Source organism: Halichoerus grypus, chromosome 6 (assembly GCF_964656455.1).
Source record: "Halichoerus grypus chromosome 6, mHalGry1.hap1.1, whole genome shotgun sequence".
In the NCBI taxonomy this organism is placed as follows: Eukaryota; Metazoa; Chordata; class Mammalia; order Carnivora; family Phocidae; genus Halichoerus; species Halichoerus grypus.
Window position 1 is genome coordinate 130,682,691 of NC_135717.1, and position 72,089 is coordinate 130,754,779.

The 72,089-nt window shown below is 36.9% G+C and overlaps 1 protein-coding gene and 1 pseudogene across 1 annotated transcript; one reads left to right on the forward strand and one right to left on the reverse strand.

The window, feature by feature from the left end:
• Window positions 1–3,209: 3,209 nt before the first annotated feature.
• Window positions 3,210–44,328, forward strand: CAND1 (cullin associated and neddylation dissociated 1). The gene is made up of 15 exons (XM_036121199.2): window positions 3,210–3,660; window positions 14,073–14,216; window positions 24,314–24,468; window positions 26,207–26,330; window positions 27,894–28,150; window positions 28,232–28,337; window positions 29,488–29,633; window positions 34,096–34,388; window positions 35,845–35,986; window positions 36,327–37,820; window positions 38,586–38,681; window positions 41,095–41,264; window positions 41,345–41,509; window positions 42,836–42,943; window positions 43,756–44,328. Exons 1-15 carry the CDS (start codon window positions 3,593–3,595, stop codon window positions 43,978–43,980), a joined length of 3,693 nt encoding a protein of 1,230 aa, XP_035977092.1. The 5' UTR covers window positions 3,210–3,592; the 3' UTR covers window positions 43,981–44,328.
• LOC118553962 (small nucleolar RNA U3) lies at window positions 35,579–35,691 on the reverse strand (annotated as a pseudogene).
• Window positions 44,329–72,089: the final 27,761 nt, after the last annotated feature.

The window sequence follows — 72,089 nt, forward strand, 5'->3', positions numbered from 1 at the left end:
GGCTGAGGGAGAGGGAGAAGCAGACTCCCCTGCTGAGCAGGAAGCCCGATGCGGGGCTCAATCCCAGGACCCTGGGATCATGACCTGAGCCCAAGGCAGACGGCTAACCAACTGAGACACCCAGGCGCCCCTAAAATGTCCTATTTTTAAAGAAACCCACTAAGGGGGGCCAGTCACCCCTTTTAGAGGTGATTTTGTTACCATCATCCTGTCAACACCCTCCAGGCCTATATAAGATGACTGACATGGGAAGAGAGAATTCTAAGAGAAATGTGGGAATTATCAGTTGGCAGAAAATGCTGGGTGCTGGGTCTTTCCTCCCCTTCCCATTCCAACAAACAAACAAACAAAAACCGACACACAAATAAAAAAAATCCCCACCACACAGAAAAAAATGGGAATCCCTGCAGGAAGGGAAAGTTCTGGAGAGAGTTGAGGTCTGCCCAAGATGTTATTAAGGGTGAAGGAAAATATCTGATAGACTGTGTTTGAAAGTGGTGATGAAAAAACAAAACAATAGAAAAAAATTTCACGTTGGTACCCCAAAACTTCAGATTTTTCATCCCTGGGTTGGCCATCTACTGATTTATGCCCTTTTGAGGAGAGAAAAGAACTGGAGAGAAATGGCAGTACAGATGGAGCAATTCCTATATTAGAATAGTGGGAGAAAGGTCAGAAAAAAAGGGCTAGGGACAGATGAAGGGGGCCATTGATTGCCAAAACATTTGGACTTCATTCAGTGGTAGAGAGCCACTGAACTTTTTAAATTGCTGAGTAGCACTATAAAAACAATGTTTTAAAAAACTCTAAACTGGCTATGCAGAGTGGTTTGGGATAGGGACAAATGAAAGACTGAGAGAATATACTACTACTAATAGCTGACTTTTGTTAGATGCTTTCCATGACCTTTGCAACTGCCAGAAATATTATTTATAAAGATTATTACATTTCAGGTAATATGCTGAACACTTTATATGGGGTATTGTTATAGACTGAACTGTGTCTCCCCCAAAATTCACATGTTGAAGCCCTAACCTCCAATATGACAATATTTGAAGATAGGGCATCTAAAGAGATATGCAAGGTGAAATGAGGACACAATTAAGGTTGAATGAGGTTAAAAGGATGGCGCCCTAATCTAATAGGACTGGTATCCTTAGAAGCAAAAGAGATACTAGGAGTGTGGGTGCACACAGGAAAGACTACATGAAGACACAATGAAAAGGCCACCTTGCTGCTATATTGATCTTGGATTTCCAGCCTCCAGGACTATGAGAAATCAAATTCTTGTTGTTTGAGCCACCCAATCAAGGGAATTTAGTTATAGCAACACTAGCAGATTCAGACAATAGCTCATTTGACTCTTAAAACAGCCAGATGGGGTAATACTGTATTCTGATGATCATAGTGTTATCCATAAAGAAACCAAAGCTCAGAGATCTTGAAGTGAATTGCCTAAGACAGCTAATAAGTGCCAGTAACCAGGATTTATATTCAAGCTGCCTGACTACAGATACTATAGTTCAGTTGAAAACTGATAAACGAAAGGATTTAACACAAATGGAAAAAAAACAAAAAACAAAAAAACACGACTTGGCGTCTGACTGGATTCAGGCTCTAAAAAAAAGGGTTATCACCAGATGACTAAGACTTTAAGCCTTGGGGTCCACACAAGATAAGTGACCAGCTTGTTTGTGTGTGACATGCATGTGCATAGTTTATATTAAATATTGTGGAAAGGTTGTTCAGAGCAGAAGGGAGTTAATTATGGATGAAGCTCTCTGGGAACCTAACGATGGCTGACTTGAGTAAAATGAGTGAAGAGGTATGGTATTACTGGGGAGAAACAGTATTAAAGTAAAAGGATACATGGGGGCAAAACAAGGGTAATGAGGGGAAATTTAGGTATGAATCATGAGGCTGGATCACATTTCATCTGTTTTAACTGTTATTAATTATAACAGTGCCTGGCTTTTAGAAGACACTCAGTAACATTTGGGAACTATAGGAACGAACAGTAGAGAAACGTCAGATTTAGTATTTGGAAGAAAGGAGCTCTCTAAGTGTTTTGTTTGTTTAACAGGAGCAGTAACAGATTGGGACAGAATTTTCCTTCTCTCTTGACTGGGCTTTCTCTTTCTTCTTTTAGGAAGGCCTATTAGCTAGCTCCAATTCCAATCAAACAGATAAAAACGTGGGCATTAAAACAAATGATTTGGTATCTGATTTCCCATGGCTGTGTGTGTATGTCTCCGGGAACAATCAAATACAGCTGCAGGATTAACAGATCCACAAGCGCTAACTGCGGAGGGTAGTCCTTTAGCTACTCTGAATAAAACGAGAAGGTCCGAATACAATCAGTAGTCGTGGCCGTCCTTGCTTTAGGGAGCTCTTTAATGCACGGAGGGACTGTGCCCAGCAGAGACTCAGCTGCCTTGAGAATGAGGCTACCATCACTCTCCAAGATTAGCGCTAGAAGTCTCTACTACATCTCTGCCAAAAACACTAACTGATCCGCATTGCGCCTGCCCAAACCGCAGCAGCCTAGCTCTGCAGACATCCCACAACAGCAAAACCGGCTGTAAGAGGAAATCCGAATACGCGGCATAAACCAAATGCGCCGGGAGCTAAAGGTTTTATCCACCACAACTGACTCTCTAGACTACAAATCCCAGCATTCACTCCTCGCACGGGAGCCAATGAAGACGCTACAAGTTCCTTCAGCCAATCACATCCTGACCCCGTGAAACACCCCCGACTGAATTCTGGGATTTGTGGTTTTCACGTGGCAACATTATTTCACCGTGGTGAAGGCAAAGTAGGCCACGCGTCCTATTCGAATGAAAGCTCCTTCTAATAATTCTTATGTTGGTCCCCACGCTACCCCTTAGCTAGCATTACTCCCTGGCCTTCTACTCCTTAAAAATCGTAAACCTTTCCTTTATTGTCATACGGAAAAAAAGCAAGTTATTCTCAGATTACAGCACGCTTGTCCCCCTCACCCCCCCGTCCTTTAACCGTCGCTTTCAAGTCTCGCGAGAACAGCGCCTTTCGGTCGTTGTCATGCCTCCTGAAAGGCGGTTCATGCGAAGACTGACGGAGGCCTCAGCCAACACGATTGCCTTTTACCTAGCGTCTCTATCGCGTGCGTGGGGAGACCTCCGTGAACCCTGACCTCGGCTTTCCGTGGCGTCCCGCGTTTGCCGCCCCCGCCCCCGGAGTGAAGGAGGCGGGTTTTGGCCTCTTGCCCTAGGGAGCGAGTGCGGAGGGAGTGGGAGCGAGACCGATCCGAGTGGAGGTGTCTGGCTCCCCGGAGAGGCCCTGCTGTACTCCTCGCTGCCCATGAGCTCCTTTTCCAGCGAGCAGCGCCGTCGTTAGGCCGACCCCGCAGTCTCTGCTTCCTCCAGGTCAGGCCCACGCCTTTCCGAGGAGGGGGCAGCCCGTCGAGGCACCTCCCTAGTCGGCGTCGGCGTCGCGCTGCGACCCTGGAAGCGGGAGCCGCCGCGAGCGAGAGGAGGAGCCCCAGCAACAGCGGCGGCGGCAGCGGGCAGCAGCGCCAGCAACGCCAGCGGGCGGGATCGAGGCCGTCAACATGGCGAGCGCCTCGTACCACATTTCCAATTTGCTGGAAAAAATGACATCCAGCGACAAGGACTTCAGGTGAGGCCGAAATCCGACCGTAAACCCACCTTGGGGTCCCCCATCCGCGGCCCTGGCCCTCACACAGGCCTTGCCCCACCCCTTTGGTCTTAGCCGGTTTGTGTGCTTTCCCGAGCTCTCCGGCCCACCACTCCGTTCCCTGATCCCGCAGGATCCTTTTTCTCCCACCTTCCAACCCCCTCCCCCCATTCTTTCCTCTAGGCCGTTGCCCGCCGCGGGCCCGAGGCCCCTTCTGCGTCCCCAGACGCCTCCACTGCATTCCCTGCTCCCCACCCCCAATCCCGAGACGTGATTTTCGTGTCCCAGGTAGTGTGAAGGGGCAAAATCACCCACCGTTGTGGGGAAGGGGGTTGCTCTAGGCTTGGAGACCAGGAGGCCCGGGCCTACCGGCCAGCCCGCCTTAAGCGCTAGGCCGCCCCGCTTGCTAGGGCTGAGGCTGCTGCCCACTCCGGGCCCCAGCTGCCGCCTCTTTTCCCGCAGATGGGAGTGGGCCTAGGTGCATTCAGCTTGAATGATTTGCTTTATTTGAGCTTTCCACGGATTGGGTTATAAACTTTTTCTTTGGACAATTCCTTTCGTGAAGGTGGGAAGAAGGGGGTGGGGTGGGGAGGGAGCCAGGATGAGGAAACTTGACTCGCAGGGTTTTCCCGCCAGCATCTCTGTCATTTTTCCTTGTCAGGTGAAAACTAAGCAGAAATTCAGGGTTTCATTCTCATTTCCTTATATTCAAAATTACTGCCAGAAAGGTGAATTCCTGAACCTTAAACTAAAAAGTAAAGGAAGCAAATGGATCTTACTGATGGAAGTTTTCAAAAATGAGGGTGGTGAATATGAGGCTTTATTATAGCAGTTCTGTTCCAGGAGACTTGTACTGTCCGTTCCGAACCTTGGTAACATGCATTTTGAAGAATTGTTATATTTTCACGGATTATCTGCTTCCCCCGCCCCCCCCCTTTTTTTGTACTACAGTGGTGGCTACATTCCTTCCTTCCCACCTCCTATCCCATCACAAATAAATAAGCTCCCAATCTAAAAAAAGCTTTTTTATTTCTTTGATACTTCTTTTGTTCTCTAAGGCTTGGTGGTTGTATTTTGTGAGCATTTTAAAGGAAAGAACAGATATCTTCAATTAAAATTGAGGCTGAAGTCTATTTTGTTTTGTTTTATTTATGTATGTATGAGCAGTACCCTTTAACACCTGAAAACATGTTCAGACCTCGTCTACTAGGAAGAGATTTTCCTATTTGTGAAAGGAGAAGCATGAAAAATGTAATGATTGTGTTCCTCATTAAAATTGATGTGCTGGTGTATTAAAATGGTCCGTGAAATTCAGTTTTGGTTCTGTGACTTCAAAGCCAGAAATGAGTTTTACAAAGTTTTGCTACCTAGGGAGTTGTTGAGTATTGCATTTGAAACTTAAAAATCCAATTTGCTAATACCAAAGATTTTAGTGTTGTGACTTTTTGGAAGAGACGTGTTTGTTTTGGTTATTTTGGTATTTTAGATTTGTGTAGATCAAAATCAAGATTTATTGGAGGAAATAAAAGTTTTACTCTTGTTTTTGTGTGTGTGCGTGTTTTTTAAGGATTAGAATGCTGTTTACTTCCCTTTGGGAACTTTGCTTGCTCTCAATGCAAGACACTGAAATTTAAATACACATTTGAGTGGGATATATACATATATATAAAGGTTATATATGTAACCTTTCAGCTATGTAGAGTGTGTGGTGTGATTGCCCCCCCTTCCCATTTCTGTCAATTTGGTTCATTCTGTAAAAGTACTATCAATTTCATACTAAAGATAGCAGTTTGCTATAATACTATAATAGCATGATTTTGTTCAACTAGGTAGACTTGTGTATGGGTAATATGCTTAGAATAAACAAATCAAGTCGTGTTAATACTGCATATGTGATTTTTGACTCAAGCTATTTAAATTTCTTGTAAAGATAATATATACATGATTTTGTGTTTTCTTTTTTAAATAAACTATATGAAAGATATAATGTTTTGATGTTAAGCTGTAGTCAGTGTTGAACTTGGTAAGAATTATCTACCAGTTTCAGCTAGAGTAAATCAAAACATTGCTTGGAAGATTGTTCTTCCAAAAGTGTAATATTGATATATTTCTAATAGTTGATGAAGAAGACAACTGTAGAAACAGTGACTTTCAGCTATCTGGCATTGTTAAGATATTTTTATTAACTATGTTTTAAAGACTTGTAGTAAGACTTGTAGTATGCTGAAGCCATCCAGTTAACAGACAAGTCTTTGGAACTAAAGTACTGTGTATATTAAATTACAGATATTTAAGACATTAACTAAAATAGTATTTGAAGTCAAGTATTTTGAACATTTTTCTGTATAATTTCAGTGTAGGCATTTATTTGAATATATGTGTTCTATTTTAAAATTATGCCTTCTACTTTCTCATTTGAAATTTGTTTATTTTGGTGTAAATATCACAGTTTGTCGCTACGTGTTTTCAAATACCTACTAACAAAGATCTTGAGGACAGAGTTAATATTATAGAATAGTGCAAACCACTGTACTTGTGCTAAGGGGAGATGAAAACAATAATATATTTAAAAGGAAAAAAAAGTATTCCTCTCATGGTAGAATCCAAAGAGAATATGACCTACTTACTGGTCACAAAATATGGGCTCTAGTCATGTGTTCTAGTCTAGTAGGATTCTTTCTTGTGAACTGTCTGTGAGATCTTGGACAGGCTACTTAATTTGGGATTAAATTTTTACTTTGAGAGACTTGTACATGGGTGATTACAAAAGGTCCGTTATAGGCTGAAATTTTAGGTCTCTGGATAACTGCATAGTCCATTCATATAAAGTAAAGTAAAGAAATGGGTACAGGCTTCAAATTTTTCAGATGTCAGCATTTTTAAAAAATCATTTTGTAGGATTTAAATCATGGGTTCAATTTATTAGTGGGGGGGCATCTAACGTCCTTTTTCTTTCATGTTTTAGTATTCTGTACTCTTTGAAGGTGGTATTTTAAGGTTTACTACTAGTAGATAGGTCATTCTGTAGATACCAGAATGAAAACTTTAATGTGCATGAACCAGGTGAATGCTCTATTTATGAATATTAACATTGAAAATTGAGTGGGTTGAGGTAACGGAAGTTTTCCTTTTATTTTCATATGCTTCACCACCAACTGAATACTTTAGTCTTCCAAGGAATAAAGAGCTGAAGAAAATTTACCACTGTTCTATCTTTATCTACATAGTGGTTAACATTAATGCTTACTGTCAACTTTATATACTTGATCCTGTTTATCTTCATAACTCTAGTATAAAGTGGATACTAACAATCTGTATTCCAGTCCAGGAAACTGAGGTGTGGTGGTGGTAATTAAGTACTTACCCAAGGTAAGTTAGACATTAGATCTGGGATTTCCAGACCACCCCCAACCCCAACCGCAGAGCATGAACTCTTAACTACCATGTTATGTTACTTCTCCAGGGTTTTGACTAGGGGACATTAAGACTAAGAACTTAAATTTCAGTTCCCTCTTAGGCTTATGGAATATTCTGTGCTAGAAGACCCTTGTAATAATTCCCTGAGAAGGGACTACAGAATCCTCACGATCTAGTGCTTGCCCTCAGTAGTATTTACATGCTTGTTGAATAGTGAAGACACTTTTATAAAAAGATGAAGAACCCAGAGCAATATGTAGTTGTTAGCCTTAAGTGGCAGAGAAGATGGAAGCAAGGAGATTCATGTTTGTGGAGTCACCTGAGCTAGGTCTTGAACTTGTAGGTAGAGAAAACCAGTGCAAGCGGGAAAGCTCACTATACAAGTAGATAATCTTGACTGGAGCTGGGGGTATTGTTTAGGGAACTGCTTGAGGGTAGGGACCTTGTTTTACTGAACTGAATCTTCCACTGTTTTGGCTTTGTGGGTTCCCAGGTGCTGCTAGTTTTAGTTGGATTTTAATTACAGAGTTAGAAAAGCGTGTAAGGATTTTGGGAAATTTCTTCCAGAAACCATTGTAAAAATCTACCAGTCTATTTTTTTTAAATACCATTTGATACAATCTTAAAATAATTTACTGCATTGCAGAATTTCCTAGCTTGATAACAGTTTATGTTACCAAATTTATGTATGTATGTATGTGTTTTGGATATTAGCAGTTACTTTTTTCTTGGAAACTTTAAAATGCTACTAAAAATCAGAGTTCTGCACTTTCAGAGCTGGAAGGGACCTTAGAGAGCCTATAACATACCTGAAAGTACTCTATGGGCATTTATAATAATGTAACAGTAAATGCTAGTGAAGTTCTCTGTACTACTTGTGCTTGAAGAAAAGTAAGTTTAATCAGAGGAGATAGATTTGTAGAGCTTAGGAAGGTGATTTCTGGGCACCTTTTAAGTACTTTGCAGGTTGATGGCCGTAAGTTACTGGATTTCACTTACGTGATAAAGGTGTACTGCTAACACTGATGATCAGCAATGATTAAGGCTCACCACTGAAGAAAGACCTCATTGAGGAAACTGGGAAGAAGAAAGAGGGCTAAAAATTAGTTTTATTTACATGAACAATATTAAGACCATCCTAAATTCATACTCCAAGGGAATAAATGAGAAAAAATGAGATGGTGGTGGTGTGTGTATGAGTTTTTTGAAAGATAATTAGCTCGTTAGATGGTACAGTTGGCCCGTATCACTTAGGTGTCTGTTAGTAACAAGGGTAAAATTGTGCTCATGTATGAGAGGAAGGGTTGTGAGACTGCTCATTGTGCAATACAAGGTATCTATTTCTACCACTGTTTCTGCACATCTCTAAATTGGATTTATGATGAATAAGTTCTCCCCTCAAGGAACTTTCAGTCCAGTAGAATAAGCCAGGTGTGTAAGTTCTGTTGTATGACTGTCTTGTTCATAACTGTGTTTGCAGAGCCTGGCACACTCCTAATGATGGTACTCCCAAAATATTTATTGAATACATGAGATGGCACTGGCAGTAGGTTATATCCACCTGGGACTGCCGTAGAAATTTGAAAGTTAACATTTTAACTTTTCTCTCTCCCACCTTAAGCCTTTTTTATTTTGTCCCATTGCATTACCATGTACCAAATGTCCCAGTTGGAAAACCTTGATGTCACCCTTCTACCTTTTTCTCTCTCATTTAATTCCCTGATGGGTATTTCTTAAAGTTTAGTCTTCCTGTCTCTGGCCTCTTTTTAATCCAGTCTTTGGTAACTCTTCCATTAGAATTTTCTTTCTAAATATCACAGCTGATCATTGCCTTCCCCACTAATTCCCATTGACTACAAGATAAACTCTAAACTTAGCTGTTGCCCACGTAAGGATCACTGAAATTACTCTTCCCCAAATTTCTGACAAGCTCTATGTAACTAATTCAGTGGATATTTTGTTTGCTTATCTATTTGATATGCAAGCACTGTTTATTACTTTTTCCTTCTTGAAATTCTCTTACATAGGCATCCTTGATACAAGTTGGATTTATTACCATTATAGTGAGGGAGAGAGAAGACACACTATGGGAAGTCTCAGTTAAAGAGTGGTAGGACCTATTCGGGTAGTTTTGGGAAGGGTCTAAGGAAGTGGAGTTTCACACTGGATTGTTGGAAAGTGGGGCAGTTCCATTGTTTGACATATTAATATGAGGAGGGGAAAGCTAAAGCAGAGGAAAAGCTGTAATTGGTGAAGAAGTAGCAGTCAATGAGTTAGAGTGGAGGGTGTGTTTGGTATTTTGTGTTAAGTGAACTTGTCTGAAATTGATGTTCTGTGAGGTTGTTTATGTCTAGGAAAACAATATGCTTTCATTGTAAGCATCAGATCAGTTTGGAGTAACATTCAGATATAGGTATGAGCCCTAGATCAGTTTCTGGACTGCAGGGCTACTGTTATTTTTTGTTTTTGTTTTTTCCCTTTCTTAGTCCTCCCTTTTGACCAAGGGCAGATGAAATTGGGCTGCAGGGCATCATTGATTTATGGTGTTAGCATCTTGACTATTGCTGAGATTTTGTTGATTAGGATCAGAAGGAATGGCCATTCTGTGTAGTCTGTAGTTGAGCCAGGTTTATTAATCCTTTCTCCTGTTGTAAGGTGAGTGTTTGAACCATCTGATATGACAATGGCTGCTAAATAACAGTAGGACTCTGGAAGGGGTACATACCTGACTGTAACACCCAAGTCCTGTGGTTTTCCTCCTACTGCTTTGTCCATTTGCTAACTCATCCCTTACCATCCCCATGTCTAATCCATTTCAAAGACTTATTTTAACCTTTTAAATCTCAAATAGTTGGTTCTTATTATTCTCAGTAGGTAGTACTATCAAGGTACCATGAACATTGAATTAGTGATACTGAGCCGTTACTAATAGGGGAAATACGGTGCTGGGTTCCTGTGAGCCTCTAGTCATAGCATTTTCATATTTGATCGGTTCATAACCTTGTTTTTATTTCTGTTTAAAGACAACCTTATTTAATATATGTTGTTGATTCGTTCACATTGTGCTCATGGCCAACAGCACTATCACTTCATGCCTGAGAAAAGCTTATCTAATATATGTATTTTTTTCTGGAAGACACAGCTTTCTTGTACGTAGGAATACTAGAAGCACTACACTATGCTTGGTGGTCATTTTAACAGCAACATTACCAACAAAAAACACAAACATGCAAATGATGTGGCACTAGATAGAGAAGAGGATACTTTTTACAGTATGTGAATTGAAACAAGAAGGCATTAACTTTGATAATAATGAGAATTGCTTCTGTGTCCATTTTTCTTCCTCCATAGATGGTCATAACCCTAATTGTAGCTACCGTCATTTCGCACTTAGACTGCAACAGTAACTCTCCTAACTTTCTCCATTCATTTTGGCTAAATGAAGATTGGTTCTTTCTACACTCTGACCATAGTGTAGCTGGAGTAACGTTTCTGAAATGCACATTTGATCATTTTGGTGTACTGCCCATCTCTGACCCAGATGCCTTTCAGTAACTTCCCATTGCTCTTAGAAAAAAGACTAAAATCCCAATAAGACCCCCAAATCTCTTCAATCTCTTGGCCCTTGCTTACTTGCTCTCCCCCCGCCCCCCAAAAATTCCTGCCCGTGCTTCAGAGTTCCATCTTTCCTGATGCTCAAACCCCAGTGCAATCTGCATTGGGTTACTTTATTACACCATTGAGTTTTCTTTGTGCCCTATCCCTTTCCTTCCCTTCCTAGCATTTATCTCTGTTCATAATTACATATACAATTAACCCATATATGTAGTTTTTAAAACTAATATGTCTCTCTTTGATTGTATTGTAAGCTCCAAGACAGCAGGAACTGTTTGCTTTTGCCATCTCTTGTTTGTATAGAGTTGAGCACAGTACCTGATACATACATACTAGGTTCTCACTACAGAGTCAGATCTTTCTTATCTTGACGTCAGCCTACATTTCCATCTTCTTCCTGTTAGGCTTCTTTCTACCTACCTATGTCCCAGCCACACTTAACTGCTTCTTAGCCCTTCACTCAAAAGGGTTATGTCCCTCAGCATTGTTGCTGCTGCCACTGCCCCCACCCCGACATAGACAAAAATAAAAATTTAAAATTCCAAACCAGCTTTCCCCATGCACACCCCTGTTAATCCTTTGAGATTCAAACTGTCAGTTCTTGGTGTGATCAGTGTCAGATGTCCTTGAGTATTTTTAAAAATCTGTAAGATTGAGATTTGTCCATTTACCTGTCTGTCTGCCATATTAGATGAAAAGGTTAGGAGGAAGGGACTGAGTCTGTTTTATCATCTTAGGTCTTAGCACCATGCATAGAACATTACATGCTTAAGAGACATTTTACAAATTGGCTTTTGAATCTGCCATGGACAGCTTTTTAGCTGGTTAAACAACTTTTCTTACAGGATGATTTTATAGTGCAAATTTTTATATCAAATTAACAGAAGAAATTCTTAGAACTTTCTGTTTGGGGGTCACCATTAAAAAGTAACTCTTAGTATAACTTAATACTGTCTCAATCCATTTTTTCTCATTTTTAAAAATAATAACCTATTGCTAATTTTACTGGAGCTCATTTCAGCTTTAAAAAAGTTTAACCATTGGTCATAGATTTTTTAAAATTAAAAACTTTTATTGAAGTATAGTTGACATACAATGTTACATTAGTTTCAAGTGTACAACAAAGTGATTTGACAATTCTAATTCTGTACATTACACAGTGCTCACCACGCTAAATACAGTCACCATACAAAATCCCTGCCATTTATTTTATTACTGGAAGTTTGTGCCTCTTAATCCCCTTTATTACCCTCCAGGTCCATGCATGTTGTTGAGAATGGCAAGATTTCATTCTTTTTTTGTGGCTATTCCATAAAATATCCCATTGTTCTTTAATCCATTTATTTGTCAGAGGACACTTAGGTTGCTTCCATATCTTGGCTATTGTAAATAATGGTGCAGTGAACATAGGGGTGCATATATCTTTTTTAATTAGTGTTTTGTTTTTGTTTTTGGCAGATACCTAGTTGTGGAATTACTGATCATATGGTATTTCTATTTTTAATTTTTTGAGGAATGTCCATACCATTTTCCATAGTGGCTGCACCATTATGCATCCTACCAACAGGGAACGAAGGTTCCCTTTTTTCCACATCCTTGCAAATGCTTGGTATTTCTTGTATTTTTGATACTAGCCTATCTGACTGGTGTGAGGTAATATCTTGTGGTTTTGCATTGATCATAGATTTTTGAAAATCAGTAGACTTCTCTGAGGTCAGGAGCCAAGGTTTATTTACTTTTTATCTATCCTTTGCTCATAGTCCAGCCTTTGTAGCATAATAGGCAATGAATAAATAAGTGGTAAATAAAGGAAAGAATCTGTGTACCAGTAGACTCCCTTCACAACCCTAAAACAACTTTTTGCATTGGGATTATTTGCTTTTTTACCTAAATTAATGGCCATGTTCTCTTCAACCAGGTGATGAGCATTTCAGGGGTCTTTAGAAGTCCTAACTACTATGGTTTTATTTCATGATTTTATGGAAGTAAAATGGTTAAGATATTTTAATGCTTTGTGTGTAGAATTCCTGCATTAGTGCGCTATTATTCAGTTTTTTGTTTTTTATTTTCTAGAATATTGTATGGTTTTAATTTCATTTGTCATATAAAATGGGGAGGGGCTATCAATTACAACTGTGTTCATTTAAAAAAAGTACATGCTTTACCTTGTATAATCCCAATTTGAACACCAACTTTATAAGCTCTTTCACAAAACTTGGTAAGAATTGTGCTTGCATTGTAGTTTAAAACTTTGCCAAATTAGCATTAAATGAACATATCAACTCCTTAGATAACAAATAATGAATTCGTAAATTAGTAAGTTGTTTTGCCAATCCTTACCACATAGTTTATCGCCTGTATTGCCAGACTGTCTGCATAGCTATTTATCATTTCAGCTCCAATAGTTAGTGGTTTTTAATTGATTTAAACACAGATTTTGACATTTCTGTATATATATATATATATATATATATATATATATATATATATATATATATATATATAAATAGTACACTTTTACTCAAACTTGATCTGGTTCAGATACAAGAAGAAAGCATTTAAATAGTTGTTACTGCAGTTAGGTTATTTCAGTAGGTAGAGAAGAGCCAGAATTAGGGGAAGAATTCATTTGGCCTTCAAACAGGGGGCTTTATTTCAGTGTGATTATGTTACTCTTGAGAAAATACTTTTAAAACAATGAATCGTCTGGTGAGGTATATGAGAAAAAAATCTGAGAGTCTGTTTACCTCATTTTTGTCTCCTATTCAACCCTTTCATGTAAAGCTGAGATTAGACGATCACTCTGGGTTTTTTGTTAAGACTATTAAGTATTAAACTTGTCTTTGGCAGTAGTTCTTAAGGGGAGGGGACTGGATGTCAGATGGAAATACCTTCTAGAATAGCCTCTTCACCATTTTGAAAATACATCTGATAACCTTGTGTTGGGAGTTGGGGTAGAGCTGAGAATTTGTATTTTGGAAATTTCCCAGTAATTTTTTAATATGTGACCCCTGCCCCTTGATCCCAACACAGAATATTATATAGGAAGGTATTCTTAATGTTTGTAGTTAAAGGCTTCCTAGATAAAATTCAAATCACATGCAAAGAAAAAGTAAAGAGGAGCTTTTCTCCTCCTAAAAGCAATGATACAGTTAATTAGAATGAAAGAACACTCACAGTAGATCCTATCTGTAACTTAAAACAGGACTGACCTGGGGAAGATAATTTAAAGTGATGGGTTCCTTATTTAAGAGAGTTTGTTAGGACTTAGATAGTTAGATAAGGATGATAGCATTATATTTGAAAGACATGATCTTTGTGCTTAAAAATTGAAATAATCAACAAATTTAATTTTTTGATAGGTTTATGGCTACAAATGATTTGATGACAGAACTGCAGAAAGATTCCATCAAGTTGGATGATGACAGTGAAAGGAAAGTAGTGAAAATGATTTTGAAGTTACTGGAAGATAAAAATGGAGAGGTACAGAATTTAGCTGTCAAATGGTAAGTGTTTTTTACTTGCTTCCCACCCCTATCAGCCCCATTAAAAGACTCAGTGTAATAGTTGGTAAATTATCTTAGTCTTGTACTATGTCTTTCTGGAATTTTCTTTAGAATTTGCAGGTGAGTGGTGAATGTTTAATGTTTGTATGTGGTACATATGATACACTTCTTAAAGTTTCTTTTTCTTCTTTTTTTTCTTTTAAAGATTTTATTTATTTATTTGACAGAGCGAGAGAACACAAGGAGGGGGAACAGTAGAGGGAGAGAGAGAAGCAGGCTCCCTGCCAAGCAGGGGGCCCAATGGGTGCTCAGTCCCAGGACCCTGGGATCATGACCTGAGCTAAAGGCAGATGCTTAACCATATGAGCCATCCAGGCGCTCCATATACTTCTTAAAGCCTTTTATGGTATTTTGATTTGTATGAAATACGTAATGGAAACTCCAGAAAGAGTGATTCTCTCACTTGTTTGACCTGATTTATTTAGCCAGGTTAAAAGGCCTACTTGCCTCTATTCATCTCTATGAAAATCTAAGAACTAATGATCAAGGGAAGTAAAAAATAATAAGACTTTATAAAGAACAGCAGCATTTAAAACCATAGTTAACACAAATTAAGACTGATGGATACAGCAGCTACGAAGAATTTTTCCTAAAAATTGTGGGAATTCCAATTGTCTTTGTGTACAGTGTAGTAGGAGCATCTTATTAGACATGTTATTGACAGTTTAACTATTTTTAGTAATAGGGTGCAGAATTTGAGTTCTCAGTAAATTCTATTAACAAATTGTTTCATTTATATGTATCAAATACTAGAAAACTTAACAATTTACATAGTTAGCGTAACCTTTAGTTTCACGTAAGAAGCTATGGAATTTTATGTCATTTTGTATGTCCTGTAATAATTAGGCATCAATTTAAAAAAGCGTTGTCTCATTATGATTCCTTTATTGCATTAAAAAAATTTTTTTTAAAGATTTTATTTATTTAAGAGAGAGAGTGAGAGCGCACAAGAGGGGGGTGGGGGAGAAGGGCAGAGGGAGAAGGAGAAGCAGACTCCACGCTGATCATGACCTGAACCAAAGGCAGATGCTTAACCGACTGAGCCACCCTGGCGCCCAGTATTGTGTTTTAGGCTTAGCTTTTACATACCTGCTGTAAAAACAGGCAAAAATGTGAGAAATCATTGGTCAGCATAGAGTTTTTAGACAATGCAGTACAATTTCTTTAACTTGGGACATTTGCAAGTTTAAAATAAAATGGGTCTTAAAAAGATAAGTTGCAGAATAATGCAATGAGTATAATTTACTTTATTTTTCATCTTTTATTTATTTTTTTTGGCCTGTGCTTAATAAAATTAAACATTGTTCAAAATATATGATGAACATTTACCAGCTTTTAAAAGTGGTAATAAAAAGTAGTCTTTGTCCGAAATTGAGAGTTGAGAGGAACATAGGTCTTATTCACTTGCATAGGAATCTTTACTCATTAGGGACCTGAGCTTTTGGTCTTTTGAAGACCTTTTATTCTTAAAACTTAACAGGTTGGGGGCAGAAATGGCATATACTCAAGAAAAAAATAAAGGAATTAAGATATAAACAAAAGTAATACAGTAGGAGATAAAACCCAAGAACTGATTCTTGGAGGAGGGAAAATCACAATAGATAAATTACTAACTAGCCTTATCAGGAAATAGGGAAAATTGTCAAAGAACTCATCACCCAAAAGAAACTCAGGCTCAGAAATCTTTCACACACGTCTTTGAAACCTCAAAGAACAGATAACTCCAGTACGGAGAGTTCTAGTACTGTTTCAGAACGTAAAGTATGAAAACTTCCCAGTCTTTTATTTAAACCAATTACTGATAATACATTGTGACTGAAGATAACACTGAAAAAGAAAACTACAGACCATTTAAATGTTCAAAATATAATCCAACAATACAGTAAGTGTAACATACCATGACCAAGTGAGATTGATCCCAAGAACATGAGGGCGGTTCAATATTATGTGCTTTGTTAATATATTTCATTATGTTAGTAGATAAGAGGGAAAAAAAACAGTTGTCTAGGCACTGATAAGATTCAACATTGATGCTTGATTTAAAGAAGATTTTTTTTTTTTAATTTATTTGAGAGAGAGCGAGAGAGAGAATGAGAAGGAAGCAGGCTCCCCGCTGAGGTGAGAGCCTGATGTGGGACTTGATCCCAAAACTTTGGGATCATGACCTGAGCAGAAGGCAGTCGCTCAACCAGCTGAGCCACCCAGGCGCCCTGATGCTTGATTAAAAAAAAAAAACAAAACAAAACACCAAAGCACAACACTTATTTAGGCTACTTAGTGTAATTAGAGGAGTGAAACACCTTCCAGAGACCATCATCGTACTTAAAACGTCCCTGGAGTGAAGAACAGGTCAGGGATGCTTTATCTCACTAGGGAGAATTCACTAACTGTTTCAAGGGAAACATTTTATTAAATGAGAGAGAGATAAGACCTTTTTTATTTTTATTTTTATTTTTTTTTAAGATTTTATTTACTTATTTGACAGAGACACAGTGAGAGAGGGAACACAAGCAAGGGGGAGTGGGAGAGGGAGAAGCAGGCTTCCCGCTGAGCAGGGAGCCTGATGTGGGGCTCGATCCCAGGACCCTGGGATCATGACCTGAGCTGAAGGCAGGCGCTTAACGACTGAGCCACCCAGGCGCCCCAAGATAAGACCTTTTTTAACGTTAGAAATACACACACATACGCGTACCTCACCCCAAAAGCCAGTAAATTACCAGATACCTTTACACTAATGTCGATAACAAGGAAAAGATGGGTTTCTGTCTCCACTACATTCTTTTTGAAGGTATTAGCCACTGTAGGACAAGGAAGAATAAAATTATATGCATGAGCATTGGAAAAGGTACATGAGAATAATCCAAGTCAATCAAGAAAAAAATTTAATGTGGATAGTAAGAATTCAGTGAAGTAACAGGATGTGAAAGTAATGAACAAAAATCTGTAGTTTTCATATAAACAACCAGTTGGAAGATCTCATGGAATCAAATGTCCATTTATTACAGCAACAGAAAGACAAAATGCCTAAGAATTAAATGTAACAAGAAATGTAACAATGGTGACCTTGAGTGAGGGTATTGTATGGTTACAATTTTATCTTTTTCAAAACTTAAGGAAAACTTTAAAATATTCTTGACCCCTAACAAAAATGTACTTGGAACAAATGGAAAGACATTCCGTGTCCTTGGATAGGATAACTCAACAAAGTTGTTGGTTCTCTTCAAGCTAATTTAATGCTAACTTAATTGTAGAAATTATTTCACAAGCTAGACAAGTTGATTTTAAAGTATATTTTGGTGGGAGGGAAAGGGGGCAGGTGTTTGCTCAAGATAGCCAAGAAAACTCTGAAAAAGTGTTAACAGTTGCTGAAGTTGGAGTTGTTGCTTAGCCCTACTAGATAGGAAAAGAGACTATTGTGTTTCTGTAATCAAAGCAGTGCAGTAGTGAGGCATTAATGGACAAATGGAGTAAAATAGAAAGTACATGATAGAAAGTTGGACCCCCCCCTTTTTTTTAAGGACTGGATAACCATTTGAAAAAGATAAAATTGTATCCTTACCTCACATACAACATCCCTACTGAAGGTCACGGTTGTTTTCACTTTAAATTAGTTTTGCCTGTTCAGAGCTTCATATAAATAGAGTTAATACAGTATGTGCTCTTTTGTGTCTAGCTGTCGTACTCATATCTGTGAGATTCATCCATGTTGGGTGTATTAGTATTTCTTGACTTTTTATTACTGATTAGTAGCCAGTAATAAATACCAGTCTGTTTATACATTTGGTTTCTTTGTAGAGTTTGGCTATTGTGAATAGAGATACAATGAACATTCTTGTGTGAGTTCTTTTTAGGATATGGGTCTTTTTTATGGGTAAATACCTAAGAATGGAATTGTTGTTCTCCAATTAGATTTTTAAGAAACTGCCAAATTGGGGCGCCTGGGTGGCTCAGTCGTTAAGTGTCTGCCTTCAGCTCAGGTCATGATCTTGGGATCCTGGGATCGAGCCCCGCATCGGGCTGCCTGCTCGGCGGGAAGCCTGCTTCTCCCTCTCCCACTCCCCCTGCTTGTGTTCCCTCTCTCACTGTGTCTCTCTCTGTCAAATAAATAAAATCTTAAAAAAAAAAAAAAAAAAGAAAAGAAACTGCCAAATTGTTTCCCCAAGTATTTGTATCATTTTACATGAAAGTACCAGTTGTCTCCACATTCTCACCAACACTTGGTTTTGTCACCCTTTAATTTTAGCCATTCCAGTAAGTGTATAGGTGTAGTTTTAATTTACATGTCCCTGATGACTAATATAGTCCAGTGCTATTTTGTGTGTTTGTTGGACTTTTTTTTTTTTCCTGGACTTTTCCCAATTTTTGAAATTGAGGTGGTTTTTTTATTATCAAATCGTATGAGTTCTTCATATATATAGGCCCTTTGATACATATATTTTATAAATATTTTCTCCCAAGTTGATGAGTTTAAGTTTTTAACTTTAGTTTGTTTTTTTTTTTTAATTTAGTTTCATTTGATTATAAGTTAATTTCAACTTTTATGGTAATTGCTTTCCATGTCCTAAGAAACCCTTGTTTACCTTATGTTGCAACAATTTTCTGTTTTTTTTCTAAAAGCCTTATAGTTTCAGCTTTTACTTTTAGTCCTGTGATCTGTCTTGAATTAATTTTTCTGAATTAGGAATTGAGTTCAGTTTTTTCAAGTGAACATCTAGTGGTTGAAGGACCATTTATTGAAAACATCTTTTCCCTATTGAATTGCATTCATATCAAAGATCAGTTGACTGAAAGTGTGGGTTTATTTCTCGACTCTCTTGTGTTCCATTGGTGTTTTTGTGTATTTTTATGCCAGTACAAAACTGTTGTATTAGTGTAATGTAGTATATTAGACAACCTTGCCACTATTGACTTTTTGGGCAGGTCTTTGTTGTGAGGAGCTATCCTGTGTATTCTGTGTATGTAGGATGTTAAGCAGCATCTTGGCCTTTAGCTACTATTTGCTAGTAGCATTCCTTTTCCCAGGAGTGACAACCAAAAATGTCTCCAGACATTGCCAGCTATCTATTGGAGGGTAAAAATTGCCCTTTGTTGAAAACAAAGGTATAGAAGATCTATGGAAGTCTGATGTAGGGTAGTTTAAGTTCTTAGCTTCATTCTTCCTTTCCCAAGAGGATTTTGATTTTTTAGGGTTTTTTTTTTTTTTGTATTTCCATTGTAAATTTTAGAATCAGTTTGTCAATTTCAATTAAAAAAAAAAAAAGCTTGCTCAAATTTTGATTGGGATTGTGTTGAAGCTATAGAGATTTTTGAAGAGAATCAACATCTTAACAATACTGTTTTTTAACAGTGAACCATAGTATCTCATACGTACTTAATTAGTCACAGTAGTTTTTGTTGATTCCTTGGGATTTTCTGCCCAAATAGGGGTCATCAGTGAATAGCTCCCTCTTTCAGTCCTGATTTTGGTAATTTGTGTTTTCTCTCTTTTTTCCCTCAATTCATCTAATTAGGGATTTACCAACTTTACTTATCAAAGAACTGACTTAGGTTTGTTAATTTTCTCTATTGTTTGTTGCCTTATTTCATTGATTTCTTCTTTTATTATAATGCTCACTTTCTTCCTTTCAAATTCTTAAACAATTAAAGGTATGTATTTTTCTCTAATTACTTCTTGAGCTACATTCTACAAATTCTGGTAGTATCATTCAGTTTGAAATACTTCTTTAAAGATTTTATTTTTAGGTAATCTCTACACCCAACGTGGGGGCTCAAACTCACAACCCGAAGATCAGGAGTTGCATGCTCCACCGACTAAGCGAGCCTGCCAGGTGCCCCTAGTTTGAAATATTTTTAATTCTATTGTGATTTTCCTTTGATCCATGGGCTATTTAGAAGCAATTTTCAAATATTTGGAGGTTACCTAGATGTTTATTTTTATTGCTAATTTAATTCCATTTTGGTCAGAGAACCATATTTAAAATTTCAGGATGTTTGTTTTGTCTACTTGGATTTGTTTTATAGTTCAGCATATGGTGCATCTTGGTGAATGAATGTCCAATGTATACTTGGAAGAAAGCATATTCTGTGGTAGATGGGCATAATGTTGTAGAAATGTCAGGTCAAGGTAGTTGATAAAGTTTAGATTTTATATTCTTTGTGATTTTTTTGTTTTTGTTTTTAGTATTAAATACCCCAAAGAGACAAGTGTTTAAAATTTTCAACTATGATTGTCAAATTATCTGTTTTTCTCTTTGATACAATGTCAGTTTTTGCTCCATGTATTTTAAAACCTAATGACTAAATGCATACACATTTATATGTCCTCCTGATGTTTGACCTTTTTATGAGTATGAGATGTTTCTTTTTAAATATACCTTATCTTCAAATATATTTTCTATTATGTTACTATGGAAAAGTCACCCCAACTTTTCTAAGATTAGTGTTTGCATAGTGTACCTTTTTTTATTTTTCAGTTTAATGTTTTTATTTTTAAATGATGTCTTCTAGACAGCAAATAGTTAATTCTTGCTTTGATTCAGTTTCATAATTTTTGCCCTTAAATAGGAGTGCTTATATAGTCCCTTGGTGTTTATTATAAATATTTGTTATGGTTGGATTTAGGTGTGTCATTCTTCTTACTTTCTTTTTGCTTTTGTTGTTGTTGTTGTTGGTCTGGGTTTTTTTTTCCCCACCTGCCTTCTTTTGGGTTAAGCAAATCTTTTATAGCAACAGTTCTCGAAGTTTGATTCGGGGGAACCCTGGAACATCCTGTGACCCTCTGAAAGTGTCAGAATTTATCATGTGAATAATTATTTTCCCTTTGACTCTAGTTTTCTTGTAAGTGCACAGTGTAATTTTCCAGAGGCCACATAATGTGATCATCACAATAGACCGAATGCAAAATCAGATATGAGAATACAGTTTTTTTTTTAAGTGCAAACATATAAATCAGTGCTATTTTTCTCTCACTTTTTTGAGAATATAGTTAATTTTTTAAAAATGTTTATGTTAACATGTGATAGGTTTATTTTTGTTACTTTTAATTTTTAATATGTAAGTATTGACAGACACAACCTACATAAAGACAAGTTTTTGGGGTCTTCATTGATTTTTAAAGCGTTTAAAAGGGTTCCTGAAACCAAAAGGTTGGGAATCTGTTTTATATTTAATTTTGATTTACTCTGTTGACTTTTTAGATATGTCTCTTAGTGTTTTCTGAATTGTCACTCTAGGCTAGGGATTATAAATTGCATTTTAAATTTATGGTAATCTATTAAAAGTTAATATTGTACCACTTGATATAAGGTATATAAATCTTGTAACATTTTTCTGTTTACTTTCTTCCTATCTTTATGCTACTGTTTTTTTATATATTTGCATGTATGTGTATCCATAATACAGTATTATTTATAGTTTGAAGAAAAACTATATAGTCTTTTAATTTTTTTTTTTTTTTAGTTATTTACTTATTTATTAGTAATTTCTAAACCCAACATGGGTCTTCAATTCAACAACCCTGAGATCAAGAGTTGCATGCTCTACTGTTGATTCAGCCTGGTACCCCAGTGTAGTAATTAAGATACTCCAATGTGGTATTTAAGATAAATATAGCCTTTTATGTATACACACATTTACATTTCTGGTGATCTTTGTAAATCTGAGTAATCATCTGGTTTAATTTTTCTTTAGCCTAAAGAACTTTCTTTGGCAATTCTTGCAGTATAGGTTTGGTAGTGATACAGTTTCAGTTTTTATCATAAATTGTCTTTATTTTCATTTTTAAGGAATAATTTCAGTGGATTTGGAATTCTAGGTAGACCTTTCTGTTTTTAGTTACATCATTATCTGGCATTCAGATTGTTGTTTTTCTAAAATACAGATTTAGAGAGTTTACAGTCTTTTGGTCCAACAAAGCTATTTTGCCATTACCAGAAGCTAGAACTCTTTAAATTCATTTTTGGAATCCCTTTTATTTTCACTCCACATTTTTTCATTGTTTCATGTTAGGTCTTTACACATATGCCATGTCTCTTTGTCACTGCCATCATTTTGGATTAGATTGTTCTTGGATTTCTCCAACCTTTCCGTTTATTTTTTTTCCTTCTCTTAATTCCCCAAATTGCACTGCCTATGGCTTCTCCAATCAAGCAGTTAGCAATTTATTGAACATCTGTATTTGATAAATGCTGATATGACATTTATCAAATTAAACTATTTTTCTCATGTCACTTATGCTTGACAAATTCATTGGCTCCCAGTTTTACCACATCACATTTAAATTTGCCGGCCTACCTTTAAAGGTTCTCCATAATGTCCCAGGGGCCTACCTTTCCTATTGTCTTTTATGTGCCTTTTGTATCAAACAGTTCTTTTCATTCCTCGTTTTTTTTAAATCTTATTTTATTTAAATTAAATTACTTAACATATAGTGTATCATTAGTTTCAGATGTAGAGTTCAGTAATTCATCATTTGTATGTAACACCCAGTGCTCATTATCTCTCAGATCCTCCTTAATGCCCGTCACCCAGTTACCCCATCCCCCCACCTGCTTCCCTCCAGCAACCCTGTTTGTTTCTATAGTTAAGAATCTTATGGTTTGTCTCCCTCTCTGATTTTGTCTTATTTTTCCCTCCCTTCCCCTATGATCCTCTCTTTTGTTTCTTAAATTCCACATATGCGTAAAACCCATATGATAATTGTCTTTCTCTGATTGACTTATTTCACCCAGCATAATACCCTCCAGTTCCATCCACGTCGATGTTAATGGTAAGATTTCATCCTTTTTCATGGCTGAGTAATATTCCATTGTGTGTGGAATATTCTTTATCCGTTCATTTGTTGATGGACATCTGGGCTCTTTCCATAGTTTGGCTGTTGTGGACATTGTTGCTATAAACATTGGGGTGCAGATGCCCCTTCGGATCACAATGTTTATATCCTTTGGGTAAATACCTAGGAGTGCAATTGCTAGATCGTAGTGTAGCTCTATTTTTAACTTCTTGAAGAACCTCCATACTCTTTTCCAGAGTGGCTGCACCAGCTTGCATTCCCACCAACTGTGTAGGACTGTTCCCCTTTCTCTGCATCCTCGCCAACATCTGTCATTTCCTGACTTGTTAATTTTAGCCATTCTGACTGGTGTGAGGTGGTATCTCATTGTGGTTTTGATTTGTATTTCCCTGATGCCGAGTGATGTTGAGCACTTTTTCATGTGTCTGTTGGCCATTTGTATGTCTTCTTTGGAGAAATGTCTGTTCATGTCTTCTGCCCATTTCTTGACTGGATTATTTGGGTTGTTTGGGTGTTGAGTATGATAAGCTCTTTATAGATCTTGGCTACTAGCCCTTTATCTGGTAAGTCATTTGCAGATATCTTCTCCCATTCCATAGGTTGTCTTTCGGTTTTGTTGACTGTTTCCTTTGTTGTGCAAAAGCTTTTTATCTTGATGAAGTCCCAGTAGTTCATTTTTGCTTTTGTTTCCCATTCCTCATTTTTTAAAATACACATTCCACTCATTCTGGTCTCTGATCTTTCCATTTGAAATGCTCTTCTTTTCTAACAATATCCCATAAGCCCAGTACCTAAAAATCTGTCCCTTAGTGCAGTCTTCTGTCCTGTTCTTTCGGTTCACAAGGTGGTGTTGGTGACAGATGATAGAAGGAAGGCAGGGTCAGAGTTGGCAAAGTGATATATTGGGTAGAATTGCTATTTCAGGTAAACCATAGGATCCTTGTTAGGAGCAGACCCCTAATTAGCCTTTTTAGTACTAAAAAATGTTTTGTATATATGAAGGATTGGGAGCATCTTAAGTTTCATGATACCATGGTGGAAATCAGTGGAGAAACACTGGAAACCAACTGCAAGGAGCTTATCCAAATTTGTTTTAAACCCATATTCATATACTATCTATGAAACAGGCATAGTGTATTTATTTTGTGTTGTCAGTTGCTAGGCAGAAAAAAATGATGCTTTTGTCTGTTTTTCTGTTTTTGTATTTAATGTAAATTAAAATTTTTTTTTCTATTTTATATTACAGTCTTGGCCCCTTAGTGAGTAAAGTGAAAGAATACCAAGTAGAGACAATTGTAGATACCCTCTGCACTAACATGCTTTCTGATAAGGAACAACTTCGAGATATTTCAAGTATTGGCCTTAAAACAGTAATTGGAGAACTTCCTCCAGCTTCCAGTGGTAAGCAAGAGCACTTTTTTTCTTCCTAGTTCCCTTTTACATGGAGCTATTTTTCCTCCATTTGTTTTTCCTCCTGGCCAGGGAGGGAGAGCAGTGTCTATCAAAGGATCTTTGTAAGCATCTGTTAGAACAAATAAAGGGAAAAAAGTCCAGAGTCTTATTTTTGCTTAAAAATAAATTCAGTTTCCAGTTTTAAAGAATATTATTATATTGATTGAATTTAAGTATCTTGTAGGAATAGCAAGATGTTTTATTGTTGTATGTACCATGACTACAGAATAGAGTTAATGCCAACCTGTGCACTAAGGGAAAAGATAACCAACATTTTGAGTTATTTCTGATTAGCTCTCTATTTTCAGTATTAGTTTTGCTTTGCATCAGAATTTATGATGTATGAAACTTAATACTGTTTTAAAACAGTTGTGAAATAGTTCAGTTTACTAGTATCTTTATTAAGGCTGACTCTATAGCTACTTTGGTAATTTAAACAATTTAAAACGACAGTGAATTGGTCAATTAGATTTTGGTCTCTGACACAGGGATTTAGGTAATGCAAGTTTTAGAATTGATCTTAACTACTAAGCTGTCTGCTAAAATCAGCAGGCTAAAGTTATTGATGGTCTTATCTCCAGATAGAGTGAAATTATTATCTATTTCATGGAAAGATGTAGACTTGTAATAGTGTAGTCTAAGTATGTAGTTTTTACTCATTTACTTAATAAAGATGTATTAATCTTTTGCTATGCTAGCTATCATGCTAGATGATACGTGTGTATTATTTCAGTTAGTCTAAACGTCAGCCATATGGGAGGTCTTAATATTCATAGTTTATTGATGAGGGAATTGAAATGCAGAGAGATTAGGTTGATGCACCCAAAATTGTGATTACCTATTTGTGTGAAGATTCAAGTCCTCCATTATTTTTTAATCCAAAGCTGATGCTTTTTCAACTGTTTCTTACCAATGTTACTTTGGTCTTATTATTTCAATAAAATATTTCTTATAATTGTATTATATTGATATTTTCCTCATTTCTTTTCATTGAAACACGTTTGTTTTTAGCCGATTTCTGGTTCAAACAAGAATTTTATTAACCATTTAGATTAGTTTCGTGTTCCTTTTTTATCCCCCATTTGCCAGTAATAAGACAGATATACTTCAAAATAGTAGTAACCTTGATTTATGAGTTCTCTGGAACAGCATTTCTAGTTCATCATAATGAAGTTTTGGAATCTTTGGATTGGAATAGGAAGGCTCTTACAGGTTTACAGCTCCCTCTCTCTTTTAAGAGATCATGTTGTTAGAGCTCAGAATATATTTGGTTTTTAATTCACTGAAATTTTAAAAAGTCTAGGTTGCTAGTAAAGAGTATTCAAGTAGAAGAAAATTCATTTCTGTTTTCTAGTCTAGAGGCGCAGACACTGTAGCTGCCGCTGGCTCCGTAGTGGGCCGTCACGTCAGTATGTAGAAATAGTTCATTCAACAGACTGTTGAATCATTATGGTTTTGCCTGTGTCATATACTCCTTCTGCAGTTATTACTCTTATTCTTGTTTATATCTAATAAATTATTTTATTGGAAAGCAACCTGTTTTGAAATATTTTTCTGACATGGATCTCTTAAGTCAGTCTCAATTATAATCAAGTTTAGAGTTGTTGAGTATCTGGTAACCACCATGGATATAAGGTAGAGTCAGTATAATTGCCTTAAAATTATTCTTGGATTATTATTCATGTAGGCTCTGCATTAGCTGCTAACGTATGTAAAAAGATTACTGGACGTCTTACCAGTGCAATAGCGAAGCAGGAAGATGTCTCTGTTCAGCTAGAAGCCTTGGATATTATGGCTGATATGTTGAGCAGGTAAACATGCCTATCATTTGTATTATTTGTAATACAAAAACTATGTGCATTTATTAAAAACACCTTTTGATAAATATAATTTGGTCTAAAATTGTCCATGTTTAAATTGTGGCTGTTTTATAAATATGTGGGTAGGGGTAAGGGGAGAAATAAGCTAATTATATTTATCACGTAATATTGCATAGCAGGCATTTTTTGTAGTTTTGAAAAGTAATAAAATTTGTGATTTGAATATTTCAGCACAGTTTTTATGTTTTGTTTTACTCATATATTTTGATTACAGTGATTTCTCTATTAAATAAGAGATATACTGGTAGGAGTAGCAAATTTTCCAGTTAAAATAATGGCGTAAATTTCAGCAACCATGATTATACTGCATGTTTGGGGAGGAGGGAGCTTGGCTTTATACATTTGTTCCTTGTTTGCTTTCCTCTGGAAGTCAAACTTGGGAAGATAGGAAGATCTAATTAACTCCAAGGGGGAAAATACCTTAGAAGACCTGTCAGTTTCAGTTTATCCCTAATTCTCAAAATCATTATATGTCTTCATTGTTTGTGTATTACTTGTGCCTGATTCACTGCAGCTTGAAAATAATCAAGTGCCTTCATATGGTACATAGAGTAAAAGATAAGAGCTGTCATTCTGGCACACACAAGAACTTATATGTTACTGTAGGAGATAAGAACAAATATGGAACTAAATACTGAGACTGTTGGTGTGTTTTGGGGTTTAAAATGGAGGATTCCAAGAAAGTTTGTTATGGAAAGAATGACATTTGAATTTAGTTTTGAAGAATGGGTAGGGCACGGGTGCCTGTGCCCAGGCTTAGACTATATCAGCATAAGTAGTCTTAGAGTTGGGAAACATTGTGTTCTCATTTTCCAGAATATATGAAATGAATAGAAAAGTGGTAGGAAATCATTTTCATGGGTTGTGGTCATGTTGAAGAGGGTGAGGAATTTATACTTAATTTCGTAGGTAGTAAATACTCAGTTAGACTTTTTGTCCTGTGTTACTGGATCAGTTGCAGGGTCCTGGCACATAGATGTTTAACTGCTATTGACTCCCTGAACTGCACATGTGAAATGATTTGGAAGAGAGGATTGGACCAACAGGGTCAGTGCAACTTAGTACGTAGATATGTTGAGGAAAGACCATAGGGAGAGGGGATAGAGAGGTTCTGAGATTTTGAGTGTTAAGAACCCCCAGAAAGCTATCATAGAGAAAAAGCTATTAATAGGGAAAACACTTCAGAGATCTGGAAGGGAAAAGTGACAAGACCATTGTTTTTTTGATGTATTCTCAAGCTTGGTTGGATATCTTATAGATGGGGATATGGTTCTAGATTCTAGAAGTGAATTTTGGGATACAGATTTCAAAACTGCATTTACTTAACTTTTCAGTTGGGTTGCTGGAGAAAGTAAGAATTTAGTTTTACTTTAATTCTGAATTTGGATTAATGTCATCTAAATTTTTACTGTTTGAATACATTGAGGTCAGAGGCCAGAGATTTCAGTGCTCAGAAATCTTGAATTTATTTATGGTTTTCTTTCTTATTTTAAGGCAAGGAGGACTTCTTGTTAATTTCCATCCTTCAATTCTGACCTGTCTGCTCCCCCAGTTGACCAGCCCTAGACTTGCAGTGAGGAAAAGAACCATTATTGCTCTTGGCCATCTGGTTATGAGCTGTGGAAATATAGTTTTTGTAGATCTTATTGAACATCTGTTGTCAGAATTATCCAAAAATGATTCCATGTCAACAACAAGAACCTACATACAATGTATTGCTGCAATTAGTAGGCAAGCTGGTCATAGAATAGGTAAGAAATATTTAAATACTTTAAAATTTTCTTTAATTAAAAAAAAATGAATGTTTTTAAGAACCAATATGCTTTTCTTAGGTGAATACCTTGAGAAGATAATTCCTTTGGTGGTAAAATTTTGTAATGTAGATGACGATGAATTAAGAGAGTACTGCATTCAAGCCTTTGAGTCATTTGTGAGAAGGTAAGTTTTTAGGATCTCTATATTCAAATAAAAGTTTCCCTTAAGAATAGAGTAATAATTAAGATCTAGAGTAGGTGGGTGAGGAGAAATGGGTTATTTTACTGACAGCCAGGATGAATTTTGGTTTTGGATGTGTTTGATTAAATTCTCATTAAACAGTAACTGATAAATCAGTGCAGTATTTGAAGTGGATGTGATCTTATATTTCAAAATACGGTCCTTAGATTTATTTTGAAATGTTTCCTTTTCATTGCTAGGACTTGAAAGAATTTGTAAAGGTATTTATGGTTGTCTTTTGGTTTAATTTAATAATGTAGTTACTGTCTTAAAGAGCAGCAGGGTAAATCAATTACCTGGCCAAAACTATGTAGTGAATTTTATATCTTTCTAACATTTTTTGAAGTTTGTCACATCCATTTTGCTAGGGCAGTGAGTCTCAATTTGGAAACCTTGGTTCTAATAATAAAATCTTCATTTATGTACTAGAAGGCCATAACTGGCTGAGGAGCAGATTTTTTTTTGCCTTTGGCTAAAATTGCCAGTTTGGTATAGCATAGTGTCTTGAGACTTGACTGGTTATTATCTGTAGTAATCCCTTGCCCCACTCATGGTTTTAAGAAGTAGCTTTATGGTCATACCAAATTCTTAAAATCAGAAGTTGTGCGATTCGTTTCTGTTCTTTTAATTGAGAAACATAAATTACTCCTTTCTTGTGGGGGGATTTCTATGTTCTCTCTCTCAGCATATAGCTAGAAGACCAAGCGTAGAAGTATGTGCATTGGCATTTTCACAGACAGTCCTAGTTGCTGAAGAGCACATTCACTTGGGCTTGGTCTTCTAATCTTATGTTGAGAAGTTAGAGCATACACAGATTTCTCTCTATACTATCCCACATTAACCATGATAAATCAGTTATTGTAAGAATCATCCTGACTTCAGAGGGGTTAAAATGGGAAAAGTTCATCTTAAAATTAAGTGTAATTTGAAAAGTAAATATTTTAAAATATGCAGAGTCATTGGTATTGAAAGGCTGGGGATCAGTTTTCCTATGCTATGTTAAAGGGAAGAAAAAAATCTGGTAATAAAATGTGTCAGACAGTGAATCGAGAAAAGTACAGTTATTCAAGGCAGCTTTTATTTTTTTCTTCAGATGTCCTAAGGAAGTATATCCTCATGTTTCTACCATTATAAATATTTGTCTTAAATATCTTACCTATGATCCAAATTATAATTATGATGATGAAGATGAAGATGAAAATGCCATGGATGCAGATGGTGGTGACGATGATGACCAAGGTATTTCAAATTAAACAGAAGGAGTTTGTTAAATTTTCATGAAAGGCCCAGTGTTATAGATGGAGATGATCCTTACCTAGTGAAAGGGGAAATGACCTCAATATTCAACAATAGAAAATTGATTAAATAAATTATGGGGCATTCATGTGTTGAACTGCTATGCAACACTTTCAGAATCTAGAAAAATATTAAAGCAGTTATTAATAAGTTGAGTGAAAAAGTGGGTAACAAAAATTATGTCCCAGTTTTATTGTTTTTAATACACAGAAAAAAAAATGTTACTAGTACATTTATAGTTACTAGCCAAGAGAATTTTGTTCTTTATTCAGATTTTCTGCAAAGGGTTTTTGTAAGGAGGGAAATGAATGTTATTTTAAAACTGTGTGGTAGATATACATATTCAGCAGTATGGTTGGTTTTATACATACTTTCATGAAAAATCCTAGATATTGTTTGAGGCTCCATTTAACTTTCATGAATCATCTAAACATTTTTTTTTAATTTTATTTTATTATGTTAGTCACCGTACAATACATCATTAGTTTTTGATGTAGTGATCCGCACTTCATTGTTTTTGTATAACACCCAGTACTCCATGGGTACACTCCATGGGTACATGCCCTCCTTAATACCCATCACCAGGCTAACCCATCCGCCCACCCCCCTCCCCTCCACCCTCAGTTTGTTTCTCAGAGTCCATAGTCTCTCATGATTCATCTCTCCCTCCCGATTCCCCCACCTTCATTTTTCCCTTCCTTGTCCTAATGTCCTCCTTGCTATTCCTTATGTTCCACAAATAAGTGAAACCGTATGATAATTGACTTTCTCTGCTTGACTTATTTCACTTAGCATAATCTCCTCCAGTCCCATCCATGTTGATGTAAAAGTTGGGTGTTCATCCTTTCCTGATGGCTGAGTAATATTCCATTGTCTGTGTGGACCACATCTTCTTTATCCATTCATCTGTTGAAGGGCATCTCGGCTCTTTCCACAGTATGGCTATTGCGGACATTGTTGCTATGAACATTGGAGTGCATATGGCCCTTTTCACTGCATCTGTGTCTTTGGGGTAAATACCCAAAAGTGCAATTGCTGGGTCATAGGGTTGCTCTATTTTTAATTTTTTTGAGGCACCTCCACACTGTTTTCCAAAGTGGCTGTACCAACTTGCATTCCCACCAACAGTGTAAGAGGGTTCCCCTTTCTCCACAACTTCTCCAACATTTGTTGTTTCTTGCCTTGTCAGTTTTTGCCATTCTAACTAGTGTAAGGTGGTATCTCAATGTGGTTTTGATTTGAATTTCCCTGATGGCTAATGATGATGAACATTTTTTCATGTGTCTATTAGCCATTTGTATGTCTTCTTTGAAGAAGTGTCTGTTCATGTCTTCTGCCCAGTTTTTGACTTGATTATTTGTTTTTCGGGTGTTGAGTTTGAGAAGTTCTTTATAGATCTTGGATACCAGCCCTTTATCTGTAGTGTCATTTGCAAATATCTTCTCCCATTCTGTGGGTTGCCTCTGTTTTGTTGACTGTTTCCTTTGCTGTGCAGAAGCTTTTTATCTAGATGAAGTTCCAAAAGTTCATTTTTGCTTCATCTAAACATTTCTGAGGCTCCTAAGATTGATCGTGCTATGATTTGTAGTATTTACTTTGGAAAGGAATAGCACTTTCAAGGACATAGAGGTTGCTCATGTTTAGTTGTTTCTGCTAGTATTAAAGGAAACATAGTGGAGGGGTGCCTGGGTGGCTCAGTCGTTGAGCGTCTGTCTTCGGCTTGGGTCATGATCCCAGAGTTCTGGGATCGAGCCCCATGTCGGGCTCACTGCCCGGCGGGAGGCCTGCTTCTCCCTCTCCCACTCACCCTGCTTGTGTTCCCTCTCTCGCTGTGTCTCTTTCTGTCAAATAAATAAAATCTTAAAAAAAAAAAGGTCATAATGGAGATAATTAAATGGGTAAGTTACAAGGTATGTGGGTTGGTGGATTTCCTGATATTTTTCATACTTTTAAATTTGATTCTTTGAATGAATTTACATTCCTCCAAAGTCTATAATTTCATTTATCTTTTAAAAAGAAAACAGAAACAATTACAAAAAAATCCCTCTTAACCTGGTACTACACTCTGGCAGCTATTGCCAGTTTCTCTTACAACAGAATTCAAAAAGAATGCTCTCCAGTTCCTTTTTCTCTATCTCTCATGAATCCAATCTTTCAGGACAGGATCACCAGTGACCTCAGATGTTTGCCTGTTACTCAAATCAGCAGCATTTCTTTATTTAATTTCCAGGATACCACACTCTACTGATACTAGTCCTATTTTTGTGATTACTCCCTCTCAGTCTCTATGCTGGTTGCTCTTCAAAATCCTGAACACTAAACTTTGGAGTATTCTAGGCCTTGGACTTCTCTGTGATACTCTTTAATTCTTGTTAATCTCATCTCGTCTCCTGAGTTTAATATCACAATATGCTGAAAACTCAAATTTTTTTCTGCATTCCACATTTTTCCTGTGAATTTCAAGTTTCTATATTCATCTGCTTAATTGATTTACTGCTTAGGTGTCTAAAGTATCTTCTCCCCTACCCTTCCCTTTCCCCCATCTCCTACCTAACCTGTTTATTTAGCCTTTTCTATCTCAGAATGGTACCTTCGTCTTAGATTCTCAGGCCAAAAACTTTGGGGTTATACTTAATTACTTCCTCTCATACACCCTCTTCATTCAGTCTCACATCTCAGGGCTTTCCCCTTACTTATAGTCTTCCTTCTCAACGTTTTTATTTTCTTTATTATAACTAATCCCTTTTGACATATTGTAATAATTTCCACCCACTAGGATGTAAGTTTCATGAAGACAGAGATTTTTCATCCTCTTTATTGACTGCTTTATTCTAGTGCCTAGGATAGTGCTTGACACACAGAAGACACTCAGTAAATGTGCTGTATTGAAGGGATTGTAACAGGAGAGTATCCTTTGAAAAAAGCAGTAGCAGTATATGTTCCTGTTTTTGATTGTTGGTTTTTAGTGTGCTAAGTACTTAACGTTGAATAACCAAGTCCTTCAGCTGTTTTATCTGTTTGCATGGATCATACCTAATAACTACCTTTCTACCATAGTGTTATTTAACATAAAAGCAACATAATTTCAGTGATTAGGGTATTAAATGTTTTAATAACCCCTTTTTCAACAAAGTATATTTCTGCAAAATAATTCCCATAGTTGGGTTGCCGTGGGAAAAACTTCATTTATTTATTTGCTTTTAAATAGTCCATTTTGATACAGTACCTTGTAATTTTTATTCACATATGATAAGTCAAATGCCTTGGGTTTAGTAGTATTTTGTTGGGTTTTCCTATAATGTGCTATGATGAAATTAAACCTTCTGGAGATTGGAAGATTTTATTATATAATCCTAGGATTTTCTAAGGCATAGCTAGCTACATTTAGCTGTCACTAAGCTAATTGGAATAGAAGCCAATGAAGAGACGACATCTTTTTCCCCCAGTGAGGAATCAGCATTTCAGGGCTATAATCTTATCTAAGAATAACAAAATTATTGTTAGATAATTTTAGACTGTCCTGAGAACTGCTAGTATTTGTGCCATCCTCCTGACTTCGTTACCCAACTGATTCAGCCTTATAGTGTTAGAAGGAAATAATTTTCAGAGATTTCACACACATGAAAGTCAATGAAGTATACATAAGTGAAATGGAGTTAATAGCATTGGACTATTGTTTTAAGGTGTAACAGGAATTTGGAGAAGATGGTGTTCTGTTTTTACATGGTGCTTTGTTGTTACCAGAATTTTCTTGTAATTGAGGAAGTATGGTTTCTTTAAACTACCTTAAGAGAATATGTTGAAAGGTTGAAAATATACATATTATTTCCTAATAGCCCATCAACAAATTTAGTAAAAAGCCTTATTAGCCACAAAGAAAGCTGATGTCAGGATTCTTGTTTCTCCCCATGTCCTGGGATTGGTAACCATGCTTTTTTTTTTAACAACTCATCTATAGTCATCAATCTTATTTCCTGGTTTATCTTAACTCCTTGATTGATTGTTTGATTTTCCTATAGTGTCAAATGAGTCCTTTGAACTTCTATTCATACTGTTTTAAAAGGCTGATTTTACAAATATTTATGTTGCAAAGAAGTTTCACGTGTTAATCATTAAAGATTGATAAGTTGTTCATTACCCATAGTAAGTGAGAAGATGATTAACAAGTTAAAAACAGTTATGATTATTTTCTTTAGAGGTTAATCTTTGTGTAAATTTATAGAGTCTTTCTAAGTACTTAATCTTTTAAATCTTCTCTATTAAAAAAAGAAAAAATAAAACTTCTCTATTGCTGTGTGTTAGTGAAAAGTTATAAAACTGGGTTTGAGTATCAGTTCACTTTCTGTATTAAATGATAAACTTTTCTTACGATTAATAGCCTGTTAACATTAAAACTTCTCTTTAGGGAGCGATGATGAATACAGTGACGACGATGACATGAGTTGGAAAGTGAGACGTGCAGCTGCTAAGTGTTTGGATGCTGTAGTTAGCACAAGGCATGAAATGCTTCCAGAATTCTACAAGACTGTCTCTCCTGCACTGATATCCAGATTTAAAGAGCGTGAAGAGAATGTAAAGGCAGATGTTTTTCATGCATACCTTTCTCTTTTGAAGCAAACTCGTCCTGTACAAAGTTGGCTATGTGACCCTGATGCAATGGAGCAGGGAGAAACACCTTTAACAATGCTTCAGAGTCAGGTCAGTTTAAAAGTATGGTTGAAAGTCATACTTGTAAATATGAAATTTTAAAATTGTGTTTTTATATGGAAATCTGAGTCCCAGAACATCTTCAGAAAAGCATACTTCTGGGATATGTTTATGTAGTAGTTTATGTATATTCATATTATGTTACTTGTAAATAGTTTATTCTGATTTGAGGTATTCTTGATTTTACTAGATAATATTAAAATAATTTTAAGGTTCAGTAAAATTATCTTTGATATTAACAGAGAAATCTTAGAGCTATGGAGTCACACTACTTGTGTTCATACCTCGTTTCACTCCTCATTTAGCTGTGTGATCCTGGACAAGTTAGTCATTTTATTAAACCTCACTTTTCTCATTTGTAATAACAGTTTATTTACTTAGAATGGTCTACCCACGGTAATGAGAAATGAGGTGATTTATGTAAACAGTCTGGTGCCTAGTCCATATTATTTTACTAATAACAGCTGGCATAGATATTTTTCACTGCAGGACATCTTTTCGAAGATTCTAAAGATTAGAACTATATAGCTCCTACTTACTGAATATTTAATGCATGCTAGGCATTTTTCTGTCTTATATATAATCCCTACAGCAGCCCAATGGCATACATATTTGTTCATTTTTATAAATTACAAAAACAGATGTTGAGAGGTACTGAACACATAACCCAGGGGGGATGTACATATCTGTCTTGCTTTTAAGTAGTACAAATTAACAAAAAAATCATGGTGAACTTAAAGGTGAACACTGAAGATTAATTGTAGAAGGAAATGAGAAAAAGTGTATAGAAGTCAGATAAAAACATGGGACATTCTGATGATGTAATGAACTAGGTGGTTTTCTTTTGTCTCTAGCTTTCAGATCACTGTTCGATATGGCATGTGTCTGTATGTATCCTCATATCTGTAAGATGAGTAAATACTTTGTTTAGGTTTTACCAACTAACAAAACGTTAGAAAGTTTAGAAGCAGATGTCTTTGAATCATAACCTTGCTGCTTGTAGCTACATTTTGAAGTGAGGTCTATTTCATTGTGAGAAGACCCAAAGTCAAAGACCCATTTAATGGTTTCTTTTCCGTAATTTGTCCCTTTTCTTTTAATGCAGATCTGTGCTATTTTTGTTCAAAAAGCCATTTATAAATTATGTTCCTAAAATTTTGTTTGAAAATTTATTTGGTTTGATTTCTATTTAGTCTTGTGCATTTCATAATTAAAATTAATCAAGGAAGACTTTCTTGCTCTGTAGAAAGCTAATGATACAAACTGTAGAAATGATCCCTGAAAGTATAGTCTCTATTATCAGTATAAAGCAAATAGAGTGCGACAAAATTTGTGTCTAACAATCTTGTTAAATTCTTCCCTCTCTTCCCATCCCTGATAATTTGTGTTAAGTGTACTGAGGAAATACCACTAGCTGAACCAGCTAATGTGTGTGTGATAATTACAGGTTCCCAACATTGTTAAAGCTCTGCACAAACAGATGAAAGAAAAAAGTGTGAAGACCCGACAGTGTTGTTTTAACATGTTAACTGAACTGGTAAATGTACTACCTGGGGCCCTAACGCAACACATTCCTGTACTTGTGCCAGGTATGAAAGAAATAGTAAATCACTTTGGGGACTTACTATAGACTTTATTAAGTCTTCGATAAGCTTAAACAGTTGTTTCCTTCAAAAAGGTAATTTGTGACAACTTAATTTGCACATAGAACCATCTTGAACACCTAAAGTTAGAAATTTTCAAGTAAAAAGGTTAAAATCTTAGCTTAAAATTTTTGGCTCTAATATTTATCATAGATTGTGGAATTTCTACTATAGAGATATAGTATGATTAAGTAGAAACTTTAATAAAATTTTAGGGATTAGTTTTTAATTTTTTCTTTCTTAGAAATACATAAAAATTATTGGACTTTTTTTGTTGGCTTTTTAGGAATCATTTTCTCACTGAATGATAAATCAAGCTCATCAAATTTGAAGATTGATGCTTTGTCGTGTCTATATGTAATCCTCTGTAACCACTCTCCTCAAGTCTTCCATCCTCACGTTCAGGCTTTGGTCCCTCCAGTGGTGGCTTGTGTTGGAGACCCATTTTACAAGATTACATCTGAAGCACTTCTTGTTACCCAGCAGCTTGTCAAAGTAATTCGTCCTTTAGATCAGCCTTCCTCGTTTGATGCAACTCCTTATATCAAAGATCTATTTACCTGTACCATTAAGAGGTTGAAAGCAGCTGACATTGATCAGGAGGTCAAGGAAAGGGCTATTTCTTGTATGGGACAAATTATTTGCAACCTTGGAGACAATTTGGGTTCTGATTTGCCTAATACACTTCAGATTTTCTTGGAGAGACTAAAGAATGAAATTACCCGCTTAACTACAGTGAAGGCGTTGACACTGATTGCTGGGTCGCCTTTGAAGATAGATTTGAGGCCTGTCCTGGGAGAAGGGGTTCCTATCCTTGCTTCATTTCTCAGGAAAAACCAGAGAGCTTTGAAACTGGGTACCCTTTCTGCCCTAGATATTCTAATTAAAAACTATAGTGACAGCTTGACAGCTGCCATGATTGATGCAGTTCTAGATGAGCTCCCACCTCTTATCAGTGAAAGTGATATGCATGTTTCACAGATGGCTATCAGTTTCCTTACCACACTGGCAAAAGTGTATCCCTCCTCCCTTTCAAAGATAAGTGGATCCATTCTCAATGAACTTATTGGACTTGTGAGATCACCTTTATTACAGGGGGGAGCTCTTAGCGCCATGCTAGACTTTTTCCAAGCTCTGGTTGTCACTGGAACAAATAATCTAGGATACATGGATTTGTTGCGCATGCTGACTGGTCCAGTTTATTCTCAGAGCACCGCTCTTACTCACAAGCAGTCTTACTATTCTATTGCCAAATGTGTAGCTGCCCTTACTCGAGCATGCCCTAAAGAAGGACCAGCTGTAGTAGGTCAGTTTATTCAAGATGTCAAGAACTCAAGGTCTACAGATTCCATTCGTCTCTTAGCTCTGCTTTCTCTCGGAGAAGTTGGGCATCATATTGACTTAAGTGGGCAGCTGGAACTAAAATCTGTAATATTAGAAGCCTTCTCATCTCCTAGTGAAGAAGTTAAATCAGCCGCCTCCTATGCTTTAGGCAGCATTAGTGTGGGCAACCTTCCTGAGTATCTACCATTTGTCTTACAAGAAATAACCAGTCAACCCAAAAGGCAGTATCTTCTGCTTCATTCCTTGAAGGAAATTATTAGCTCTGCATCAGTAGTGGGCCTTAAACCATATGTTGAAAACATCTGGGCCTTACTGCTAAAGCACTGTGAGTGTGCAGAAGAAGGAACCAGAAATGTTGTTGCTGAATGTCTAGGAAAACTCACTCTAATTGATCCAGAAACTCTCCTTCCACGGCTTAAGGGGTATTTGATATCAGGTGGGTACCTAGATTTTCTTATTTAAAAAAAAAAAAATTTATTAGCAGTTGGTAACCTTGAAAGATGCCTAATGCAGAAGTTAAAGCCTTTTTGTATTGTGTTACATGTAGAACCTGTTGCCTTGTGTTGCAATACGGAGCTATATTCAAAGGACATTTTGTTGTTTAAAAAGGATAGAGTAATAAGATCATGGTTAAATCTGTTGTAGTTCCTATTGTTCATTATATTTTAATGTTAACTCTTTTATTTTAAAATGTGGAAAAGACAAATGTCTCTTGAATTAATACATACTAAGGAACTTGGTAGTACTAATTACAGTACTAATATTAGTGAACTTAGTTCAAATGAAGGATCCTAGAAGACTTTTGTTTTCACATTTACCAGTGTCAACTCCTTTAGACCAAGTAGTGGGTAATAATAGCCATTGCTTTCTTTAGAAACTGCTTTTTTAAGAAAACACTTGAAGGTCTTGTAAACTATTTATGGGTTTAAACACTTCCCTTTTGTGAGGACTAGATTCTCCACTGTTGCTCTCCCAGGTCTTCTCCTTCCCAGAAGATACTATTTCTTTTGAAATCTAATGGGATTATGTTTTATGAGTAAACTTTGCCTGCCCTGAGAGCAATGAGTGGTACTCCTGACCAAAGAGAATTTTAAGGAGTTGAGGACACTGGTGTCAGTTGAAGTGGTTTGAAAATGATAAAGATATCCATGGATTTTAGTGAATTTACATACCAATAGACTTAAAATTTCTTTTTAATTAGGCTCATCATATGCCCGAAGCTCAGTGGTTACAGCTGTGAAGTTTACTATTTCTGATCATCCACAGCCTATTGATCCCCTGTTAAAGAACTGCATAGGTAAGTGGAAACAGATAAACATACTGATTAATAATTTCAGTAACTAAAAATATTACCAAGGAACTAAAATAAAATGCTTGTAAGGGTCTGGTAATTGTTTCATTAAAAAGATAATTGACAGTGTGTGACCTTACATACTTATATCATCCTTTAGTTTGAAGTTATCAGATAATTTTGCAAATAAATACACTGGGATGGCTTCAGAGTTGTCTACATATTTGGTCTATCTGACCAGATATAAATTAATCTTGCTTGATCTGTTATAGCCCCAATTTTCTGTTCTTATAAGCCCTCCAGCTCCCAAGGAGATCTGTGGAGACAATCTAAGAATAAAAAAAAAAGTAGAACTAAGAGATAGCCAGGCGAGACTAGGGCTGTCTCTACATCGACAAGGACAAGATTTAGCTTTTAGGATTATTTTATTGATTTTACAACTTCCCTGTGTTGTTTTCATCATCAGTTTTCCTAGAGTTGGTAATACTAAAGACCTTCAGAGCTTAGTTTGGTGTTTTCTTGAAGACAGAGCTGCAGAGAGGATAGAAGGATATATGACAAAGAAGCTTTGTAGTTTTGTGTCATTCTGCAGTAGGCCAGAAAGGAAAAAAAACAATTTAAAAGAATTACAAAAATGGATTATCAATTCAGAATAAGAGAGACATAGGGATAAATGGATGCTATTGTTGGGACCTAGACATAAGGTCTGAATTGGAGGATTCTTGCCTTTTGTTCTCCTCATCTGTTTTTGGTTTGACTTATTTATTTAGAGAGCAAGCCAGCATGAGCAGGAGGGGCAGAAGGAGAGGGAATCCCAAGCAGACTCTGCCCTGAGCACATAGCCCGACATAGGGCTCAACCCCACAGCCCTGAGGATCACAACCCAAGCCGAAACTAGAGAGTCGGCTGCCCAACTGACTGTGCCACCCAGGCACCCTGCTTTGATATATTTGACATTTTTTGTGTCGTACAAGATAGGACAAAGGAGAAGAGTCCTATGCCACATCTCTAGAGACATATTTCCAGGTTGACAAGTCAACCATTGTGTATCATTGGTATAGTTAAAGCAGATGATGGTCATTCTCATTGAATTATGATCTAGTTTAGTATTATTTGTGACTATATGAACATCAGAACCACCTAGGAAGCCTTTTAAAAATTGTAATAACTAAACCAAAGAGTTGGGGACAGGTAATCCTAGTGCATGTCACCATTTGTCCATAGTAATAGCAGTATTTTAGATGCTTTTCTGAAAGCAAATACTTTATTCTAATTTACTGTGTTAGTAATTGTAAGCAAACAGAGGGGTAAGAAGGTTTAGTCTGGTATATTTAAATTCTTTTTGATTCCAGGTACCTCCTGAACGCTTTTTGTAATCCGAAATTTCCTGGGTGGTCAGACTTGAATTTACCAGTATATGGTGTCTAAAATATTAGTATTACTTCCTTCCCCTTTTTTCAAATTGCTGTTGTGATACATTCAAGTCTTAGCACCTCTTTTTTTCCCTTATGTATTCCAAAACATTGCTGACTGTAAGGTTGTGATTACATAATGATGAACAATAACTCCATGTGAATACCAGCAATGTCCCAGACACTATTCAGCAGTATACATGCAATTTATTCTACTCATGTAGCCTAAAGGTTTATAATTCTCATTTTGTAAACTGAGAAACTGAGGCTCTTGCCTAAAGTAACTTGCCAAAAGTCATACAATCGGCAAATGAAGTGATTTGGATCACCATCTGTGTGACTCCAAACATCTTTGCACTATAATTTCTTCCCCACATTGGCAAGACCAGACTTATTTCTGCTTTTTGTCCTATATTAGGTTTCAGTTACCTCCTTTTGTATTTTTAACCCTCTTACCAATTTATATATTCTTATTAAAGATAGAAATGTTTTATTTCTCTTTTATCATCTGATAAATTGTATACTTGTTAGTAGTAATCAGTTTATCAAGTAATGGATCTAGTCCTCATCCTATTTATCTTATTTTGAACTCAGTGTTTTTCTGTTTTTGTTGCTTTTAGTGAAAATACTAATTTTGAACTCTGAGTAGAATCATTTATGTTATTTTTGTAGCTGCTGGCTCCATCACTTCTCTGTGCAACCTACCTTTTTAAAATACATCAGTAGAAGTAATTAGGGAACTTTTTGGGCTCTCTCATTCCATGCCCTCTGCGTTACAGAATGCTTATTTATAAGAGTCGGTTATCATGTCTGAATGTAATTATGTTTAATCAGTAGTTTACCTGTTGCTAAAAGCAGCTCTAAGGTTCACTTATTATATCATCATATTCTTCCGTGACCTGCATTGAAGAAATAATATCAACAATAAACTTACCCATATAGAAAAAACATATGTATTTTATTTTAAGCCTACCATGAGTATATGTTGCTTCTCTTAAAATTTTCAGGTGATTTCCTAAAAACATTGGAAGACCCAGATTTGAATGTAAGAAGAGTAGCCTTGGTCACATTCAATTCAGCAGCACATAATAAACCATCGTTAATAAGGGATCTTCTAGATACTGTTCTGCCACATCTTTATAATGAAACAAAAGTTAGAAAGGAGCTTATAAGAGAGGTAAGTTAGTTACATTACTGTTTATCTAAGCTTGTCTTTTATTTTTAAGTATATCCACACATTCTGTTTTGTTTCAACAGGTAGAAATGGGTCCATTTAAGCATACAGTTGATGATGGACTGGATATTAGAAAGGCAGCTTTTGAGTGTATGTACACACTTTTAGACAGTTGTCTTGATAGACTAGATATCTTTGAATTTCTGAATCATGTTGAAGATGGTTTGAAGGACCATTACGATATTAAGGTAAGATGTTTGTGCCTATTTATAGATTGTTTTAGAAGAAGACTTTCCTATAGTTACTTTCACCCTTGTAATTTACTCTTGCTTATTAAGAAAAACTGGTTTGCTTGTCATGATTTTAGTAAGTGTGTTATAAACTATAATATGCAAAAGTAATAGTGATGCAATGTAACATCAGTTGACATACAGGAAAAATCCAGAAACCTCATTGGAGGAGGAAGTCAAGTCTACGTTATGGATGGAAAATTCTAAGAAATTCCCTGTGCCAGCTTGCTTTAGTGCATAGTTTCTACAGCTTTCCCTTACTTAAGAGTCCAGACAGATTTTGCTGTTTAGAGTATGATATTTTTGTCCTGTCTTAATATTGGATAGTAGTAGTCTTCCGTCATTGTCTTAGCTAATTCTTTGGACTGTCTTTAGAGCTGTTCTATATGATAACCATTTTATGTATTGGAATGAGGGATTTTTACTTTCTAATATGATATTATAGGCTTAATATCAAGAGTTTTGTTAAAGGATAACACAAAAGGACTGTTTTCTATAGAAAGCAATCTGTAGAAGCAACTAGAGAGAAATCACACTGCTTTTTAGGTTTAGAGCATGAACTTTACTCATAATTGCTCTTTGTTTTATTTGCTCACATCTGTTTTAAATATGAACTATAAAAGGGTGATTTAAAAAAAAAAGTGCATTGTGTCTATTCTGCTCTTCGGGGCCTTCCTTTAGTCAAGCAGGGCAAAAGTGGCAGCTGAACAGTAATTGAGCATACTATCAGAATCCCAACTTCTGTTTCCGTATGTGGTAGTAACCTGACCCTCTCAGAATTCAATGAACAAATCCCCAAAAGAAGTAATAGAATCTTCCTGTTTCATTCTACAGTTTATAGTCTAAAGAGAAAAAAAAGACTATGGGTTACTGGATTAATCTGAATAACCAGTCTTTTTGATACCTGCTAAGACAGTAGAAACTTATTTTGAAGATTTTCTCCTAGTTCAGTTATTTTCTTGTTCAGTGATTTTCCATTCTGGTGCATACAAGCTTTTTACTGTATCTATGGCCCTATCCTGACAGGTTAGGTAAAAATCTCTGGGAAAGGGGCTGAGGAATTGGGCATATTTCTAAAGCTCTGCAGTGCTAATGTGCAGCCAAGGTTGAGAACCACTGTTCTGTACTCTAGGACCACGTTATAGGTTAGGTCTGTCTAATGCTTGTAACTAATATTCCTCAGCTAAGGTTTGAAACTAGTCATTCCTCTTAAGAACTTTGTCAGAATTTGGAATACTGTCTTTAGAAAATCATGCAAAGTCTAAATTTTTTGTTTTCTAATAGATGCTAACATTTTTAATGTTGGTGAGACTCTCCACCCTTTGTCCAAGTGCAGTACTGCAGAGGTTGGACCGACTTGTTGAGCCGTTACGTGCCACCTGTACAACTAAGGTAATCAGTGATTGACATCACCTCAGGCCAGACTTGGTATATTCACGATTCCTAGTTGATTCTGTACTCCAGTTTTCCAAATTTAACCATGCTAGTACCCTATGTAGCAGTTGGTTTTAAAAGTTAACCTATTAGAAAACTTACTAGCAAAAAACAAAAACAAAAAAACTTACTAGCACTGTTAAATGCTATTCCTAAAAGCTTTTATTTAATGTTATAATAATATGATACATATGATGAAGTGCTGATACAGGATAAAGTGTGATAGGAACACAAAAGAGGAAATGATGAATTCTGGTGGAGGAGGTGGGTAGGGGAGGGAGTCAGAGAAAGCTTTCTATGAGCATGATGACTTTTAAAATGGACCTTGAAAATGAAAGTCCGAATTATTTTTCGATTCAGAAGGTGAAACAGGACTTTTCATGTAAAAATGATTATACATATTAAGGCACAGAGAGGTCAGTACATGATGTTCTTAAAGAATAAGGACTAAACAGGGTAGCTAGAGGAGTAGTTCTTGGGGGCTGGAGTAGGACTTGATGACCAGGTAAGATAAGGCTCTGGGTCCCATTCTTTGTTTCAACCATGATGGCTCCGGATTTTCTGTTTTATAAGGGGGTTGGTATAAAATGTTTCCTCAAAGGAAGAACAGTTACTGCTAAAATGTTTAAAAATAACTGTTCAGAGTAGAATGTACCTTTTGGACGTATAAAACAATAGCTTTGCTTTATTTACCAGAAATTTCTACGTGCTTAAATTTTGTTCAAGAGTTGTCTTTGTAACACACAGTATAAATTTACTCAATGTTACAGGTGAAGGCAAACTCAGTAAAGCAGGAGTTTGAAAAGCAAGATGAACTAAAGCGATCTGCCATGAGAGCAGTAGCAGCGCTGCTAACCATTCCAGAAGCAGAGAAGAGTCCACTGATGAGTGAATTCCAGTCACAGATCAGTTCTAACCCTGAGCTGGCGGCCATCTTTGAAAGTATCCAAAAAGATTCATCATCTACTAACTTGGAATCAATGGACACTAGTTAGGTGTTTGTTCAACATGGGGACCATTATATTGACCATATGATGCACTGAATTGACAGGTTAATCAGAAAACATGGAAAGAGAAGTATTTAAGGCTTCAAAATGTTCCATATTTTTTTTTTTTTCCTTCACGGAGACAGTTTGGCTTTCTTCCATTGTTGTTTTTGTAGCATTTCTTTCAGAAACATGTATTTCCACAATCTCCAGAGGTTGTAAAACCACTAATGTCTTAGTGGTTAGGGCAACATTTAAAAAATGGAAACTAAAAGTTAGGATTTATGGAGATAGGGTCCAGTATCTATTTGCCCTGTAATGTTTAGGATTAAAATGTTAAAATTTTGTGACCATGAATTTCTTTCTTTTATAAATTTTCTTTTAAAAATCAAAAATTCTGCAAGATGAAAACCATGTTTTTCTTGTATAACTTTTTGTTTCAGCAACATAAATTGATTTTTAGCTGGCAGACAATATCTGTGTAAGATTTGTTACATTTCAAAGGGTTTGGCAGTTTAAAAAGATAAGGTATCATTTTTTAAGTATGGGGATTAATGATATCCCTGTTGCGCACACTAATTTTGCATGAGCAAGTTTACAAATATGTATTGTCTGTAAAGCAGCATGTGCAGATTATTCATAATAACAAAAGTTAAAATAAGTATTATTGTATTAGTGCAATTTTCAGATATTTATTTTTGCACAGAAAACATATCTGGAGAGAGAGAGAGAGAGGAGTAAATTTTTGAAACTTTGGTTTTCTTAATGCCAGTGTGAATTTGCAGATGTTTTCAGCAAATCAAGTCACAATAACAATTTGCCACTTTTTCTATTATAAATTTTCTTACACATTTAAAATTTGAATATTTAAGTACTCAGTTTTTCTCAGTTACCCATTTGTGTGTGTGTGTTTCCACTTAGAAATTTTTAAAACCAGATGTTTCTTTCATTCCCTTTGGATCCCTGCATTCCTTATCGAAGGATACAAATACTGTGTATGCTTTTGAATTTTATTTTTAGGAAAATTCTGAAGCTGACTATCACAGGTTTGTTAGCTAATATAGTATTTTCTTTTGGTTGGGTTAGATTCCCCCCTCCCTTCTTGTAGAGCTAATTTACATATTGTATTTGGTAAGTGTTGGCTACTTTTCCTCATTAAGGGGTCTGTGCTGGGGGGAAACAAAGCTTTGCAGTACCTTATATTGTAGTTAAAATTTTATTTAACATACCCTTCAGTGAGCTCATTTCACACTGTAGCCTCTTCCTTCAAATTTGTGGTGCTCCTGTAACAGTAAGAACTAATTTCTGAAATAAAAGACATCTCCTAATGCTGTGCAAACATAGTTTACATGTATTGAAGGAGGCAGTTGTTAAATTGACCAATTTAAGCAATCATATTTGAAAACTGCACCCTTTATTTTTGAAACTGTGAATTAGAAATACTTTTCCTGCTGTATAACCTCCTGCTTTAACATCTGAATATGCAGTGATTTTAATTGATAACATACTGTGGTTATTAGATTAACAGCTTGATTTCAAATGTTCAGATGATAATGCATAAGACATCATTACCAGTAAGGATTTTAGTACATTAATATAGAACGTTACATGAAGTTGGTGCCATTTCAAAAATGTGGCAGGTGATAATCTTATACCATAATTTGCATAAAACTGTAATAGAAATTTATTTTGAGATGTCAGTATATTATGTACTATGCATTACCGTGGTATAGATGTTGTGGATATATTTAAGTATTTGGTTACATGGTTTCACAATAAATTAAAATACTGCAGGCTCTAGGACCATATAGGAGACTGACATGCATATGTTGTGTGAATGTCTTAGTTAATTGTCTAAAGTTAAATCCAAATACTTTTCATGTATTGGATTTTTTTTGTTTAACTTCCAAGAGGGCATGGTTTTTTAAGTCTTGGAAGATGGCTAATTTTTCTAACATAGCTGAAAGTCTATCTTTTAATACAAAAATAGATCACACTTTTTTCTAGTAGTAGATATGATTTTAGTGCTTTTTAAAATATATATATATTTACATATATATATATTTATGTACATGACAAAATTAGGTAACGGAGAAGAAAACGCAGATTTTAAACGCTGAGTCCTACTGATTGATTAACTGTGTACTTGTAGTGGTCAGGTCAATACTAGAATGGAGGTTGCAAGATGTGGAGTCCAGTCATAGTCTGCCACTCACACTACTCTTACCAGTCTTACATATTATTAGGAAGTTCTGCTTAGCAGTTCTCCGTATGTAGGTTTCTCAGGAGAGCTACAAGTTCATAGAAAAACTGTTTGCTGATTTTCCTGAGGACACATCAACTATTAAGAAAAAAAAAAAAAGCCAGGTAGTTCTAAAGTTCAATATGGGGAGTTGCATTTTGAGGTTATTTTATGAAACTAAAGCGGAAAGGAAATTTGGTATGGCAAGGCCTAATGTAAAAATTTACATATAAAATCAATAGCACTGAATGATAATTCTTAAAAATGTGGTCAGGTCTTCACGTTAGTGAGGTCTAAAGCTTCCTAACCATTGGGAATTAGAATGCTTAAAAGGTAGGAGTATGATGACTTCATCAAATGTTTGAATATTTACCAAAAAATTTATGTAACCATAATTAACCAAATGGTGAATAATAGGGGCATATCTAATTTAACCAGTTCTAAGGGATGTTTTGATATTTTATAGCTCACTCTTGGACAGCAAATAATACAATTACATAGGCATGATCGAAGTTCATTAATAATGTTCAAAATCCCTGGTCATTGAAACAGTTAATAAGCCATGTAAACTTTATTTAGCCACATGACCAAGTATATGGCAATACTTCACAATTAAAAAGTTGAAATAACATTTTCTGCCCACATTAAATTTTACCAAAAATTTAAATTGTTAGAATTAACTGCCATTCTCTACATATATTATGGTTAGTAAATGTTTTGATGTTAAGGAGCTTTAAATTTTTAGCAAATTTTGGATTCTAGCTGTATCTTAAATTGAATCTTATTTTTCAAATCACTGCCACCCCAGATTCATATCTTTTTAAAATCTTATTTAATCCTTTGTAGAGTGGAAAATGGACAATATAGTAACACTTCATATTACTGTTTGGAAAAAGGATATTCTGGTTTTAACTGACTTTTCCAGTTAATTAAATATAAAACTCCTTTGATACCTTTGGTTGTAAAAATGGAACACAAGTATTTGGTGGCATAAGGCCATTTTCTTAAGAAAGAGATACACAGTGAAATTACTGCTTTTCCTATTACTAGAAAAATATGATTTTTGTGAACACCTCTACTGCAAGTTAGGGCAAGATTTATCAGCAACGTGTTTGTGCTCTTAGAAAGTTAGTTCTAAATTCAAATTGTGATCTGTTTTTCTTTGGATATCATAAAAACCAGCTGGAGGGAATTAAAACTACTGGAGGGAATATTGCAAGTAATTTTACTTTGTTAGACCCTGTGATGTCAATGCGTGTCAGTTTCAGAATAAAATTTTTAGTAGAGGGAATCTTAATATCCTGACCTCTTCATACCTTTTAATTCTGATCTTAAATGATTATCAGTGATGATTTTGGCAAATTGTTTTACTTAGGTCTTGGAGAAAAAGCTTACATTCTGTGAACTGAAAATTTTCCAGATTAGGAAATATTGGAATTCGTGTGTATTTAGCCATTATCAGTAACTAATGGTTGATGCACATTGAGTGATTTTTTTCTAGAATGCTCTCTCTCTCCCCCACACACATAAATCTAAAGAATTATACTCCAGAACTGGGTAATGTACCATAATAACCTCATGTTTATAATAGCCTGTACTAACCCTGTTACTCTGAAAAGGTATTTTACTTGTTCCACAGACATTTCACTTTTAGTATAAATCCAACTTAGGAACTTCCTTAGGTAAGGGTAGCTACCTTACTATGATGGTAGTAGCTTACTATAATCCTAGTGTATTTTTAGAAGACACACAAATGTGTATTTTGTTTGGAATCATTATCGTCTATGAACTAAGGCTTTCCTAAAAGGGCTGGAAAAAACTCCTGGCTCCTTATTCTAGATATAAAAATCCATGCTTTCCTGCAGAATTCAGACTTCAGTGGAAAAATACATCTTTAGATCAGGATTTCTTACCCTTGGCACAGTTGATATTTTGGACTAGATAATTCTGTGTCATGAGGGCTGCCCTGTGCATGTTAAGATATTCCCTCACCTCTCTCCACTTAGATACTGCCAGTAGTACCGTCACCAACCCCAGTTTTAACAACCGAAATTGTCTTCAGATGTTGCCAAATGTCCCCAGTGGAGGTCGGTGGTAGGAGGTTAATGCAAAATTGCCCCCAATTAAGAACCACTGTTTCAGAGATTTCTTTCTAGCAGCTATAACCAACAGACAAAACTTCCATTCTTGTGTCCATTTATCTTAAGTACTACTTCTAATGAACCTATTAATCATTAAGTACAACTCATGATTTAGTGGAAATAGGTTTCTATTGTATAACCTCCTCTGATGGAAATGGATGGTCTTAAATCCCTTAACATACTGTTTTTCTCTGGTTATAAAATGTTTTCTGCACACTTGGCAGAAAAGTACAAAGGGGCTGCTACTGTAGAGGGGAGTATGAAGCAGTTGGAGTGCTTTGGGATCGACGCACTGTGTAAAAGATGGAGGCGCAGTAGCCATGCGCAACTAGTACATTTTTCTTGAATTCTTAAAATGTAGGTTTTCAAAATTGCTCATATTCTCTGCAAGAGAGTAGTCAATTGACTTGTTTCCCAGTACAGGTAATTTCCTGTTTAGCTATAATATGTGAAGTCCTGCCAAATAGTGCTATTTTGTATAATTCCAAAACTATATATTTGAACTTTGAAAGCCATTATTAAACTTAAGCTGACTATAGCAGATTTTTGCTATTTTTCTAGGATTAGTTGATGTATGGAGACAATAAAATGCTTCTGTATGAATCTTGATACCCACACATGGGATTTTAAAGACTGATGATGGTAGGCATGTGACAGAAGAACTACCACAAAACTAAAAGCAGACCATTGAGCGACTAGTCTGTCAAGCTTCTTGACCATCTCAGTACCACTTGGGAGAACTGACAGAGACATAAAAAAAAAAAGTTTCTTTTTACATGATTATTGAAATACTAATGAGGTTGGTTGGCTCACAGTTTAAGTCCAAAATAACCTTGAAAATCATTCAGTCCTTAAAATTTACATTTAAAAGATTGAGAAATTTGTTTCAGCATCGATTGCCCTCTAAAGTACAGTCAGGCCTTAAGCAGACGGCCATGTGCCGCTGCCCAGATAAGAGGCCCCGCTGCTGACCTGTAGCCCTGCTCACATGTTCTGCAGCCAAGATTTATCTGTTACCATGCTTCCATTTCTGTAAATGGATCCAAGGCAAAGCTGATTACCTTTTTTTCCTCCTTCCCTTGGTACCTCCTACTCTTCAGTACTATGTGATTGATATTGGGGAAGACACACTGCGTAAGTACTATGAAACAACGTTGTAATAGGGGAAATACAGGGTTCTGTATGATTTGTACCAGAGAGGTTCTTCGTCTGGGGTTCAGAACAAGCCTAAGCCAAGAAAGCTGTGTACTCCAGTGGGAACAGAACTGGCGAAAGCATACAGACAAGAGGTCATGGTGTATTTAGAACTGAGTGGCTGTAGTTCACGACAGAGTAATGAGAGGCTAGGGAGAGCAGATTATATGGGGCCTTGTAAATAGTTTGGCTTGTCATCATCCCTGAAATTAAATCCATAGATTGAAAAGCTTGGCAGTCATGTAATCGGATTTGTATTTTTGAAAAATTAGCTACAGTTTAGAGAATGGATTAAAAGGAAGGTAAGACGTTTGTTGATGAATTGGGACATTATTGGGGTAATGTAGGTAGGAAGGAAGGTTATGCCAAACAACTATAGTTTGGAGAGGAAGTCAAGATGTTTGAAATAAAATTGACAGGAGAGCCATTGATTGGATACCGGAAGTATATACAATTAATACTGCAATATGAACATTCTCCAAAATGGGTTTAGGACAACTTGTTAATTAGTCAACATGTCTATTGTAGGTAGCATGGGGGGTTGGCTTCCCATCTCACTGGGACCCAGCAGGACCAAGATACCATTTGGATGCTGTCCCTTGCCGTGGCAGAGGAAAAGTGAACGAATCAATCTCTCCTCTTGCCTGTGCCCGACAATGACACATCACTAAGGATCACATTTTGGTGGGCAAGAAGTCACGGCCATAAATAATAGCTGAACATTCACTCACAAGGCATTTGTGAAAATAGTAAGCTCAGCTGAGCTGTGATTTTTTTTTTTAAGAGGCAAGGGAGGTAGAGGAGGTATGTCATCTTGCATGCCCCACCACAAACAGCTCAAAATTAGATGTCCCTACCTCTATTACAAGTTGTTTCCAATCACCCTGCCACTGAGTTTCTCTCAAGCTTTTCCTTTGCTCAGTGCCAGTGCTGACTGCTCGCATCTTTTCTTTATCCTCCAGAACTACCCTCACCCTTTCCAGAGTGACAGATTTTGTTACCCACTTTTAACACTGGCACCCAGGCCAATGAGAAAGAGATCACCTACCTCAAGTCCCTACCCCCACTCCGCCATGTCAAGTGTATTTTTGCAAACAAAACTACACCCTAAAAGTGCCAGCTATGTTGGTGTCTTCTAACATATGTACGTAGCTACTCTTACTCAATATTCCAACCCTATGATTCTTGATTTTATCAAGTTTATTTCAACCACTCTGAGGGCTACAACTTAGCTATTTCAATTCAGAGCTACTTGAACTTAGCCTTTGGTAACCTACTCTAACTACAACTTCCTGTCCAAATTCTGTGCTCACTGGCCCTAACCTGATCTTTGACTTCATAGAGTCCTGCAGTCTATTTCCCACCACATTTTCTCAGTCCAACCTAGCCTTCAGTTTTCCACCTAGCATTGACCTCCTGGTTGGTTTTAGAAAGGGCTTATTTATAAAATTACTTGTCCTCTTACTGCATTTAAGGATGCTTACTCTTCCATTCCCTAAATCTTCCTTTAAGTTTTACACTTAGCTTTCTTTTCCATACCCAGTGGACTGCCGTTAATCTCATTTTATCAGTAAAATTAAGGTCGTCCCTCCACCTAAAATTCTCACATCCATTCCTGTCTTCACTCATGTCCTCATCTCAGAGATTGAGTTGCCACCCTATAGCTCAGGACAAACCTCTCCCAGGTTTTTGGTTTGTTAAGTTGGTTCTTCATTTCTTCCCTTTATTCTCAACACCACTTTCAGTGGTTCCATCTGCTCCACTCAAAAGTACACTGAGGTCTCATCTAAAAAACTTAATTTTTATTGCATCTTCCACAAGATGTCCTGTATCTACAGGGACAGAGATTTGCTTTCCCAATTTCTTGCTGTCTTTTCACTTACCATATTCTAACCTGGCTTTCATCCCTCTGTTGGTGATCATAGCAAGCCAATTTTAGTGACGTCTTAGATGCCGAAATGGCCTTCAGTCTTTTCCTTACTTGAATTAATTGATACTAGTACTGTTCATCACTCCCTTCATGAGGCTACCTGTTACCTTGGCTTCTGGGACTCTACTGTCTCCTGGAATCTCCTTATACCTGTGAGGCCATTGCATCGTAGATTCCCTCAAATATCATTCACCAGGGCTTTCAGCCCACAGGTCTCATATACACAGGTTTCCTCTGCTATCTGAAAGTAGAGCTTCCTATGAAACCTTTCATAAGTCGGAACGGGGTAAAATGAAGATGCAACTCTCGTGAATTTGTATGGAAACATTTGTGAGCATCCCCAGACCCAAAAATAACCCCTTAGGCTTTTCTAACACCTTAGGACACATCTTGCTAACAGTTACACAAAACAAATGGAGAGAAAGCACAGATGCCCACAGACCGTTCGAAGCTGTGGCAGCCTGACACAGAGATGCTGAGTGTGGTTACAGGAATGGAGTCAGCGCGGCTCACCGCTGGCAGTGCTCACTGCCCCTATAACGGCTTGCTGCCAAACGACCACAGAGGCTATTTTTGCTTTTCCACAAATGCAAAAATCCTCTTAGGGTTTCTTTTGGTTAGTGAAAACAGGTACTAATGTAGGTCTTTCCTAAAAGCGCAGTGGGGTAACATGAACTTTTGAAAAGTAGGGATACTTGTAACAAATACCTCCTAGGTCATCCCATCCATTTTTCATTGTTTGCATGTTGATTTTAAAATCCGCATACCTTAGGGGCACTTGGGTGGCTCAGTCGGTTGGTTAAGCATCTGCCATTTAGTTAAGCATCTGCCTCCCGCTCACGTCGAAATCCCAGAGTCTTGGGATGGAGCCTCCCTTGAGCTCCCTGCTCAGCAGGGAGTCTGCTTCTCCTCCCTCTGCCCCCACCCCCTCACTTGTGCGTGCTAGCGGGCACGTGCGCTCTCTCTCTCTCGCTCACGCTCTCAAATAAATAAAATCTTAAAAAATCCGTATACCTAGCCCAGTCCATGCCCCTATATTTCAAACTATTACATCAAACCATTGCTAGACACCTTGTAAAGGTATCTCAAACACAGCATATCTAAAGCTGAACTTAGCATTTTCCCCTGGTTTTTCCTGTCTTTATGTCTTTGCTGAAAGCACTCCATTTACCCAACCCAATCACTCAAAATCTCAGCACACGTTTGGAGGCAGAATAATGCAAAGAATGAAGATTCTGCTGCCACACATCGCCTGGGTTTGAATGTCAGCTGAATATTAGTTTAACTTGGGTAAATTACTTAGCCTCAGTTTCCTCATTTATAACATGGTGATAAAAATAATAGCTAGCTCATAAGATTATTGTGAGGATTAAATAGAAATACTTGTAAAGCACTTAAAACTGCCTGCTACACAGTAAGTGCTATATAATTGTTAGCTCTTATTAGCATCCTGCCCATTTTATTTCCTAAATATTTCTCAGGTCCATCTCAACTACTTTTGACTCAAGACCTCATTTCCTCCTTGTCTATTGATTGGACTACTGCAAATGCCTCCTAATAAGTATTTTCTGTTCATTCATTCAGCAAACTAATTTATTAAGTGCTTTGCTAGGTCCTGCTGACCTGCAAAGGCAGGCGAGAGATCGTACCTGATATAAAGAAGTGTGCTGGTTGCCACAACAAAACTGACCTAAAGCACCACCATAAAATTCTACTGCAGAAGTAGGTGTAGGAGACAGAGGGGATGACAATGGAGGATATGATCCATTCTACATGGGTGGGGTGGAAAAGTTTCATGGACAAGATGAAGTAAGGAACACCTCTTACCTCAAGAGGTGTTCCTTAGAAGAGTGGTTTCAAATGAGGATGCATCACAGTCACCGGGAGGGCTTATTAAAATTGATTGCTGGGCCTTGCCTCCAGAGGTTCAGGTCCAGTAGGTGGGTGTGGGCCCAATAATTTGTATTTCTCATGTTTCCAGGCCACACTTTGGGAATGACTATATTAAGATACCCAGAAAGCCTTCATTCCCAACTCCCTTTTTCTACACAGTTGCCAAAACAATGGCCTTGACCATTTTGCTTCCTTGAGGTACATCCTTCAGTTGTTCCCTTTTGCCTCCAGGGCAAGTACAATCTCCAGATCTGGCCACTGTCTGCCCCTCTAGCTTTAGTATCTGTCACATCTAGGACTGACCTTTATCTCCAGCAGGAAATATTTTCCTGAGCCACCATGTTGTTCCTTACCTTCATACCTTTGCTCAGGTTTAAAATATGCCTTTGACTGGAATATTTTGGTTTTTTTCTTCCCTTTATATGGCTGGATGCTATCTTGTAGGTTGAGTCAAGGACTCCAGGATGTTTTCCTTCCTGCCAAGTGACAAGGAGGGCATAATCTAGGGGCCAACTCCCATGTTTGGAGCCTGTCCCATTTTTATACATGTAATATAGTCCAGTTTCTTTAAAAAGCACCTGTTGACACTGAGAGTACTGCTATTCCTTGTGCCAATGCCTATGATTGCTGAGTAGGGGAGGGTAAAGGGAAGAGCTGACTGAAACAACTGTTCGCAGATCGGCCTTTATGTAAAACTGAATACTACCAGTTTCTCCGGCCCACTCCACCTAATGTCTCACAGCTTGGAGTCCTCTCTGGGGCTTGGCTGGCCTAAAAGGATTCCTGTTTTGTCTGGTTTGTGACTTCCTTTATTCTGATGCCCCCTGCTTTCTGTCTTCTAGAAATTTGCCAGAGTTGCTGAAATACTTGGACGTTCTCTTTTGCTCTCTATATTGTTTGGATTTATATTTTACAAATGTTTGCTGTCATTTCAGTAGAATTTTGAAACTGATTAAATACTATATGACATTTGTCTGCCATCTTGCAGCTTCTATTATTTCTTGTTCTTTTCTAATGCATTAATGAGAAACATTATAACAGTTGTTAAAAGCTCAGGCTGTAAACCTGAATTCAAATCTGATTCTACCACTACTTAGTTGTGGGACTTTGGCCAAATTAATAATGTCCTTAGGTCTGTTTCTTCATCAGTAAAATAGAGTTATATAGACCAGCCTCAAAAGATTGTTAAGAAGGTTAACACACACACATACACACCCACCCACACCATAGACTATAGTACATATTCAGCACTCAAATATATTTTGAAAATTACATTTGTTCATAAATGAACGGCTATAGGAGCTTAATAGTTCACTTATGGATTTTCCTTAAATTACTCCCATTGCCAACTAGTTGAGCTTTTCCAAAGGGGGTGGGAGGGATGCACTTTGAGAACATTTTACAGCAAATTTTGAGACTGCTAGGATGATTCAGTATTTAAACTATATAAGCATAAATCATGATACTAGAAAACTAAAATAGTAAAACTATGGAGCTATGGAGTAGTTATCAGAAATGATAACAAATAGTATCCTAAATGGTGAAACATTAAAACAAATTTGAGCTAGAGCAAGGTACTAAATTAACAACATTGTAATATAGCATTGTCTTGGAGGTTTTTTTAAAAAAAAATGAAACAAAGCAAGAAAAGATAATGAATGCTATTACTTAGAAAAGAGAGAGGGTGGTCCAAGATGGCAATGAAGGAAGGTCCTACACCCACCTCCTCCCATATACACATTGAATCTACACCTACATATGAAAAAATTTGCTCTGAAAAAGACCGGAAAGCTAGCTGAGCAGCTCATTCACATTGGCAAACAAGAAGAGGGGACCACATCAAGGTGGGTATTAGAGGCTGAGACGTGGTGTCACCATAACCCCAACCCTGGTGCAGCATCCCACAACTGGGAGGAAAAGCACAAATGAGGAACATCTCCCTGAGGAGTGAAGAATTTGTACCCTACATCAGGCATCCAAACTTTCATCACCTACACATGAGGATGACCCCTCAAAATATCTGGCTTTAAAAACCAACAGCACGTATGTTGATGAGACCCAAAGGAGACAGCAGAGAAATGCCTTTGAAAGGGCTAACACGTGAATTACTCATCCCAAAGCTCAGCACAAAAGCAGCCATTTGAAGGGTCCTCAGACATTATTATGTGAAAGAGATTTATTGGCTAATCTTAAAGCATAATTGGTAGGGGCAGAGACGTGTTGAGATACTCTGAGAACAAAGGAACTAGTAAGAGCCCGTTTATTTTTTATCTTTTTATCTTAGGAAGTGTCATCTTCATGATCTGCTGCTGCCACTTTCAACACAGTCAGTATATCCTGAGGGAGAGATTTGCACAAACCTGATGAGGGCATCAGTTTTTATGGCTAAGACCAGAATATGCTATTTGTCACCTGATTCTGAAGGCCAAGGAGGTTAAAATTCAAAATAGATAAAGAAAGCATACAACTCAACACCAAACACCCAAATAGCTCAAATGAAAACAAAAATGGGCAGGGGACCTGAATAGGCATTTTTCCAAAGAAGACATCCAGATGGCCAACAGACACATGAAAAGATGCTCAACATCACTCATCATCAGGGAAATGCCAATTATTTTTTTTAAATTTTTTTTTTTTTTTAAGATTTTATTTATTTGCGAGAGAGAGAATGAGAGAGAGCATGAGAGGGAGGAGGGTCAGAGGGAGAAGCAGACTCCCTGCTGAGCAGGGAGCCTGATGTGGGACTCGATCCCGGGACTCCAGGATCATGACCTGAGCTGAAGGCAGTCGCTTAACCAACTGAGCCACCCAGGCGTCCGGGAAATGCCAATTAAAACCACAAGACATGTCAACTTCATACCTGTCAGAATGGCTAAACTTAAAAAGCACAGGAAATAACAAGTGTTGGGATGTGGAGATAAAGGAAGTTTCATGCACTGTTGGTGGCAATGCCAATCGGGGGAGCCACTGCAGAAAATGCTATGGAGGTTTCTCAGAAACTTAAAAATGTAATTATTGTAGGCTCCAGTAACTCAACTGCTGGGTATTGACCCAAAGGAGATGAAATGAAGATACTAACACCAAGAGATATAGGCATCCATATGTTTCTTGCAGGATTATTTACAACGGCCCAGATATGGCAGCAACCCAAGTGTCCAATCACAGATGAATGGATAGAGAAGATGTGGTATCTATGGACAATAGAATAGTGTGCAGCCACAAAAAGGAATGAAATCTTGCCATTTGCAACGACATGGATAGACCTGGAGGGTATAAGGCTAAATGAAATAGTTAACCAGAGAAAGACAAATACCATATTTCACTCAAATGTGGCATTTAAGACAAAACAGAGGAACATACAAAGAAAAAAGAGACAAACACACAAAACACAAAAACACAGACTCCTAAATACAGAGAATGGACTGATAGTTGCCGGATGGAGGTGGCAGGGATGGGGGGTGGGGGTGAGGGAGAGAGGATGGGTAAAGAGATGAAAAGGATTAGGAGTACACTTATCTTGAGGAGCACAGTAAAATGTGTAGGACTGTTCGATTATCACATTGCACATCTGCAACAAATATAACACTGTACACTAACTGTACTTCAATTTAAAAAAAGGAAATCATCAGGAGGAGAAAATACAGAGTACTGTATTCACAAAAAAACCCCAAAAATCCAAGTATAAGTAAACCCACACAGTTCAAACTTGTGTTAAGGATCCACTGTATCAGCACAACACTAAAGAAAGTCATCAAACCACAAAGGAACAGAGCAAGGGAGAAAGAAAGGAACAGAGAGGCATTACAGAAACAGCCAGAAAATAGTCAATAACAAAATGACAATAAGCACATACCTCTTGACAATTCCTTGAAATGTAAATGGACCAAATGCTCCAATGACAAGACAGAGTGGCTGAATGATTGGCAAAATTAGACCCATCTGTCTGTGGCCTAAAAGAGACTCACATCAGATGTAAGGACACACACAGACTGAATGTGAATGTATGCAGAAATATATTCCATGCAAATGGAAACCAAAAGAAACCTGAAGGAGCTATACTTCTATCAGACAAAATAGACCTGAAAGGGAAGGCTGTAACAAGAAACAACAAAGCGCATTATATAAAAATAAAGGGGTCAATCCCACAAGAAGACATGATGATGTTTATAAATATTTGTGCACCGAATAAAGGGGCACCTACGTATGTTAAGTCAGTATTAAAAGGGCCAAAGGGAGAAACAGAGTGATAGAACAGTCACAGGGGACACTAGTACCCCACCTACATCAAGGGATAGGTCATCCATCAGAAAATCAATAGGGAAACACATCGGCCTTAAATGACACATAAGTCAGATGGACTCTGTGGATATGTGCAGACCACCCCATCTCAAAGCAGCTGAGTACACTTTTGTTCATAAGCACAATGAATATCCTCCAAGATAGACCCTATGTTGGCTCACACCACAATCCTCAATACACTTAAGGAGACTGAAATCATGTCAAGCATGTTTTCCAACCATGATCCCAGGACACTCAAAATGAAGTGCAAGAAGGAAACCGGGAAATTCACAACTATGTAGAGATTAAACTGCATGCTCCTGAGTAACCAATGGATCAAGGAAGAAATCAAGAGGAAAAACTAAACAAAGCAATACAAACCCTGAGACAAGTGAGAATGGATTGGCATCATACTGAAACTGATGGGGTGCAGATGAGGCAGTTCTAGGAGGGAAGTTCATAGCAATATGTGCCTACTACAGGAAACCAGGAAGATCTCAAATAAACATCCAAAGTTTACAACACCTCAAGGAACCAGAAAGAGAACAAAAATGAATCCCAAAGTAAGGCAAAGGAAGGAAATAACAAAAATCCCCATGGAAATAAATGAAATGGAGTCTAACAAGGCAATAGGAAAGATCAATAAAACTAAAAGCTGGTTCTTTGAAAACAGAAACAAAATTGACACATCCTTTAGCTAGACCCACCAAGAAAAAAAAAGAGAGGGGCCTCAAAATCAGAAATGAAAGGGAAGACATTCCAACTGATATCACAGAAACACAAGGGATCACAAGAGACTCCTATAAGCAATTACTTTCAGAAAATAGGGGACACCATGGAAATGGATGAGTTTCTGGAAACCTATAACCTCCCAAGACCAAATCCTCAAGAAATAGAAAATCAGAATAGACAGAGTACCAGTACCAGCTTGAGTCAGTAATCAGAAGACCCCCAACAAAAATCCAGGACCAGATAGCTTCACTGGTTGATTCTACAGAAGAAAACAACTTCTCACACTCGTCGCCAAACAGAGAAGATGTGAGGACACTTTTAAACTTACTTTACAAGACCAGCATCACTCTGATAGCAAAACCGGGGCACCCCTAGAGAGAAAAATAGAGGCCAAGATCCCCAGCAAACAGAGCTGTAACAATCATCAACAAAATATTGGCAAAGCGAATTCAACAATACATACAATAGTTGTACACCATGATCCATGAGGATTTCTTCTGTGATGCAGGGATGGTTGAACATCCATAAATCAGCAAATGTGATACACTACATTAATAAAACAAAGCATAAAAATCGTATGTTCCTCTCAACAGATTCAGAAAAAAACATTTGAAAGCAAACCTCTACATCTGGTTATAGCCAGATCTCTCAACTAATTGGGAGAGGGAATGTACTCCAATAAAGGCCACACCTGGCAATGCCAGTGATTACATCATACTCAAAAGTACAAAGTGGAATGTTTTTCCTGTAAGAGAAGGAACAGGACCATGATGCCCACATTCTTGCCACTTTTATTCAACGTAATGACGGAAGTCCTAGCCATAGCGTTTAGGTGAGTAAAAGAAGGAACGGTAGTAGGGAGAAGAAAACTGTCACTATTCACAGGAGATAATACACTCTACACACAGAGTACCCTAAAATTTCTGCCAAAATGCAGCCCCAAACAAGATGAACCCAACGATGTCCACACCAACGCTCATAATGATTAAAATGGCAAAAAGTAAAGAGAATCATTAAGAGCAGCAAGCAAAAGAAAAGCAAACTGTTACATTCAAGAGAAAACACTGTAAGGTCATCAAATGATTTTTCAGCAGGAACGTTGTAGGCCAGGAGAGGTGGGCTGGGCAGAATGGAGTGACTGGAAGCACAGTAGGGGGAGGTGGTGGCAGAGACAGGGGGTCTCGCAGCTCAGCTGCTCACTGGAGTGAGCCTCCAAGGCATTTTCCCCTTCCTGAGCCCACTCTGGGCTGGCATATGCTGGTCACTGAGGCCCAGGCCACCTCCAACATGGCCTGTTCTTGAAATCATGAATCCTGTTTATAGCCCTGGTTCTTCTGGGGTTCCCTATGCAAATGCCAAAGGAATTGGTTATCCAGCTGATTTTCCCATGGACTATGCAGCCACAGCTCCTGCCTACTCCCCCAACATGTACCCTTCATGATAACCACAAACCAAAAACTTGTAATAGATACACAAAAAATTAAGAGAAATAAATCGAAGCATAACACTGAAAAAAAGTCATCAGGTCCCAAGGGAGGAAAGCAAGAGGAGAAAAGAGAACAACTATAAAAGCAGCCAGAAATCAACAAAACAACAATAAGCTCATACCTATCAATAATTACTTCAAACATAAATGGACTAAATGCTCCAATCAAAAGACATAGAGTAACTGAATGGATAGAAAAACAAGATTCATCTACGTGCTTCCTCCAAGAGACTCACTTCACACCTAAGGACACATACACACTAAAAGTGAAGGGATGGAAAAAATAAATGTTGCAAAAGGAAGCAAAAAAAAAAAAAAGCTGGGGTATAACTTATATCAGACAAAAGAGACCTTAAGACAAAGACTGTAATGAGAGACAAAGAAGGCCATTCTATAATGATAACAGGTTCAATCCAACAGGTACATAACAATTATAAATATCTATGCACTTGGGGCACTGAAATATGTAAAGCAAACATTAACAGACCTATAGGAAGAGATTGACAGTAATAAAAATACTAGCAGGGACTTAATACCCCCTTACATCAATGGATAGATCATGCAGACAGAAAATTAATAAGGAGACAGTGGCTTTGTAAGACATTAGACCAGATGGACTTCACAGATATATACAGAACATTCTATCCAAAAAGAGCAGTATATACTTTCTTTTCAAGTGCATATGGAACATTTTTCAGGATAGATCACATGTTAGGCCACAAATTAAGTCTCAATAAATTTAAGAAGATTGAAATCATATCCAGCATCTTTTCTGACCATAATGCTATGACTTTAGAAATCAATTACAAGAAAAAAAATTGGAAAAAAATCACAAACATATGGAGGCTAGACAACATACTACTAAACAACCAATGGATCAATGGAGAAATCAGAGAATAAATAAAATAATATCCAGAAGCAAATGAAAATGGAAACACAATGGTTCCAAATCTTTGGGATGCAACGAAAGCCAAAGAGGGAAGTATAGAGGCCTACCTTGAGAAACAAGAAAAATCTGAAATGAACAATATTACCTTACACTTAAAGAAACTAGTAAAAAACAAAGGCCAAAGTTAGTAGAATGAAGGAGATAATAAAGATCAGAAAGGAAGTAAATGAAATAGAAACCCCCCCCAAAATAAATAAATAAATAAATAAAAACCCAAACTGTAAAAAAGATCAATAAAACTAAGTGCTGGTTTTTTGAAATTAATAATTTCAAATAATAATTAATAAAATAAACCATTAGACTCATCAAGAGAAACAGAACTCAAAAGCAGAAATGAAAGAGAAATTACAACACTCTAGAAATACAAAGGATTACAAGGGACGACTCTGAAAAATTATATACCAACAAATTAAACCACCTTGCAGAAATAAACTCTATAAATACAGACTCTATAAAGTAATAAATACAGACAATCTTCCAGGATTGAATTAAGAAGAAAGAGAAAATCTGAATTGACCAATTACTAGTAATGAAATTGAATCACTAATCAAAAAACTCCCAACAAACAAAATCTAGAACCAGACGGCTTCACAGATAAATTTTACCAAACATTTAAAGAATAGTTAATATCTATCCTTCTCAAACTATTCCAAAAAAATAGAGGAGACAGTTATACTTTCAAATTTATTCTACGAGGTCAGCATTAGTCTGACTCTAAAACCAGATAAAGACACTACAAAAAAAAAAAAAAGTAAAAAACAAAATTACAGACCAATATCCCTGATGAATAGATGGACCTAGATGCAAAAATTGTTGACAAAATATTAGCAAACTGAATTTAAAAATACATTAAAAAATAATTCACCTCAATCATTATTCCAGGGATGCAAGTGTGTTTTATTATCCACAAATCAATCAAGGTAGTACACATTAACAAAATGAAGGATAAAAATTATTGTGATCATCTCAATAGATACAGAAAAAGCATTTGACAAAATTTAATATCCATTCATGATAAAAATTCTCAGAAAAGTGGGTATAGAGGAAACATACTTCTACATAATAAAGGCCATATAAACAAACCCACAACAAATATCATAGTCAATGGTGAAAAGCTAAAAGTTTTTCCTTTAAGATCAGGAACAAGAGGGGTGCCTGGGTAGCTCAGTTGTTAAGCATCTGCCTTCAGCTCACGTCATGATCCCAGGTCCTGGCATCAGGCTCCCTGCATCGGGCTCCCCACATTGGGCTCCCTGCTCTGCGGGAAGCCTGCTTCTCCCTCTCCCACTCCCCGCTTGTGTTCCCTCTCTCACTGTGTCTCTCTCTGTCAAATAAATAAATAAAATCTTAAAAAAAAAAAATCAGGAACAAGACAGGGATGCCTACTATCGCCGCTTTTATTCAACATAGTACTGGAAGTCCTAGCCACAGCAATCAGACAACAAAAAGAAATAAAAGGCATCCAAATGGATAAGGAAGAAGTAAAACTGTCTTATTTGCACTTGACATTATAATACATATAGAAAATCCTAAAGACCCCACCAAAAACCTATTAGAATAAATAAATCCAGTGAAGTCACAGGACACAAAAATCAATATACAGAAATCTGTTGTGTATTCATACACTAATGACAAACTATCATAAAGAGAAATTAAGACAACAACCCCAATGAAAATTACACCAAACATAATAAGATACCTAGGAATAAATTTAACTAAGGAAGTGAAAAATTTGTACTCTGAAAAATAGGACATTGCTGAAAGAAATTGAAGATAACACAAATAAAAGATATGCCATGCTCGTGGATTAGAGGAATTAATAATGTTAAAAAGTCCATACTACCCAAAGTAATAACCAGATTCAATGCAATCCCTTTCCAAATTCCAATGGCGTTTTTCAGAGAAAGAAGACAAAAGAACCCTGAAATGTGTATGGAGCTAAAACAGGCTCTAAATAGCCAAAACCATCTTCTCAAATGAGGACAAAGCTTGAGGAATCACAATCCTGGAACTCAAGCTATCCAACAAATCTACAGTGATCAAAACAGTATGGCATTAGCACAAAAATAGATCATAGTTCAGTGGAACAGAACAGAGAGCCCAGATAAACCCACGCTTATATGGTCAATTAATCTCTGACACAGCAGGCAAGAATACACAATGGGGAAAAGACAGTATCTTCAACACATGGTGATGGCTAAACTGGACAGCTACATGCAAAAGAATGGAACTGGGTGTATATATACACCATATATAAAATCAAATTCAAAATGGATTAAGGACCTACATGTAACATCTGAAACCTTAAAACCTCTAAACAAAAACAGAGGCAGTAATCTCTTGGACATCAGCCCTAGCAATATTTTTATGGATACATCTGCCCAGGCAAAGGAAACAAAAGCCAAAATAAACAAACTACATCAAACAGAAAAGCTTTTACTTGGTGAAGGCAACCATTCCTAAAAGGAAAAGGCAACCTGCTGAATCAGAGAAGATATTTGCAAATAGTATATTCAAAAAGGGATTATTATCCCAAACACATAAAGAATGCATACAAATCAACACCAAACACCCAAATAGTTCAACTGAAAACAAAAATGGGCAGAGGACTTGAATAGACATTTTTCCAAAGAAGACATACAGATGGCCAACACACACATGAAAGATGCTCAACATCACTCATCATCGGGGAAATACAAATCAAAATCAAAATCACAATGAGATATCACCTTACACCAATCTGAATAACTAGTATAAAAAACTCAAGACATAAGAGTTGGCAAGGATGTGGAGAAAAGGGAACCCTTAGGCACTGTTGGTGGGAATGCAAATTGGTGTAACCACTGTGAAAAACAGAATGGAGGTGCCTCAAAAAATAAAAAAACAGAAACACTATAGGACCCAGTAATTCCACCTCTGGGTATTTTCTGAAGAAAATTAAAACACTATTTCAAAAAGATATGCACTCCTGTTTACTGCAGCATTATTTACAACAGTCAAAATTTGGTAACTGCTTAAGTATCTATCAATAGATGAATGGAGAAAGAAGAGATGGTGTGTGCATATATATTATATATAAAATGGACTATTACTCGGCCACAAAAAAGTATGAAATCTTGCCATTTGTGACAACATGGATGGACCTACAGGGTATTAGTGAAATCAGTTGGGCAGAGAAAGAAAAATGTCATATGATTTCAGTTATATCTTGAATCTAAAAAACAAAACAGAGGTGCCTGGGTGGCTCAGTCCATGGAGCATCTGACTCTTGATTTTTGCTCAGGTCATGATCTCAGGGTCATGAGAACAAGCCCTTCATTTGGCTCTGTGTTCAGCAGGGAGTCTACTTGAGATTCTCTCCCTTCCACTTGCCTCTCCCCACACTCGCACTCTCTCTCAAATAAATCTTTTAAAAAAATAATAATTCTTGTAGGGCTGGTTTCATGTTTGCAAATTCCTTTAGTTTTTGTTTGTCCTGGAAGCTTTTTATCTCTCCTTCTATTTTCAATGACAGCTAGCTGGATATAGTATTCTTGGCAGCATATTTTTCTCATTTAGTGCTCTGAATATATCATGCCAGTCCTTTCTGGCCAGCCAGGTCTCTGTGGATAGGTCTGTTGCCAATCTAATGTTTCTACCATTGTAGGTTACAGACCTCTTGTCCCGAGCTGCTTTCAGGATTTTCTCTTTGTCTCTGAGACTCGTAAGTTTTACTATTAGATGTCGGGGTGTTGACCTATTTTTATTGATTTTGAGGGGGGTTCTCTATGCCTCCTGGATTTTGATGCCTGTTTCCTTCCCCAAATTAGGGAAGTTCTCTGCTATAATTTGCTCCAATATACCTTCTGCTGCTCTCTTTCTTCTTTTTCTGGGATCCCAATTATTTTAATATTGTTTCATCTTATGGTATCACTTATCCCTTGAATTCTGTCCTCGTGATCCAGTAGTTATTTATCTCTCTTTTTCTCAGCTTCTTTATTCTCCATCATTTGGTCTTCTCCATCACTAATTCTTCTGCCTCATTTATCCTAGCAGTTAGAGCCTCCAGTTTTGATTGCACCTCATTAATAGCCTTTCTGATTTCAACTTGGTTAGATTTTAGTTCTTTTATTTCTCCAGAAAGGGTTTCTCTAGTATCTTCTATGCTTTTTTCAAGCCCAGCTAGTATCTTTATAATTGTCATTCTGAACTCTAGTTCTGACATCTTACTAATGTCCATATTGATTAGGTCCCTGGTAGTCGGTACTGCCTCTTGTTCTTTTTTTTTGAGGTGATTTTTTCCGTCTTGTCATTTTGTCCAGAGGAGAACAGATGAATCAAGAAATGGGCAGAAGACATGAACAGACATTTTTCCAAAGAAGACATTCAAATGGCCAACAGACACATGAAAAAGTGCTCAACATCGCTCAGCATCAGGGAAATCCAAATCAAAACCTCAATGAGATACCACCTCACACCAGTCAGAATGGCTAAAATTAACAAGTCAGAAAATGACAGATATTGGCGAAGATGCGGAGAAAGGGGAACCCTCCTACACTGTTGGTGGGAATGCAAGCTGGTGCAACCACTCTGGAAAACAGCATGGAGGTTCCTCAAAAAGTTGAAAATAGAGCTACCATACAATCCAGCAATTGCACTACTGGGTATTTACCCCAAAGATACAAATGTAGGGATCCGAAGGGGTATGTGCACCCCAATGTTTATAGCAGCAATGTCCAATAGCCAAACTATGGAAAGAGCCAAGATGTCCATCAATGGATGAATGGATAAAGAAGATGTGGTGTATATATACACAATGGAATATTATGCAGCCATCAAAAACCCCTGAAATCTTGCCATTTGCAATGACGTGGATGGAACTAGAGGGTATTATGCTAAGCGAAATAAGTCAGTCAGAGAAAGACATGTATCATATGACCTCACTGATATGAGGAATTCTTAATCTCAGGAAACAAACTGAGGGTTGCTGGAGTGGTGGGGGGTGAGAGGGATGGGGTGGCTGGGTGATAGACACTGGGGAGGGTATGTGCTATGGTGAATTGTGTATGACTGTTGAATCACAGACCTGTATCTCTGAAACAAATAATACATTATATGTTAAAAAAAAAAAAAAAAAAGGAAGAAGATAGCAGGAAGGGAAGAATGAAGGGGGGGAAATTGGAGGGGGAGATGAGCCATGAGAGACTGTGGACTCTGAGAAACAAACTGAGGGTTCTAGAGGGGAGGGGGTGAGGGGATGGGTTAGCCTGGTGATGGGTATTAAAGAGGGCATGTACTGAATGGAGCACTGGGTGTTATATGCAAACAATGAATCATGGAACACTACATCAAAAACTAATGATGTAATGTATGGTGATTAACATAAAATAAAATAAAAAAAATAAAAAAAAAAGAAACTTCTGGAAGAAAGCATAGGCAGTAAGCTCCTTGACATTAGTCTTGGCAGTGATTTTTTTTAATCTGACACCAAAAGCAAAAGCAATGTAAACTGGTACAGTCACTATAGGAAACAGTTTGGAAGTTTCTAAAATAATTAAAACTAGAACTCCCTTATGATCCATCAGTTCTATTTCTGGGCACTTATCTGGAGAAAAGGATCTATGCACCCCCATTTCACTGCAACATTATTTACAATAGTCAAAATAGGGAGACAACCTATGTTGGATAGAAGGCTAAATGGATAAAGAAATCATGAGATACACACATACACACACACTGAAAAATTATTCAGCTATAAAAAAAAGAATAAAATCTTGCCATTTGCAACATCATGGATGGACCTCAAGGGCATTACACTAAGTGAAATAAGTCAGACAAAGACATGTACTGTGAGATCTCTATTATAGGTGGAATCTAAAAAGAAAGAAAAAGAAGAAAAGCAAGCACAAAGATACAGAGAACACCTTGGTGTTTGCCAAAGGTAGGCAGGAAAATGGGTGAACTGTTTTTTTTTTTTTAAATAAAGTGATTAAAAATATTTTTAAGTAATTTGCAAACTTATTGCTCTTTTCTTCCCTTTTTGGTTTGTTTTGACATTAAAATGTTCCTATTATAAGTTCAATATATTTTGCTTTTCTGCATCATCAGCTACCATTCCAAGGGTGTGAATGGGGATCAATATGAGTCAGACGGTCTCTGCAGTTTCCCTGTTTGTTAATGAACTTCAGCCTTAGTCTTGCTCCACATGCCCCGCCTCACCAGGCAAGCTGTACAACCAGAAGGTTACCTCACTGTCGTCCATGTTTCAAGGCATATTGTCTGCCCTTTCCTTTTACCTAGAATTTTTTTTGTAAATTATTTTTCTTTTATTATTAATGTACATTTTTACTAATAAGTCATTGCTTAATGAAACATTGTTTTCAATCTGGAAATCATGAGAATGGACTCTAGATCCTACAAGTCATGATTGTGCTACTGTCGACCTTCCCTGAGGGTAAGAAAATGGGGGCTGGATCTGGAGCAGAACAGGACCCCTTATTCTCAAGTCCGGATGGCAGGGGCAATCCTCAGATTTCTAACAGATACCTGATTTGTCTAAGTGATAAACGTGTTTTATATCTAAGACTGAAAAACTCCTTTAAGATGGTGTTTTGGGAGAGAGGATTGGGATAGAGCCTTACAGGCTAACTCAGTTTTAACAGCCTTCAAAAAATTATAATTTAAAGATATTTTTATTTTAAAAAATATATATTTTATAATGGTAATAACACATACAATGGAAAAAAAATCCAAACAATAGAGAACTTAATAAAAAATCTCCTGTAGTCAGGATTGGGTTACTAAATGCAGTAAAAGTCAGTTACATCTCTTTTGCGTATTATTTTTGCAATAAAGCATAAAACCCGAGAGGTTTATGAATTTTTGATAGTGTGCCCAAATAGCCTGGCATGTCATTTTGGCTCTCTTTTTTGGAGACTACCTCTGTGTCTTCCTTGCTCTTATTTTGTTCTTTCCTTTCTAGCCAAAACATACCCCAGGCCATCCCACTGGCCCAGCTGGCCCCCTGTCCTCCACCACAACTCCCCAGTATCTTCTTTCTCTGATTTGCTCTTTTTGTAATCTTTCTACCCTTAACAGTCAAAATATGGATAAAAGACTAGGGATCTATTTTTTGATTAAATTTATTGATTTTTTTAGACCTAGTTGAGTGTTATTACATATCTTTGGTGGTGAGGAGGTGGTGGTGGAAATTATTTTTTTCTCTGGGTTTTCTTTTGATACTTTGGCCTCTGTAGATTTGATGTCTTGATAGAAAAGAATTATGAGTATTTGATGTTCACTGAGTATTGGTTATAAAATTTCTGAACCCTTCAGTAGACAAATAATTATAAAATTGAATTTGTCAGCATTTTCTATTTTGGTGACTGCTATATTAGTCTTAGGTGTGGGAATATAAGTACAAATAACTAAACACTTCTAATTAACTATGAAGGAACTGAAAGGATTAATGGGGATAGAAAGTTTTTTCTAGAAATAAATATCAAAAATAGTTTATGCCATCCATTGTGAAATTAAGCTCTTGGACTTCTACACTAATGAAAAATGAGAAAATATTTAATATGTGATATTTAAAAGTCAAATAAAATATTTTCTAGATTAAGAAATTTTAGAACATGATAATTATATGATATTGGTATGATGTTTCACAATCTAGAAAATTGAAAGCTTTTCCAGAATGCTTATAGATTTATTTTTATAGATCTCTATGTAGTTTTTGCTTATTGAAGTTAATTTTTTCCTTCAAGGAAACAACCATGTATATTTACTATAAGGCTTTTAAATATTTTCAAGAAAAGAAAGGATTTAAGATTCCATAATTCTGTAAGATAAGCAGGGCTAAAAACATATAACTGAAATGAAACTTTGTAGAAGGTGATGCCCTAGGTTGTTTCATTAAAAAATATAAATGGAATTTGGAAATTATCAACTATTGATTAGAAGTTGCCATAAAAATTCATTTTCAATTGATAACACTATGAAGTCAAATATTCTATTATAACAAAACATCTTCATTATCACAATGCTCAGAAGCATCTTTTATTTCATTTTTATTCTTTCTTATTTTTTATTTTATTTTTTAAAGATTTTATTTATTTAGTTGTCGGGGGGGGGGCAGTGAGCGAGCATATGCAGGGGAAGTAGCAGGCAGAGGGAGAAGCAGGCTCCTCACTGAGGAAGGAACCTGATGTGGGACTCAATCCCAGGACCCTGGGATCATGACCCAAGCCGAAGGCAAATGCTTAACCAACTGAGCCACCCAGGCATCCCTTATTTTTTTTTTTAAGTAGGCTCCAACACCCAGCATGGAACCCAACATGGGGCTCAAACTCATGACCCTGAGATTAAGACCTGAGCTAAGATCAAGAGTCAGATACTTAACCAACTGAGCCACCCAGCCACCCCTCAGAAGCATCTTTTAATGGTTAGAGGCAAGCTTACCTATGATGTCCAAAAAAAATGTTTTATTCTAAATATAGTAATGTCATTAAATTTTTAAAATTACAATAAGAAAAAAATTATAATTTGATCCCTTAAAATACAGTATCGTGAATTTTTTCCAGAATTTTCTATGCATAGATTTTTCTTATACAATTGTCAACAAGCAGTACATATAATTTTAAACTATACCGTCTATACTTACCATTATATAGTAATCATTTTCCCACTCATTAAAACTTATTTCTAATTTAGTTTTAGTAGTTCATGGAATGGATGTACCATTACTCACTTATTGATCCTTTTATTTTTGGTTAATTATATTGTTTCAATTTCTTGTACAAATTAAAAAAATCTATCATCTGTCTATCTAGTTATGGTTAAAATGTTCATGTTTTGAGGTTGCTGTTAGAATAAACTTTCAGAAGTAAAATTACTAGATCAAATGGTTATTAAACCATTTTTATGTAAGTTTTGGAAGTTGATACTACCAACAACAGTCCAATAATTCCAACCGTAGATCAAATGCTGCTAAATTTGGTATATAGAGACTACAACTCACAAGCAAAGACTAAATCTTCAATTTCACAATCCGTATTTCAATCTCTAGTATTTGTCTTCACTTTAGTGCAAAGAATAAAGATTATATTGCCACCCTACACAAAAGCTGGTACCCATTTGCTATTATTGCTTTTTTATGTGTATGTCAAGCTTTCCATATTTTACCCACTAAATCCCTTGCTTCTCGAACATTTTATACTTTCTTTGTAAATGCTGCAAGTTTTTCAAAAGTACCAGGGTTAAAGCAGTAGGAGAAACCAGACATGTGTGCTCTTTCCACAGTGTGCAACAGACCTTGGGAAGCTGCTGCCCAGCTTTGTGCTACCTTTGCAAACCTCTCTTCATGTAGGTGTGGCTGTGAATTAGTTCCTGCCCAGGGGGGCGGGGGTAGGGTGGGGATGTGAGAAGAAGTGAGCTATGTCACCTTGGACCTTTTAGGTTTATAAGAAGCAGATACGCCTTCTGTCTGTTGCTTTCTCCGCCCTCCATGAGAAATCTGAGTAGCTGCAGCTGTGTGCTCACTGAATCCTAGTGGGGACCCCTCGCCCCACCCCTTTGTGTTTAGTAACCCTTCCTCCTGGCAGCAAGACCACACGCAGCCCCACCGACATTTTCTTCAACTCTGGCGCCAACAAGGATACTCTCACTTCAGTCCTTGGGTGCCTCCCGGGACACTCCTGTAATGAGGGAAGCTTGGGAGGGGAATGCTGTCCCACCAGGGACTAATCTACTACTGTCCTCCTCCTTGCCTGTGTGGGGCAGAACTCATCTCAACCTGGACACCGAGGACTTCCAAAATTCTGGTGGGAAGGTGAGCACAGGTCACCCTCCTGTCGGATCTCCAAATGGAGGAGGGATTCCACCTGCAGATTCAGCCCAAGGAGGAGGGGCAGTGCGTGGTGTAGTCTGCTTTTCCGGTTTACTTGAATCCTCTCTCCGTCCCCTCAGTTTGACGGCTTTTCTTGAAGGGACAGGACAAAACTGGTTTGGCCACCTCAGATCCATTTTCAAATCTTTGCTTTCTCATACTTCAACTTATCACTCTTGAACTTGGGAGACAAGAATTTCTTATATTTTTTTAGTTTCTTTAATCTAGTTCTAAAATTCTTCCTAGCTATTAGGGGCCCTGCATTTCAAAGTTTGAGTGGGAGATAATCATAGGGGTGGGGGTGAAGAATAATTAATACTTCCAAGTAGTATTCTAGTTCACTTTTTTCTTTCAAAAAATAGCACTAGATTATAGCCTCTGTTATGTAATGTGTTTTAGTTTCTAAAATGTCAAGAATTTGTCACATCAATACATATACATCTGCATTTTCACTTTAATATCTTTACTGAAATTCATTGTCTGAGTGAAGTCCATTATTTTAAAAAAACCTAAATGTCCTTATTGTTATTTAGGGTATTTCTAATCTTTATGATTAAAGAACACCCTGGACGTACATGTAGTAAATTTCTGCACATGTGCTTAAATACTCCCTGAAAATGAAATTGCTGGAGAAAAGCTTATGCACACAGGAAGGCTTCTTAAGTCGTAGTGTCCTGAACCAGCAGGCTGAACGTGTCCATTTCCCCACTTCTACTAACACTGGGTATTATCATCATGGCCAACTCCTGAACAACAGGATGCTATTAGCTATACATTGGTTAAGAAGGCAGATCCTGCTGTCAAGAGAACATTTAGTAGTACTTGACCAGGAGTGTGATGCCCTCATATGTACAGGGAATTGGTTTTCACGGACTCCAAAAAGGAAGTTAATCTTTCTACCAAAAGTGCTTTAAAATTCTTCCCATCGATTTAGTACCCAGACTGACCTGTCAGGGAGTCCTGAAACACAACACTCGAACAATAGCAAAAGGCGGTTACTGGCAGCAAATGTAGGATTAGATCTCATCCTTGCTGCTTTCCTGCATTACCTTCTCCTTTGCAGGGACTTGATTCTGTGGTCAGATTTCTCAAACTCTCTATTTCTCATCATTCTCTCCTGGGAAAAATTATAATCCATGCAGATGAATTTACACCAGAACCCCTCTTTACAGGTTTCGAGAAACATCACCCCATGTTTGTCCTTAGAGCCTTGGCAAGATAGTTATCAGCTTGGGGGAGATCTTGCCTAACTGTGATGCACATAGTACAGGTTAAAGGTTTTCTTGGATCGAAAAGCAAAGCAGAACAGCACGGGACAGCAAAGCAAAGAGAAGGAAGAAGAGGCAGATTTGAGAATGCCTTTCTTTCTTCTGTATTCGTTATCTTCGTTCATAGCATTGCCACCTAC

Coding starts and splice junctions, on each gene's coding strand:
- CAND1 (XM_036121199.2), top strand. CDS start 3,593: ATGGCGAGCGCCTCGTACCACATTTCCAATTTGCTGGAAAAAATGACA. Junction 38,682..41,094: donor CCTGTTAAAGAACTGCATAG/GTAAGTGGAAAC, acceptor TAAAATTTTCAG/GTGATTTCCTAAAAACATTG. Junction 41,510..42,835: donor AGGACCATTACGATATTAAG/GTAAGATGTTTG, acceptor GTTTTCTAATAG/ATGCTAACATTTTTAATGTT.